This window comes from Esox lucius, chromosome 7, assembly GCF_011004845.1.
Source record: "Esox lucius isolate fEsoLuc1 chromosome 7, fEsoLuc1.pri, whole genome shotgun sequence".
Classification (NCBI taxonomy): domain Eukaryota; kingdom Metazoa; phylum Chordata; class Actinopteri; order Esociformes; family Esocidae; genus Esox; species Esox lucius.
In genome coordinates this window covers 43783264-43833727 of record NC_047575.1, presented here as the reverse complement: position 1 = coordinate 43833727, position 50464 = coordinate 43783264, and the positions used below count along the sequence as shown (strand labels likewise).

At 42.2% G+C, this 50464-nt stretch overlaps 1 protein-coding gene across 2 annotated transcripts; it reads right to left on the bottom strand.

The window, feature by feature from the left end:
- Nucleotides 1–29961: 29961 nt before the first annotated feature.
- Nucleotides 29962–45527, bottom strand: gabra6b (gamma-aminobutyric acid type A receptor subunit alpha6b). Of its 2 annotated transcripts, none has more exons than XM_010871084.4 (10): nt 44924–45526; nt 44667–44794; nt 44325–44392; nt 43372–43592; nt 43013–43095; nt 42778–42921; nt 41252–41404; nt 36083–36336; nt 34372–34625; nt 29962–30076 (listed from the first exon to the last, which is right to left on the bottom strand). In XM_010871084.4, the coding sequence occupies exons 1-10, from the start codon at nt 45010–45012 to the stop codon at nt 30064–30066; spliced, it is 1407 nt and encodes a 468-aa protein (XP_010869386.1). In that variant the 5' UTR covers nt 45013–45526; the 3' UTR covers nt 29962–30063. The 2 variants fall into 2 exon arrangements, with proteins under 2 accessions (XP_010869386.1, XP_010869387.1); XM_010871085.3 differs by having other exon boundaries at nt 29995–30076; nt 34366–34625; nt 44924–45527.
- Between the last annotated feature and the right edge of the window lie 4937 nt (nt 45528–50464).

Below are 50464 nucleotides of genomic sequence, written 5' to 3'. Positions count from 1 at the left end.
AAATTGATCAGTAGGCTAACATTTAGCAAGGTAGCTAACTTCATATTAGCTTCTGTATTCTTACAGACAGGTCAATGTGATCACCCTGGAAAAGAGTCCCAGGTACATATCTTTTCAGGAGGCTCACGATTCCTAGTACTAGTACTCCAACAAGTAATTATAATGTTATGTGACACTGATTTATAGGCTGTGATTTAGTTGTTTGTCTGGCAGGGTTCAGTAAGTACTGAGTCCAAATCGGCTGGTTATAGTGCAGGAACCGAAGCACGTTTGTCGTAGGCCCACAATTTATCTGATTACTACAAAATCAGAAATCCTAGAGACATGCAGTGTGCAGCTACTGTACCAAGTTAACATAGCCGCACGTTCTAAGCTAAGGCCTCTGTTGTCCCAAATGGCACCCAATTTCTAGGGCTGTAGTCAAAAGTAGTACACCATAATCTGGATAGGGTGCTATTTGAGATACATCCCCAGCCTCTCATCACACTGTTGCACTCCTATTGACAGAACGTCTTTTGGGAGTGAAAGGTTAGCCCAATACTTCACTATCCCTCAGTTGTTATTGATCCCAACTTCCTACAGACACGTTGCGCTGTTAACCCACACTATGCCGTGAGAGGACCGCCCGTTGGTCCTTTCTGTGAGTTTCCTGAACACGTCGTACCATTCCAGTACCTTCGCAGGACGCGGTTTTCTCACAGAAAAAAAACAAAAAAACTCCAAAAAGGGCACCTTGATATTAGTGATATAGTCTATGCCAGTGGTTCCCAACCTTTTTCAGTAATTGTACCACAAACAGAAATTTGCTCTGCTTGGTGTCCCCCGAAGTACCCCCTCACGTTAATTTCATTAGAAAGCCTATGGTGTAATGAGTGTTTTCAAGTACTCCCTGTGGAGAGGCCAAGTACCCCCAGGGGTCCTAGTACCCCTGGTTGGGAACCACTGGTCTACGCTGTGGCCGCGTATATTCAGCTGAGGGAAGGCATATTCACTGCACACGCCAGACATAGGTCGGTTAACCTAAACATCTGAATGCACATCTGCCGGCAGCAGTCTGTTTGGACCGGGTGATTCAGGAGGAGGGCTGCCTGAGTGGACAGACATGGATGTGTGGCACTGCGCTAGGGGAGTAGGGAGCACAGGCAGACGGCGCAATTGCATCCAGCCTGCAGTTTACATAACACTGATTATAACCCAGAGATTTACCAAAGCGCAACAGTTTGGCTCCAGCATTAAAACCTCCACTGGCCATCTGTTCCTCTCCTTGTTCGCCTTCTTTCAAACTCTTTGTCTCCGAAACCACTTGAACAACATTGTTCTCCTGTTTCAGGATAAGAAAAACGATCCATTAAATACCACTTTCGACTGTGAACTTACAGTATGATGACCTGGGGAGAGTAAATCCAGTTTACACTTTGTTGTGTGTCTGCAGTAATTCATAAATTTGCAGTCTGCATACAGTTAGTTTCACATTCCTATGACATTTATATTCCAGAGCAGAGATTCACTGCATTGTTGTTAAATATTTGTTGGTGATGCAAGCACATCCATTAATGTCATCTCTACCTTCATAGACACTTGTAAGGATTAGCTTCTCCCTCTTTATCTTTCTTGTTTACTTTTAAAAGTAAGTGTTAACTGTTCCCTGTTATATATGTGGGAGTGTCACAGTCTATCTCTCGCTGTCTGTTTCTCATCTACAGTTTCTTTTTTCCTTCCCGCTCTCTGGTTCCAATATATTCAATAAGATGACTAGAGTATTGACATTAATGGCTCATAAATCCCACTTCCCCTCCTAAGGCTGAAGCAATTCCGAATTTGCCGGGCGACATCATTAACTATGAAAGCTTTATGGAGTGACGGTAACCATCAAACCAATCCCAAAAATAGAGAGAAGGGGGATAGTTGGATGAGAGAGACAAATCTCTGATTGTTAACACTCTGTAATGAGAAGCTGAAAAGGTGAAATTATCACCGTGGAGGGCTGAGGGACATGACATTTCCACTGATCAACACAATGGAGAATGTCTGTCTTTCTGGAAGAAGTGCAGGCATGTGTGTTTGTACTGGACACACAGTAAAGCACAATTACCAGCCCATTCCTGACTCACTTCTGGCTGCATTTTCCACACATACCTGTCAGTCCTAAATGATACCAGTCCCCATGTACACACCTACATCAGTAATAATTCAAGTGGGCATAGAAGGAAAAGTGTTAAAAAATATCTTGTCATGATGGACTGACAGGCACTCAGGCAGACAACTTGGTTGAGTGTTTAAAGATTATAGATGAAGCACATTCAGTTTTGTGTAAAATGAAAGCTACAGATCAGGCATTGTAATTTAAAGTTGTTTTTTTTCTGAGAAATTGTTTATCTTTCACAGGAAAATGCAAATAGGGCAAATGGGCATTGTGAGTCGATATTTTTGTGGGGAATAAGTTAAGGCTGGATCAAAATGGCTTCATTGAAAACATGTAGCAGAAGAAGTATAATCATTTTTTTAAATACACTAAACCATCATAGTGACCCCAACATAGTAATATCAACATTAATCCCTCAGAGGAGTAAGTTAATCCATACAATGTTTTTTCATTGTTCATAATAAACATATATAGTATCCATGGGTCCCCTTGCAACTGTTCAGCACAGTCTGGGTATGGCGGGTTACTAATCAAATGTGGTTGCTTTGGCTTATGGTGGTCTAGTGACTCCTGGTCATGGCTTTGGCACATTTGACCTCAGCTTAGAAGAAGACCAGACATTGCTTTCCTTTTGGCACATAAGCATTCCAGTCTAGACTTTTTTGATTGAGCAAGCGTAGTGGTAAGAACCACAACAGGACTGGTCGTGCTTCGTACATATCTTAACTGATCCGTGTCCGCTGGGAGTTGCAGCAAAGAGGCATGGCGTTAATCATGTCCTGGATATCAAAAAGTATACAAAAATAAACATGCATTCAATTATACTTGCTTTTTTAATGCATTTTTAAAAGGAAAAATTGACAGTCAAAGAATTTGTTATGAATGATGGCGGTAAAGGGCTTTCCTAAATCTGTGAGACATTCACATTATTACAAATACATTATATTGCCAAGTGTCTTGTCATTACGTTATTGAAGATTTATATTTGTTTTTTGTTTATTGCGATGTTGACCATTATAATTCCTAGGGTCTAACACTAAACAATAAATACATTTTGGGCCCTTAAAACTTTTGACAGACTTAATAATATATACAGAGTCAAAGTAAAAATGGGTTCCATGTTGTCATGTTCCTTTACCATGCATTTCCTTGTGTCTGTTCTCGGCTTGGGGACTTGTGACATGTCTTGTTGGGGAAGTATGGGTGTCTGAGCTGCATGCTGTAAGTGTGGAACTAAAATGTTACAATAGAATTTCTTATAAAACCAATCAGTGATGAAGCTAATCTCTTTTCTACTATTAGCCAAATGAGATTGGCATGAATACTATAACAGTTAACCCTCCTATATGTGTGTTCTTATGGGCAAAGCGTCATGCACTTCACTATACTGCTGGATTGTTGTCAGTGCCTAGCCTTTTGGGGGCCCTAAGCAAAATTTGATTTGGGGGCCCCCTCTTCCCCTGGTCAGGGACTCACTAGCTGTCCGGGGCCCCCTGGCGGTCGGAGGCTCTAACCGGCTGCTTATGTCGCTTATGCCTAGGAGCAGCCCTGACTGTAGTCAAGATGGTACAAGACCAGATCTCTGTGTAAAAACTTATACACAAAATGTACTCTTCCCTGTATTTACCACAACTTTGTCAATATTTACCTTGATAACTACCAGTACAATGTTAATCTCAGAGTTTACTTCATCAATGGCCCAAGACAGCTTCCCTGAGGGACAAAACATTGTACATCTCTGATATGAAAATAATGCTATCAAAGAAGACTTTTAATTCCTTTATATATGTGACTTCCCTTTTAGGCTTTGGTTAAAGATATGGGGAATAGGTTTGGCAAGACATGCCGCTACCATTATAGGGAGCTTCCCATCATTGTTGTGTATTCATAAACCACGATCCTGTACATATACCTAATACTTGGACATTTCCTGCCCTCCCCTATATGCATTCATTGCTCATTTAGAATTGCCATTTGCACTGTACTTGCCTTCACTGCACATCCATACATTCCACATGTAACACACACTACACTCAATACTTGCACATTTCCTGCTCTCTTCTCTTTGCACTGTTGGTTAGATGCTAACTGCATTTTGTTGTACTGTACTCATACTGTTCAATGACAATAAAGAAATATCAAATCTATTTTACAGCAATAAGAGAAGCCAAGTAGTACACAGTAGTTGTACAATGTGTTGAATGCACCTGCACCCACAGAGCATCTACCCCACTCAGCAATAAGTAACTGATCCTTTTTAAAACAGATTATATCCATGTATTGAGATTTAGACACATGCCCACATACACAAATACTTACACAAACTCACTCCCCACTCTGGCATGTAAAAAAGTTAATGAGCATTTCACTGTTACTTGACACATATTGATAATGAAGCACTTTTTAATTAAAATTAACAATTAAAATGTATCTCCTTTACTTAGAAGTACTTCAAATAATGCAAAAAAAACCTAATTCATATTCATTTTTCAACAACAAAATACTAATGTTTTAACTTAGGGAGAATTCAAAAATCTATATTTGGTGGAATAACCCTGATTTTTAATCACAGCTTTCATGCATCATGGCATGCTCTCCAGTAGTATGTCACACTGCTGTTTTAAGTAGCTCAACTTTGTTTGATGACTTGTGAACATCCATCTTCCTCTTGATCAAATTCCAGAGGTTTTCAATGGAGTTCCGGTCTGGAGATTGGGCTAGTCATGACAGGGTCTTGATCTGGTGGTCCTCCAACCACACCTTGATTGACCTGGCTGTGTGACATGGAGCATTGTCCTGCTGGAAAAAAAAAAATCTCAGAGTTGGGGAACATTGTTAGAGCAGAAGGAAGAAGGTGTTCTTCCAGGATAACCTTGTACTTTGCTTGATTCATGCATCCTTCACAAAAACAAATCTGCCCGATTCCAGCCTTGCTGAAGCATCCCCAGATCAACACCAATCCTCCACCAAATTTCACAGTGGGTGCGAGACACTGTGGCTTGTAGGTCTCTCCAGGTCTCCGTCTAACCATTAGATGACCAGGTGTTGGGCAAAGCTGAAAATCTGACTTGTCAGAGAAGACCTTACTCCATTCCTCTACGGTTCAATCCTTATGGTCTTTTGCAAACTTCAGCCTGGCTCTTTTTTGCTTCTCATTGATGAAGGGCTTTTTTCTAGATTCCCACGACTTCAGCCCAGCCCCTAGGAACCTGTTTCGAACCGTCCACGCCGTGTACTTCACCCCAGCTGCTTTGTATCATTCTTTTTGTAGGTAACTTTTCTTTTTTTGTAGGTCATCCTACGGTTGTTGAGTGACATTCGAATGAGTTGACGTCATCTCGGTCAGTGAACAGTCGTTTTCACCCACTGCCAGGCTGTAGCTTTGTTGTCCCCAGTGTCTGTTGCTTGACCTTGTTCTTATGAACCACCGTCTTTGAGGATGGAAGCAACCTGACGCTCACTGTATCCCTCTGCCAGTAAAGCCAGGATTGAACCCTTCTTTTCCTCACTCAAGCAAGCAAGTTTATTTACATAGCACAATTCATACATTGAAGCAATTCAATGTGCTTTACAAAGAAAAATATATGAAAATATACAATAACATAAAAACAAATACTCAAATGAAAACATCAAAACAAATGAATACATCATAATAATAAAAAATACAATAAGAAAACATATAAAGATAAAAAATGGGATTAAAAAAAAGGAAGCTATAAGTCTAAATAGTGTGGTTAGGTTTAAGTGCTCAGTTATAGGCATGTGAGAAGAGAAGTGTTTTTAACCCTGGATTTAAAATGGATACGTTTGGGGCACGTCTAAGATCTTCTGGTAGTTTATTCCAGTTTTGTACAGCATAAGTGCGAAACGGAGCTTCTCCATGTTTAGTTTGGACTCTGGGCTCTACTAGCTGACCTGTGTTCAAGGATCTAAGAGCCCTGCTCGGTTTATATTCTGCAAACATATCAGAAATGTATTCGGGTCCTAAACCATTCAGAGATTTATAAACTAAAATCACCACTTTGAAATCTATTCTGTAACTGACTGGAAACCAATGCTAAGATTTAAGAACTGGAGGGATGTGCTCTGTTCTCTTGGTCCAGGTTAACATTCTAGCAGCAGCATTCTGAATGAGCTGTAGCTGTTATACAGTCTTTTTGGGAAGGCCAGTTAAGATTAGCTTCTCTTGGTCTTTTTGAGACACCAAGCCTTTGATTATGGCTATATTTTCTACATGATAGAATGCTGTTTTGGTGACCGTTTTGATATAACTGTGAATGTGAGGTCTGAATCTATCAGAACACCAAGATTACGCACTTGATCCCTGGTTTTAAGGGCCCAAGAATCCAGCTCTTCACTAATACTTGTTCTTTTATTTTTGTTACCATACACAATAATCTTTATCTTGGTTTAATTGTAGTCAATTTTGGTTCACCCAGGTAGTTATGTGCTCTATACAGTGACACAGAGATTCTATTGAGCTGTTGTCATATGGTTCGAGAGCCATATATAGTTGAGTATCATCGGCATAGCTGTGGTAGTTAATGTTGTTGTTCTGTAGAATTTGGCCCAAAGGTAGCATATAGAGATTGAACAGAAGCGGTCCGAGAACTGATCCCTGTGGAACTCTGCATGTCATAGCCACCCTATCAGATTCATGATTACCAATGGTGACAAAGTAACTCCGGCCATCTAGATAAGAAAATGTTAGATTAGTTCTCAAGAACCTGTATGGTACAACAATAATGAGAAATGGTAATCAAAGCTACAAGTTCCAGGTTGGGGATACTCTTCAGGCCATTGACCAGGTCCTGCCGTGTAGTTCTGGCCTGATCCCTCACCTTCCTCAATGATCATTGATGCCCCACGAGGTGAGATCTTGCATGGAGCCCCAGACCGAGGGAGATTGACTGTCATCTTGAACTTCTTCCATTTTCTAATAATTGCGCCAACAGTTGTTGCCTTCTCACCAAGCTGCTTGCCTATTGTCCTATAGCCCATCCCAGCCTTGTGCGGGTCTACTATTTTATCCCTGAAGTCCTTACACAGCTCTCTGGTCTTGGCCATTGTGGAGAGGTTGGAGTCTGTTTGATTGAGTGTTTGGACAGGTGTCTTTTATACAGGTAACAAGTTCAAACAGGTGCAGTTAATACAGGTACTGAGTGGAGAACAGGAGGGTTTCTTAAAGAAAAACTAACAGGTCTGTGAGAGATGGAATTCTTACTGGTTGGTAGGTGATCAAATGCTTATGTCATGCAATAAAATACAAATTAATTATTTAAAAATCATACAATGTGATTTTCTGGATTTTTTAAATCCAGAAAATATAAATATTACAGACCTCTACATGCTTTGTAAGTCGGAAAACCTGCAAGATCGGCAGTGTATCAAATACTTGTTCTCCCCACTGTATATATATATATATATATATATATATATATATATATATATATATACATGCATATCTTTATCCATTATAGTATCCTGCATGCAAGTGCCATTAAAGTAAATCATTAAATTATCAGCTTTAAGAGTATTTTTTTTCATGTTGATATGTCATCGCCTAAAATGAAGATTGTCATTTGAAATAAAGACAGTTCTGCTGAATTCTTCACTGTTATTCAAGGAAGATATGAGAGGAAGGCCCGACACCACCTTTCCACCTGAATATCTTGGCTTGTAAAAAATAATTTCTTATAGATTTTCTTTGTTTTCTTTCCCTGTTCCCCTTTTCTTCTTTAAGTGTTTACAAATTCTCCCTATCCCGAGGCCACAACCTTTCAAATTTTGTGTTTGCTGCCCACAAAACCCATGTGGAATACCTGGCATCATTTGGAATTGTCGATTTGCAGTCAACAAAGCTGAGTTGATCACGGTCTATGCTACTTGCAGGCCCTTAACTTTGCCTGCAAGTTCTGCAGTTCTTTCTTTTTCAATGTGTTTTCCCATAGTCAGACAATATTAGATTAGATTCACCTTTATTGTCATTGAAAATCACGAGTACAGTACAACGAAATGCAGAAGAGGGCAGGAAATGTACTAGTTAAGTATAGGGCATGTTACAAGTGGAATGTACAGATGTTCAATGACAGCAAATACACTGCAAATGGCAATACTAAATGAGCAATGAAGGCAAAATGGGGAGTGCAGAAAATGTACAAGTATTAACTATATGTATATACAAGTGGGAATTTATTAGTTGTGCAATGAGGCAAATTGCAAGTACAAATTCTGACTGTGCAAAAAAAATGCAGTACAATGAAAATTCTGATAATGCAAATTCTGAATATGACACTCAGTTAGCAACAGATGGTATCTCAACTTCAACTGGCAGTTACAGAGGGATTTTAAAATATGAGTGTGTGAGCTGTCCTTCTGGTCTTTGTTAGCCCTCGAACGGCAGCATTCAAAATGTATTGTAATTTGTTCATGTTTTTGGCAGGAACACCAGACACAAGGGCATCACAATAATCTAGCTAATTAATGATGCAAGTGTTCACCAGTATCTTAGTATTTGCCTCACAGAGAAGCGGATGCACGTGGCTATATTTTAGTGACAAAAATCTGATTTTGTAATACTGTATTTCGGATAGGGGACTATTCATTATCCTAAATTAGTCCAAAATCCCACACAGGTTTTAATCTTGAGAAAACTGTAAATGTGCTGACGGTTTCTCTCTTTGGGTCTCGGCAACAATAACCAAAACATAAATTTTGTCTTTGCTGGAGGCATTTTACGTCATCTATGTACGCATGTTATTTGTTGAAGCAATACATCCAAATCCCATTGTTGTGTCCTTTCACATTCATATACTATTTATTGCATGGAGATCATCCCTAATTGATGTTGAAAAGGTGTATGTCCAATATTCATACAAACCGGGCCTAAAGCTGTTCTTCAATTCCAATGTAACACCTACAATACATACAATATCTGCACCTATTCTCAAACCCTTTAGTCAACTTAGGCAAGTCCAAATTCTTTATAGAATAAAAGATTACGATGGTGATGTGATAGTTGGGAGCTTTTATGAACAGGAATTGCTGAAAATAATCGTGGCTAAGGATAAAACTTTTAAAGTGGAAGCAGTTTTGAATGAGAAAGTACAGAAAGGGAAGACAGTGTGTCTTGTGAAATGGCTTGGTGGCCCTGAGAAAGTCAACAGCTGGATACCATCGGAACAAGTGGTTGACCTAGAAACTGGATAAAACTCCAGGATTTTCAGGATCACGTCATTTACATTGACTGCGATCAGCATGGGTGACGGTGGCTTCTACATAACGCTGCCCAGTAACTCATCGAGACATGTTTATCCAAGCAATACGAGTTCGTGCTATACCACAAAATTTGCCAAAGGTATAGATTTGAAAGGTGATTGGGAAGTATTTTTGATAGAATTCCTATACCCGCATACCTGGAAGACTTTTACATGGGGTGAAAACGCATTTAAACTACATGACTCGGATAACAACAAAACTTGGAAATATGAACTCAACACAGTTATTACAGGAGCATTGCTTCAACAAATGCTTACAAACTTTTCCCTCAGCTCCAGTATTCCGTCAAATTCTTTAAAACCTGATCAACACCTGCATTTCTCTGATGGAATATGCACAAACCAGGGTTAGTACTCCGGTAGGCCAGGTCTAACCTCAAGACTGTCCAGCTCACTTATACAAGTCTACCATTGTGCAGATGACAGTTCGTTTAACTGGTATACTAAGTAAGTTCATGGGTCTTTACATTGCCAAATCCCGAATGTGGGTATTTTGTAAGGATCCCCAACAGCCACAGCCAAAAGAAGGGTTTTAATTAGATCCAGGGCCCTCATAGCCTCTGTTCTGGACATGAGGCCTGTGAGGGGACCTCTGCTGGAATGTCTTGTGTGATACTGGATGGGATGTGTGTCGACTGCCTGAACATTCACTCAATGTGTCCATCTTAATGGCATACGGCCGCTCTGTTCTTTTCCATCTGCAGTGTGCCTATGTCCCGCTTTGGAGCACTTGATCATAACTTGGCAATAATCCAAGTGTGATAAAACAAGTGGTCTGTTTCAGGATGGAAAGTACGGGCCATGTACACATTCAACATTTCTTTTTTTATTGGTATAGTCAAAGAATAACCACAGTTCCCAAAGAAATTAGCCTTATCACTTAGCTGATAAGCAGCAAACAAACAAATGTATTGATTAGGATGAGACCATGTTTCTTATCAGACCACATGCATTTTTTCCAGGTTTTGGAAAAACCCGCCCTTACACCAAGTAATGCAGCTTGGTGCGTTGGCCTTGAACACAAGCGGTTACCAAATGGCAGCCCTACTATGCATTTCTGCTTTATGGCAGGGCTGCAAGCTCAGAACGTTTTCTGTTCGGACTGTGTCACAGAGGTGCTAATTCAACTCTGTGATCGTTTTTGAGTCAGTATTTTGGGGCGTTGGGCAATTATCCTGCTCACTGTCGATCCATCCACTGTCAGTCAGCTTCAAATTGGGGGTGCTGTTCCTCTTGCCTGATCCAGTTTGACCATCTGTGGACTATGCTGTCATAATTTCTTTAGGCTATTCTGCTTTACACATTGAATAATTCTGCGGCTATTCTGACTGAGACACCGACTATTTGGCCTCTTTGGAACTCTTTTAGATGTATTATGTTGCATTGAAAACTCAGATATCAAAGTGTTAATTGTCATGCCTCTTTTAGAGCTGTAGAATAGATTGAGCTGGAATCCTGTCAAATTCATATGGCATAATGTGGACAACGATAGCAACAACCACAAAAAAAATCTCCATGTTCTACAGGTCATGTAGGGACACGTTATGATTATTGGACCAACTTCAATATTTGCAAATCCAATGCTAGGCTAGTACGGGAGATGCTGGATACACATTTGATTCAAGTGGAAAGCAGTTATAAAGTGTGGCAAAGTGGATTCACTTACATTTATTAAACTGAACCGTTAATAGTTATTACCTGGGGACTGTGGCTGATAACTTCTTGCTATTACTCCTGTATCACGACCACCCCATTCAAGTCGCCAAGCGCTTCTAAGAACACACTGGGGGCCAGTCTTGGTACTTCTGCTAAATATTAGTTTAAACCACTAGTCAGACATGGCTAGCTGCTAGCTTTTCTTATATGCCAACTTGGCATAATTAACCACATTGGTAAGAGCAGATCTCCTAAAAAGGAAATTACATCCGGTAACTAAATCCTATTAAAATTGTCTATGTAATTGGATGTGATTCCACACTTTCTCCGTAAAACATCCTCATTACAAGGCAAGGGGATTGTTTCTAATAGTCAAATTAAATAGGTCATCGTTACACATACAGTATGTCAGGATAATTTGCCCACAGAAATCAACGCTAAATTCTTTTTTTAATACATGCTGTGCATTAAATCCCTGTGGGTGCTAATTTTCCCTTTGACATGTGGCTATATTCATTGTGGTATTTTGCTGAGACAGGAACTGCAGTTATCACCTAGAAAAGGATGGTTAAGAATGAATTGTGTGCCTGGGGTGGTCCAGTTGTGTAAATCACTGTCATCTGTAGTAATGTACCACCGCAGCATAGATTCAAGTCCAATCCACTGATCTCTATGTTCCTATACAATAAAGCCATGAAATACCGGGTTTCAAAATTCATTTTACAAGGAGATTACTTCTGATGTCTTCACAAACGCGCTGGTACTGCTAACAATGTAGATATCATGTTAGCTCATCAATCTATTTTTGATTAATACGAATTTCCTGAAGCAAATTCCTCCCCAGCCTATGAAAGAGCTACAACATTTTCTGTACAAACCAATAGTATACACTAAAATAGGTCAACTTGGCCAGCAGAGGGCTACATGTAAACCCTGTAAATTCAAGGTTTAAATGTATCACTATGCTGGCCGAATTGACCTCTAAAGAAAATGTGATTGGCTCATTGAGAAAACATTTGCTGTTGGATATTTTACAGAAAATAATCACCGGCGTATTCTACTGTTTGCATTGGGATAATGTGTGGCAGGTTATCTTTTGGGACAAGCTACAATGTTTTCTTTTCTGTGACAATACTGTAAGCAACATCCACCTGAAATGTGATGTCATCCCATCTCCACATACTGTATCACCTCCAATCCCAATGTTAATGAAAATTGTTTGGATAAGCAAGTGCACTCTGTGTGTTTCAGTATGCTAGAACCAGTTATCTCTTTTGATTTCTGTTGACTGGATAGTGATGACATTGATATAAACATTTAAGTATTATTGAAAATAGAGAACACTAGATGTGCCAACACCAAGACAGTAGGGTGATGTGGGTCACAGTGGTAATGCAGGGGATGTGCCAAAACCAGCTAATAGGGGTAGGTGGGTACCAGTGGTAATGCAGGGGATGTGGCAACACCAAGACAGTAGGGTGAGGTGGGTCACAGTGGTAATGCAGGGGATGTGCCAACACCAGCCAATAGGGTTAGGTGGGTAACAGTGATAATGCAGGGGATGTGGCAACACCAGGCAGTAGGGTGAGGTGGGTCACAGTGATAATGCAGGGGATGTGCCCTCATCAAACAGTAGGGTGATGTGAATACCAGTGATAATGCAGGGGATGTGCCCACAACAGAACATAGGGTGATGTGGATAACAGTGATAATGCATGGGATGTGCCAACAACAGACAGTTGGGTGATGTGGGTAACAGTGATAAGGCATGGGATGTGCCCACACCGGAACGTAGGGTGATGTGGATAACAGTGATAATGCAGGGGATGTGCCCAAACCGGAACGTAGGGTGATGTGGATAACAGTGATAATGCAGGGGATGTGCCCAAACCGGAACGTAGGGTGATGTGGATAACAGTGATAATGCAGGGGATGTGCCCACACCGGAACGTAGGGTGATGTGGATAACAGTGATAATGCAGGGGATGTGCCCACACCGGAACGTAGGGTGATGTGGATAACAGTGATAATGCAGGGGATGTGCCCAAACCGGAACGTAGGGTGATGTGGATAACAGTGATAATGCAGGGGATGTGCCCAAACCGGAACGTAGGGTGATGTGGATAACAGTGATAATGCAGGGGATGTGCCCACACCGGAACGTAGGGTGATGTGGATAACAGTGATAATGCAGGGGATGTGCCCAAACCGGAACGTAGGGTGATGTGGATAACAGTGATAATGCAGGGGATGTGCCCACACCGGAACGTAGGGTGATGTGGATAACAGTGATAATGCAGGGGATGTGCCCACACCGGAACGTAGGGTGATGTGGATAACAGTGATAATGCAGGGGATGTGCCCAAACCGGAACGTAGGGTGATGTGGATAACAGTGATAATGCAGGGGATGTGCCCACACCGGAACGTAGGGTGATGTGGATAACAGTGATTATGCAGGTTTTACTAATCTATGGGTCAAGAACATGTGTCAAGTTATGAGTCGATTAAGAGTCAGTTTTTGTAACAGGAGGAATTGCTAATTCTCCATTTGGGTTCCCCTGAGTGGGTGCATCACTAAGTGAGTTAACATTTTGTTCATAATTCTGGTCAGTGTTGGGTTGACATTATCAGTCTTGATAGGCGTTCAGTGTCAAATATACAAACGTAAAGAATAAAGACTTTCTGATGCACTGGATTCTGATGCACTGGGCACTCCCTTTTTGGATGTCGTTTTTAAACTATTTAAACACTTTATATCCTCTTTCTAACACTTTTATCTTCAATCAATCAATCAAATGTATTTATAAAGCCCTTTTTACATCAGCAGTTGTCACAAAGTGCTTTTACAAAACACTGGGCTTAAACCCCAAGGAGCAAACAACGCACAGACGCACACACACCCACACACACACAGACAGTTGTTTCGTTTTGTGCATTCAAGAGGGTACCTCCAATGGCCACAGGGTGTCTGAAAAGCTTGGCTTGCGATTTGTGGTCAGGGAGCTGTCCATGGTGCTGACGTCTGTTACCACTGAGGCCACTCCACTGCTTCTCGTTCCCTCCCCACCATCCTCTCCACCCCCCCCACAGGTGAGAGGGGCCAGGGCAGGTGGAGGCGCTGAAGCCCTCTACGTCGCCTGTCTCCCTGGTAAAACCTCATTGGTAGTCCACCCAAGCTCTGAGTACACAGACGGGATACAATTACCTCTGAGATCCGTGTCAGCAGTAAAGACGGCAGGACAATTTAGAGCCTGTTTCAGTGTTTCACATCAATCCTCTGCCACTCTTGACGACATGGGAACGGGCCGTTCTAATGTTTGGGATAACGGCAGGTGCCTGTGTTTTGGGGACCTTGGGGATTCCAGCAGGTGCTAGTCATTTGCTGAGTTGCAAACTGTTTTAACTTGAGTAAACCGGTTCATTCAAAAGTTTCTTTAATCTTCTTAAGACGGACAAAGCCTCCTCCCCCGCAACTGCAGGGCCCATGGCAGCGGGGTGTCTGTCCGCACTTGTTGTTTTCACAAAGCAACCTCCAATATCAAGTTCTCCGGAACAGCACGAGAGCACAGTTAATTTGGAACACGTTAAATTTGTTTGAGCACAAATACATTCAAGCAGTAAACATGTTATTATGAATGATCTAACGTAGCTCAGATTAGGGGTGTTTTCATGCAGAAAAAAATGCCTTTATATTTTGCATGATGGGTAATTTTTTGGAAATACCGAGCACTGAAAATCCCACTTCTCTGCCAGCCAGCCAGTCACAAACCCCCCCCCCCTCCCCCCAACCACCACCTGTGTGTATGCCCGGTCAGGTCGGCTTGGCGGGCATCAATCATCCCCAGGCGACGTGCCGCCACCTGTCCTGGAGCCACAGGGCTTATCTGCATTCCCACCAGCTCTGACTCTGCCCAGAGAAAGTGCCTCGCGTGGATCCCCGACAAAGACCCCGCTCACTCCCGCCGTCACCCAAGTGCCACAGCTTGTTTAACATGATGCATGATGGGTGGCGAGAGAGAATGGGAGAGGGGGGGGGGCTGTGTTGCCTATAGAGGTAATGCCGGGTGAGGGTGGGAGCAGATCTTAGCAGGAGAGGGAATAGCCTTGCCTCACACTCAGAACTCACTGTCCCCCCCCCATTCTCCTCCTCTTCTTCCATTCTTCTCCTCTTCTTCCATTCTTCTCCTCTTCTCCTCCCGTACTCTAGTTCCTCCTTCTCTTTTTTCCCCATTTTCTACTTCTCTTGTTTTATTTAACCTGACCATTCATTCGTCATCCCTCTGCTCTCTCGCTCATTCTCCTGTTTCTTCCTCCTCCTTTAAATCACTCACCCCATGTCTCCCACTCCAGTCCAGACTGGCTGTCTCCTCCACAGTAACAAGCCCTCCAGTGTGTTCTGCCTTCGCTCAGAGTCGGGGTAGAGAGCTGGGGATTTCATCACTGACAGAACGATCAGGCCGTGTGAACTGGCAGACCAGAGACAGACAAGATGCAACCATGTTTCACAGATCAGTAGACCGATACCTTATGTTAAGTGTGAAGTTTTAATCGGAACATTAGATCTTTCTTATATACCCTTTGTTTAAGTTGTTTTATGCATTTGTTATTGCGTTAGGTCATGGAAAAACATGGAAAAACATACACATTTACAGAATTCTCATATTTATACTTCCTAATTTTTTCCCACAATATGGATGCCGTGTTTTCCTCTCACTATGAACAACAATCTGTACATGTTACAGTACATAAAATCCATATGCAACATAATGACAATCCCTAGCATTGTTGATTCAGCTAAACAGATTATATTGTGCCAGCTCTCCATGTGTTAAGCGTGAGCCTGCAGAAAAACCTAGAGATTTGTTTGTGAACACATTAGCATTTTCAGCAATGTCATTGGGGGTTACAAAAAGAAATATGGGCTCAGATCAAATGTTAGTGGGCAGAGGTCATCTGTGTTACCAGTCATTTAGTGACAATTGCAGACAGTTGTCTTCTACCATCTGCTGTCCAAACAGGGAGATGGACAGGGGTCAGGGTGACCTACAGGGAACCAGGGAGTAAACAAATTCAATCAAGCAAATCGTTTTATGCCTAAACATTACCTGAAAATAATGTCTAACACCTAACCCTAACCAGAAACACTTAACCCTAAAATTAACTCACTATGCCAATTGTACATATTGCACTAAACTTAACCCATAAGACATAAGACCGTAAGACCCATAAGACAAATCACTGTTTCCCTGGTGGGGACCTGCCTTTGTGGGGACAGTTTTTTTCAGATTATACTATCACATAGATGTGGATCTCACATAAACACACACAGAGTGATAAAATATTCATGGTTTTTGGTGGGATCATGGGCTGGTGATATGGGCTGGTGACATGGGTTGTTAATATGGGATGGTGATATTGGCTAGTGATATGGGCCTGTGATATGGGCTGGTGACATGGGCTGGTGATATGGGCTGATGACATGGGCTGGTGATATGGGCTGGTGATATGGGCTGGTGACATGGGCTGGTGATATGGGCTGGTGATATGGGCTGGTGACATGGGCTGGTGATATGGGCTGGTGATATGGGCTGGTGATATGGGCTGGTGACATGGGCTGGTGATATGGGCTGGTGATATGGGCTGGTGACATGGGCTGGTGATATGGGCTGGTGACATGGGCTGTTGATATAGGCTGGTGATATGGGCTGTTGATATGGGCTGTTGATATGGGCTGGTGATATGGGCTGGTGATATGGGCTGTTGATAGGGGCTGTTGATAGGGGCTGGTAACATGGGCTGCTGATATGGGCTGTTGAAATGGGCTGGTGATATGGGCTGGTGATATGGGCTGTTGATAGGGGCTGGTGACGTGGGCTGGTGATATGAGCTGGTGATTTGGGCTGGTGATTTGGGCTGGTGACATGGACTGGTAACATGGGCTGGTAACATGGGTTGGTGATATGGGCTGGTAACATGGTTTGGTGATATGCGCTGGTAACATAAGCTGGTAACAAGGGCTGGTAACATGGGCTGGTAACATATGCCGGTGATATGGGCTAGTAACATAGACTGATAACATGGGCTGGTAACATGGGCCGATGATAGGGGCTGGTAATATGCGCTGGTAGCATGGGCTGTTAGCATGGGCTGGTAACATGGGCCGGTGTTATGGACCGGTAACATGTGCCGGTAACATGGGCTGGTGACATGGGTTGGTGATATGGGTTGGTGATAAGGGCTGGTAACATGGGCGGGTAACATGGGTTGGTGATATGGGTTGGTGATATGGGTGGTGATATGGGTTGGTGATAAGGGCTGGTGATAAGGGCTGGTGACATCGATTGAAAACCATATTCCACTGTCTCAAACATAATATTGAACATGATCAATGTAAATGATTTTCATAGTTTCACACATTACTCCCCAAAAATGCAGTAACTTGTTACCTTATAACTGTTGATTAATATATTTGGTGCATGTTTTAAATGTAGAAACACTATGACTGTGTGTTGGAAGGGAAAGTAATGTAAAAGTAATCAGAATCATGTTACTCATTTCTTATGATACAACAGATTTATTTAATGATTACTTTAACCAGAAAGAAAACGTCACACATTAATTTATTTCTGGGAGACATTTATTGGAGACATGCACAACAATACTTTACATGTTTTGGCATTAGGTTCTGCCATCACATGCTCATATATATGAAACTGGTAATAACAATATAACACAATAATATCATTAATAGCGATCGCCATAGGCAATGAGCAATGTACACATTACCGACCCCCCACTCCCCATGAAAAGAACACAGAACCAAACATTGGTTCTGAAATCTGATTTTGTGATACTTGGCTGACCATTGACTTGTCCACTCCAGTTTCCTGGCTTTGCTGGCTTTGCTTATTTTTTCAAGGGACTAATAATGAATTACATGTTTCAATACTCACAACCCTGTGAATGACACCTGTGATGTCATAATGATAATTAGGGAACCAGTCACATATTGTACTATAGTCATGTTTTAGTTGTTTTTTTCTGTCAACATTTTATACAAACAATCATTCACCAGTGACTTGCTATTTGCAAAAGAAAATTATTTTTGCATAACTTTGCAAATCTGTCCTTCTGGTCTAGTAAAATGGAAAATGATTTGAATGACCTATTAAAACTCATTTTGTAAGGTTACTGTTCATGCTAGTTAGATATCTTTCTTAACCTGACATTATGGGGATTCCAGGACAAAAAAAGCTATAGAACGAATTTAAGTTTAAGTACTGTCCATCCATCAACTTGTTAAAGGCATAGCACATAAGTGAACCATGAAATTCACTCAGTGAATGAATGGAGCTGGCATCGTAGGCATAGAGAAATGCCACAGCTCTTCTCAGGTTTTGATACAATTCTAGCAAATGTGGGGATGTTCAGCAGAATACTTGACACTCACAACCATACAGTCTTTCACTGCCTCCTCTCCATTTTGATTGTGTGTTTGCCTGTACCAATCACATTTCTTTCTGCCCCCAGGAGATGTTTGAGTAAGTAAAACTGCATGTGTCTTTGAGATGTCGAATATTAGCCGGCCAGACAGGGGGGATTTTATTTATTTTATGGAAGAGTTGTAGGGCATGATTGAGTTTCCATTTTCCCAGGCGACCCTCCAAGCACCGCGGTCATTTCATGCACACGGTCCACTGAGCTTCCTGGGATATCCTGACAGTCAGACAGGGAAGACTTTATGTAAGCAATTCATTATCGTCACTGGGCTGCACAGAGCAATCAGGGGCTTTTTGCAGTGAGAAATTGCCCATAAAAACATTCATTTGGCACATTGACGCCAAACACTTTAGCTGAGATGTTATGCAATGCTGACCCTAGCCCCGGTTCGGTGAGAGGAATGGTACCGTTGGTACGGCCCTCTGATTTGGCCGTACAGACGGCTAGGGAAGGCACTTCGAGGAGCAATCTCTCAAACTAATTACATAGCACAGGGTGGGTGTTTTCTTTCTTTTTCTTTTTTTAAAAGCTTACTTGAACAAACAGCTGGCACGAGGTGTTGGAATTCTTATTCAGAGTTAACAGATGGAGCAGCTAGTCCTCTCTGCTACGTTTCCATGGTAATGTGGTGTTGACCTTATTTTTGTCTAATATTTCTCCCCCACTCTTTCCTTCCTGCAGACTCTGGCAGGGCCGGCTGCTGGAGTTTTTCTGCCCCGTTCTGCGTGGAACTCGTGCCCTAAACCCAGGGGATGCTCCAGCGCTTCTCATTAGCATAGGTTGAGGCCACACTGCTCAAGCTCTCATCAATATTCTATTTAAAAATTACAAAAAGCTAAGTAACAAAAATACTGAGAGATGAGCAAGGCAAATCCAATATGCCTTCCTGTATGGATGAGTGTAAAATCTAATTGTAACCAAATAGTGTTTTTAATTTTGTGTATGTTTGTATCTGCAACTACAGTGCAATAAGGCATGAGGGGTGCTGTGGTACCTGTGGTACCAATGCAATTAGCGCTGTAACATGTAATGTCATACATATGGTATATTCCATGTCTATCAGCTAATCATGACTCTAACCACCCAGATTAAACACTGCTCAAAAGAATTTGAGGAACACATATATCACACATCGGGTCTTGATGACAGAAATATATTCAATATCTAAATCTTTACTGTACATTGTGTAATTTGTTGAGAAGAAATTGACATAACAACAGTCAATGGAAACCAAACTCACCAACCAGTTGAGGGCTGGATTCAAACCCACAACGAAACTCAAAGTAAACAATTGAAATCACAAGCTGTTCCAACTTGCATGAATTTCATCAGGGCAACTCATATTGTGACTCAGTAGTGTGTTTGACCCCCACGTGCCTGTATACACTCCCAGCAACGTCTGGGCATGCTCCTGATGGGATGGCGGATGGCGTCCAGGGGGATCTCCCCCAAGACCTGGATCAGGGCATCAGCGAGCTCCTTGACAGTCTGTGGCTCTAGTTGGTGGCTTCGGATGCACCGATACATAACGTCCCAGAGGTTCTCAATTGGATTCAGGTCTGGGGAACGTGAGGGCCAGTCAATGGCATCAATGCCTTCATCATCCAGGAACTGCCACATGAGGCCAGGCATTGTCCTGCACCAGGAGGAACCCAGGGACCACTGCACCAGCATAAGGAATTTAATCCTGGTACATACAGTTGTGCTCAAATGTTTGCATACCCTTGGAGTATTGGTAATATATGTACCATTTGTAAAGAAAACATGAGTGAGCAGGCAAAACACGTCTTTTTTATTTCTTATGGGATTCACATTCAACTGTAGGTCATTACATAATAGCACATTCATAAAACAAAACATGGCAACAAAGAAAAAAAAATAACTGGCCCTTGTTCAAAAGTCTGCATACCAATAGTTCTTAATACTGTGTGTTGCCCCCTTTAGCATCAATGACAGTGTGCAGTCTTTTGTAATAGTTGTCTATGAGGCCCCATATTCTACAGGTGGTATAGCTGCCAATTTGTCTTTGCAAAATGCCTCCAAGTCATGCAAAGTCTTTGGCTGTCTTACATGTGCCGCACGTTTGAGATCTCATCAGAGTGGCTCGATGATATTAAGGTCAGGAGACTGTGATGGCCGCACCAGAACCTTCACCTTTTTCTGCTGTAACCACTGGAGGGTCAACTTGTGCTTAGGGTCATTGTCATGCTGGAAAGTCCAAGAGTTTGCGAAATATTTTCTGATAACATGCTGCATTCATCTTGCCATCAATTCTCACAAGATTTTAGAGTTCACACACCGCCAAAACATTAATGAGCCACCACCATGCTTCACAGTGGGAATGGTATGTGGTTTACTATAGGCCTTCTTGACCCCTCTCCAAACATAGCGCTTATGGTTATGACCACTCCAAATTACAGTATGTCAGAAGCCGTGAGGCGTGTCAAGGTGTTGTTGGGCATATTGTAACCAGACTTTTTTTTGTAGCATTGGCGCAGTAAAGGCTTCTTTCTGGCAACTCGACCATGCAGCTCATTTTTGAGTTCTTCTTTGTATCTTGAACTTCTTCAGGCAGTTTTGGCTGAAATCTTTTTTGGTCTACCATACCTTGGCTTGGTATCAAGAGATCCCCGAATTTTCCACTTCTTAATAAGTGATTGAACAGAGCTGACTAGCATTTGCAAGGCTTTGGATAACATGTTATATAATTCTGCTCCCCATGGCTCACTATCTAGCCTGCTCAGTGCATCCACTTGAGAGCTAACAAACTCATTGACTATTTATACACACTCTAATGCAATTTTAAAAAGACAGGTGTGGGAAATTCACCTTTAATTGCCATTTTCACCTGTGTGTGTCACCTTGTGTGTCTGTAAAAAGTCCAAGGGTATATAATCTTTTGATCAGGGCCATTTGGGTGATTTCTGTTATCATTATGATTTAAAAAGGAGCCAAACAACTATGTGATAATAAATGGCTTCATATGATCACTATCCTTAAATATAAGACAATTTTCTTGCATGATCAGTCAAAATCATATTTTCAAAATCAATGCCAAAATTTCACTATTTCTGCCAGGGTATGCAAACTTATGAGCACAGCTGTAACAGCAGTCAGGGTACCGTTGGCTAGCATGTGGCTAGACCCTCCAAGGATGTGCCCCCCCAGACCATCACTGACCCACCGCCAAACCGGTCATGCTGGATGACGTTGCAGGCAGCATAACGTTCACCACGATGTCTCCAGACTCTTTCACGTCTGTCACATGCTCAGTGTGAACCTGCTCTCACCTGTGAAGAGAACAGGGTGCCAATTGCAGACCTGCCAATTCTGGAGTTCTCTGGTGAATGCCAATCGAGCTGCATGGTGCTGGGCTGTGAGCACAGGTCCCACTAGAGGATGTCGAGCCCTCATGCTACCCTCATGGAGTCTGTTTCAAATTGTTTGATCAGTTACATGCACCCACAGTCATTTTATTTGATGTTATGTACAGTTTGGAGCTACAGTAACTCTACATGACATCCTGTACTGTTTGGACCTACCGTAACTACATGATATCCTGTACTGTTTGGACCTACCATAACTACATGATGTCCTGTACTGTTTGGACCTACAGTGCATTACTAACTTAACTCGATCCTCCTCTGTCAGTTCTTGTTTCATGTTTCAGAATACTTGTAGTATGCAGCCATATAGTCATAAGCTGTGCCTTGTGGGGCAGTAAGCAGCTTACTTGTGATTAATACACAAGTGTTTGGCTCCTCTATTTCCTCCTGGGCAATCTTTTATCTGCTTGCTTTCACTTCACTGTCAGGTTATGGTGTCAGAGTAGAGATGAGACTGAAGCGTAAAGGTTTCGGGCTATACAATATGTGGTGGATCAAAACAAAAGGTGCCACACTAGATCGTTTTCATTGGGCCATGGATGGCTGAATTATCGAATAACCTTACAGCTCATGTATGGCAAGAAGTCTTAACAGGATGGGGTTTTTCTCACCAGTGATTTCCATACCTACAATAATTTCAAAATCCTTCAATCACAGCCTGGAAACACTGCCCCTTTGATTGATTGATTGATTGATTGATTGAAGATAGTTCGGAAAAAATGTATTTGCTTTTAATAATCCCTCACTGTTACTGAACATGGTTGTCTTCAACTCTCGTCACAGGCCTCTGGCCAAGACGCCTGGCTCGTCTGTGAGTCAAACGTGTCATCAGACTCTTTCAGGCATCGTTAATGCGTCCAATCACTTCAAGCCATCCCTTGATTATTTTCACATGCTAGGGGGAGCCTGGGGGATGCATTATGCCCCCCCTGCCCTTTAACTACATTGCAATGCACACTGTTGTCCGGCTGGATTCACCTCTCTCTCTCTCTCTCTCTCTCTCTCTGTCTCTCACACTCTCAGTCTCTGTCTCTCTCTCTGAGTCCCTGAAAACTGTTGCCATGGCATCAAAAAACCTTTTAATTGTACATTGAGGGCCATGGGCTCCTGTTAAGTGATTATGGGTAGCATGCAGAGTGGTTCCAGGCTAAATGCTAACAATCTAAATGTAAAACCACCTAAAAGCTAACTATCTAAATGCTAACTATCTTAATGTTACTGTATGTATGTATGCTGGAAGGCTGTGCGTTGTTGGTCTCCACTTGGTACTACTTGGAGCCAGTCTCCCACCAGCCCCAGGCAGAGTACTCAAGCAACAGTGTTCACATAACAGAATAATGGGCATCCATTTGTCACAAGTAACAGATATACAAAAAAATTATACAAAAAAGTGATCCTAAAATTATACAAAAAAATTATACAATAACTCAGAGAACAAAAGTTAGCTCAGTCGCTTATTGTCTGTGTTTTAAGTGCAAGGCAATAAGTCACTAAAAGACTAACTGAAATCGCACATGCAAACCGAGATAGTGAAGTTGAAGATCAGATGCCCCGTTTGCCAAGAGACCATAGACAGGCACTTCCTTGCACCTCACCCCTGCAGAGCTAACGACCGCCTGGTTGATTTACAAACATTTAACCAAGAATACTTCCTGGAGCAATGACTACCATACAGTTCAAACTCCCAAAGCTTTGTTTGCTTTCAAGTAGGTCCACACCCACACCAACACACATACTCCATGTCTTTGACTGGTAGACATACAGGCAAACTTTTTAGTTTTTTTCTCTCACAGACACTGAAAACTGGAAGGCCTTTTCTAAGATGAGTACATGGTGAGGTTTGGTGAGTCCACGTTGAAGTGTAGAAGCCATTCATTCTGCAGGACCTCTGTCTTCTGGGTATGTTATAGTATGACGTATCCCCAGACCTTATCTAACCTTACTATAATGTTATAGTGGGTCGATACTTAATCAGACAGTGTGGCGAGCGAACCCATGGCCTCTCCACTGCCCAGATGAGTCCCCGGACACTCCCCAGCATGGTGACACAAGGGACTGTGAAGCAGTGAAGCCCATGGAAACAAGGTCCTTTGTCACTGATTCATTTATTCTTACCCTTGCCTTGTGAGAGGTTTAATCAGAACAAGTTGTCCTGCAATGAAGTAAATCAATAATTATTTGTCCTATCAAATTGAACGCACACACGTGTGTTAAAGTTGATTATTTATCATGAGCATGTACAGAAATCTTGTTTTGCTTTGGGGATCATTAATGACAATGTTTATGGAGAGGTTGATAGTGAGATTCAAGGTGACATATATCCACACAAATCCAAACGTCAGAGTGTGTTAATTCAGTTCCAATAAAGACTCAAAGCCAGATGCCTATCCAGACATCAACCAATAGGGCTTATCACTCTGAGCAGAAATGGAATTAGTAATACAAACACAGAACGACACAGTGGTAATTTCTTATATAGAAATAAAGTGAAATATAATTGGATGATAGTCTCGGGGAAAAGGAGTGCTAGGTTCATGTGTTGCCGTGTGTGTGACACTGGATGTCTCTGGATGGAGCAGGTCTGCAGTCATGTTTTCCAGCGCCAGCTTGGCATTTCAGGCACGAGAGAGTGGGAGTTCTGCATCGGTGCTTCTTTTATATATTCATACATCTCCGTCACTCCATTCCTCCGCTGGCTTTGCCTCCGTCTCCCTCTCTTTGTCTCTCTGGCTCCGACAGCGTCAGGGAAGTTGATGAATCAGACTGTATGTGACAAGTCTGGCATTTGAGTGAAAACGATGGGCCTAATATGGTGGCCTCCGACAGGCCTGTTGAAGTCATCAGGAAAGCCCAGTGTGTCTGGGCCTGAGACACAACACCCACTCTCCACTGCTGGTGTCCCTACCGTGTCCTGGGTGTGTGGGGCTTCTTCTCCTCTTTAAGGGGGTCAGGTTCAGGGATTATAATGGCCTGGTCTCCGTCCGCACACACCCATCAGTCTGGCTTTGAAAGGCTCAGTGTTCGTTGCAAGTAAAAGTTCACCCATTTCAGCAGAAGTTCAACGCCAACTGAAGGTGGACAAAACAACACAAGCCTCTCTGCCTGCACGCGTTACGCCTACAGTCAGATGTGCGTGTGCGTAGGGTATATGGTGTGCCTGTACTGAGATGAGGTGAAGTAGGAGGATACAGGCTGTCTACCAATAGGTGTCACTCTATCCTTTTTGACTAGAAAGGAGACTGACCTAGTGCTTCGGGAGCACATGCTGAACATGGCCAATCTCCCCAGCGATGCTCTGCTCAGCTTCTGCTTTGAAGACGCCCTGATTTGAGGAGGGGGGGGGGGGGGGGGGGGCTCCTTTTGTGGACGTGTGTGGCCCAGGCAGCGGAGCATCACAGAGTGTCTTGGGTTAATTTCCAGCTAGGGCCACCCACATGTAAAATAAATGCAACTGTGATGACTGAGTCACTTTCACTTTCATTAAAAGCATCAGCTAAATGGCATATATTAACATATAGCCACAGTATATTCTCACAGAAAAAGGACCCTTCATTAGCAAGGGAATTAGAAGTGCCTAGGCCTGCACTACATAGGTTTACATTGCGCTCAGGGCTCATTCTCTAGTTGTGTTAGGGGGGCCCAGATACTGACTCTGAGGTTAGATGTTGGCTTGGAGCAAATGCATCACGATACAAACCCAGGTCTACTGTAAGAGTTGTAAGGAAATCAAAACTACCTTGACATGTCCTCACATCACACTTCTGCACGGCAACCCTGGTTCAGCAGATAACAAGGTATAATGTTGGTATGATCGTGTCAAGTGTTGTTGTTGTAATTATTTGAGGGAAAATCTATCTGGCTGGTCATAACATTGAATATATTTTTATAGTAACATGTTTAAGAGCTGGGACATATTTCTGTTTTCACATGTTACCCACGAATAACTGCACAAACATTGCTATGTGATTGCTTAAAAGAGAATACATGATGTCGCATTCTACAAGGAAAGAACATACACATACATAATTTGGCTTTAATAAACATGTTAATATTGACACAACCCTGAGGGAGAGTAAAGTATTCATGAGGAGTTTGTTAATAGAACCACAGAACATCTGAACACTAAAATATTGTTGTCTATGGCAATAAAAAACAGCAGGTCAGACGGAATAAAAACAAATGGATTTCAATATGCTGAATAGAGATTCTAATGAGTGTTCACATACTGTAATCATTTCCTGAAATATAATTATATACAAAAGCTGCAATACATTTCAGGTCAGTACAAATTACTATGATAACCATGTGTCAAGCAGGGTCCTCAAGACAGAAAAATATAAGTCTGTAACTACAGTGATCATGAAATATTCACAAATATACACAAACACCATGTTCGCAATAATATTTTCTCAGCCTTTGAATAAAACATCGAGACCAGTGAGTAAAAGCAGGAGAGTTGAGGTTGGGGAGAAAATCAAAAAGGTCATTATACAGAGTCTCTTCCACCTCTCTTTGCCTTTTAATTCAACTGAATAACTACTTCAACAGGCCTGCACATCAGTCATTCTCCTCTTTCTTTAGGTCCAGCCAGTCTTATTCAGACAACTGTCATGAAGCCTCCTCTCTGGGTCTGCCGGATGAGCTTTCTATCATAAGCCGAGAGACTAAATCAAATTTAAGGCAGCCTATATAGTTTGCTTTAGCAAAAGTTATTTCTACAATATCGGGGGAAAACAAGTCGGAGGAATATTAATAGATTTTGAAAGCGATGCTTGGTGGTGTTGATAGGTGTGTTGATAAGCAGCAATGCGTTGCAGGGTGAGGCAGCCAATGGAACGAAAGTGTCATGAATAACCAGTAAAGACATGTGTATCAATGTAGAGTATATTCAGATAGCACAAAAAAACTGTGCAGATTTAATCGTTTGCCTTTTAATCATATGCAAAATCATATGTAAATCCAGACAATAGCTAATAAACAAATGCATTTGGCATGATGCATAATTGCTTGTGAGGGGTTTGATTTGTAAATGAAATGTAAAGCTGCCATTCAGTAAATAATTGCCAACCACAAACCACTTCAGCATCCTTTCAGGTCCAATAATGACAGATTACATAAGCGTAAAAACAGACATTAAAACAAATGACAATGATATTAAAGGAGAATTTCATTATTTCACCAGTTGATGTTAGACTGATCCAGATACTAAACAGATTTCTGTAGGCTTAGAGACACATGGTTTAGTTTACTTTAACCAGCCATTCAAACGTTAGCTGACTTTAACCACTGCCAGATAGAAATAAATCGAGGCGATGAGGATGTCGGCTTTTAAAAACTAAATTTGTTGAAATGTTACTTTAAAGTGATTTGATCATGAAGAAAAAGAATCATACATAAATAAAAAGCCTACTGTAGCAGCTAGTGGTGGCAAATGTCGTATGTGTGTGTCTGTGTGTGGTGTATTAGCATATGACATAGATTTACAGGACGTTTTCATAAATGCACAGATGTCACTCATATGACGTCTTCGTCTACCTCCCACCTCGGCAACATTTTAGATCCATACGTGGTTAGTGCTGTGAAAGCCACGGCTTAAAACCATGAAGACATGTTTTCTCACTGGAATATTTCCTTAGCGAACTGTTGGGAGCACTAGATGGGTCTGTGTCAGCTCTGTCTCGTTCGGTACGTTTTACACGGGTAAAACCATATTTCTGCCCCAAACACAGGAATCTAATGACATCACTGTCATCAACTACAGTATTGCCCCAGCAGATTACGCTCAGGGTGTGAAAGCGTGTAACATTGTGTTGAAAAAGAGTGAAATTCTCCTTTCCAGGGTGCCAGCATTAAAGGGCGGACTGTGCTGTTGCCAGGGAACCATGGCACACGTTTCCTCGCTAAACCCAGCTGAGTAAAGTTAGCGAGGAGAAAAGACTGGGAACTCTGGGTTTTGGTTTGAGGTTGTGGACCGCAAAACAAAGCACACGGCCGTTGACCGGATTATGACCATTGTTGATAGGCCAATGATCCACACATTTATATGGATTTCAATGCTTCCAAAGAGGCTCTCGGTGGTGCACAAGGATTTCTCTATGTGCTGTGCGTGTGTGTTCCTGACATGGTACTGAAAACCACACCCTGGTGTCATGGCTACTCAGTCTCGTCCCGTAAGTGCTGGCAAACGATGCTGATGTTTGTGAGCCACGGCCACATGCACAGGCCGACTACACGCGCCTTGAGATTGCAGGCCAACACAAGCCACATGGCTGTCGAGGTACTCCTTGGTGTCATGTCAACTGACGTAACAACCTAGTGGTTTTTTAATCCTACTTTAAATCACATGGATCCTCCTTCCAGCCTCAATGCCTTTAGCTAACATCTAAAAGGCCTCAGTAAAAAGATGGATAACATGTCTCACGACGCAATGGGACTGGGGGGAAAAAACGTGCACACACAAACCCATAGGTGAACCCGCGCACTAACGCACACACACAAAAAGGCACACAATGCTTATAATTGTATTGTTGCATATTAAATGTATGGACCTTCTCTGGTCTGTCAGTGTCTGTGTTGTGTAATTTGGGTTTTGTAAACCCAGGAAGAGTTGCTGCTGTTCTGGCAGGGGCTAAAGGGGATCCAAATAAATCAATACACTAATTAATTAAAAGCATTAATCCAATACAGCATTTTAAGTGTGTGTATGCTGTGCAAGTTTGGGGTCAATTCCATTTTTATTCTAGTCAATAAAAAATAAAATAACAAGTAAACAAATAAAAATGTAATCCTAATTGAAAGGCATTGGCCAGAATTAGTATTCCTGAATTGTGTGGATATGAGACCCATATAAACACTCCTTGCTCCACCCCACCCTTGGCCCTCCATTTGTGCATTCAAACGCACCCTTTAAAACCATCCGGTGGTCCCTTCCAGCAGAACAAGGAAATCTCATAAGGCACCACGTCATTTCTGAGCCCGCGCAGTCCCACGCAACTGGACAGTCATATCCTGGATGTTTGTCTGATTTAGGTTAACGGCATGTACAAAACCAGATGCGCAGAAGGTTCAGTGTTGACGTGGCTGATTTCATCTACAATAATAGGAATTTGTTGCCCGTTTCATTCATTAAAAGCGTACCATGAATTGCACCATTGACGTAACGGGTGTCTCTCGAAGTTGATGTGACTGAACCTCCCAGAGTGGACGTCACCCTCTTAGTTTCTCCAGCAAACTTGTGGCCGAGGACGGTACTCCGACACAGATGCCCAGAGAGGTGCCTCAATGGCTGACGTTCAATCAAACCCCGCCCAGATTCAAGCAACCCCGCCCAGATTCAAGCAACACCCAGAGGGGAGCACATCTTATTTTTCATTGGTTTTCGTTTGGTTCCTACCAAACTTGCCATAATCGCAAGGCTAACTGGAGCCTGAACAAACCATTAAAGGTACTTAAACATTTAGGCAGCCATTGTGGATGCTGTCATCGGGGCAGCCAGCCAGCCAGCCACAGTGGAAGCAGTCTGTCAGCCAGTGAGTCATATTTGACGCAGCCAGTCAGATCAGAGGCTGTCAAAAGAAATCCAGTCAACCAGTTTAGCCAGCCAGTCAGTCAGAGTGAAGGTGATATAAGGTTCTCCCCTTATGTGCGTTGCGGTACAGTCCACGGTAAATAGAGAAAGCTTGTGTGTTATAGCTGGACAAAGTCCAGCCTGGGGCAGATACTCTGGGAAGGCCCAACGATTCAAGCTGAGACAGGGAGAGAGCATTACAGTTGAAAGAGAAGTGCCATGCATAGTGTATCTCTCTAGTGGGAAGACAGAGGGGTGTATGAGGGGAAAAAATATGACTGAGTAACTGTTTGAAATAGACGGAGAGCCTAAGCCCAGAAGCTATGAGTCAACTTCAGTTCTCAGGTAAAAATGTGGCAAAGCCCTTCAAAATTTCACACAATAAAAAAAAAAATAGAAGGAGGCAGCATAAAAAGAACAATCTTGGCAAGACAATCTGCCATTTATCCAAACGGTGAGTGTCCTTTGGTGTGTGTGTGTGTGTGTGAGAGATAGAGGGAGATCAGTGAGGGGGCTCGCTCCAGGAGGGGGCTCATACGCTGTCCCTGTAACAAAAGAAAGACAGAAGAAGAGAAAGTGAGATGAAACAAAAGAAGCAGAAGAGGTTGTAACTCCAGTCAAGCTGAGTTAACACAGGCACTGCTGCATGCTCAGAGGGGACGCTGAGAGGGCCAGGGGATGCACGGTGGCAACATTCAAAACAAATAAAGCGCTGCTGTCATCTTATGAACACAGGAGGGAGATATAATTCATATTAACACACACAAAAACTGGACAGCAGCCACTTAGCAGTGTGAACTCATTTGATTCCCCTCGCAGGGTTGGTATGTGCTGTTGCCCTGCTCATTTCAATCAATCCCTTGCTCATGGGCTGAGGACAAAGACCTCGCTAAACTAGCCCGCCTCTGTCATTCCTTCTCTGGATAACTCTGCCAGGTATCTCACACCGACGCCTCCTCCGTCTAAGTGTCAAACCGGGGGACTAATCCGAGCAAGAGCACAGCCGTCCTCAGTAGCGTAGTGTACTCATATCCCTCCACACTGTAGAAAATTCCAAGCCCGGAACAATCTAAGGAAGAAGAATCTCGCCAAAGATTTTATCTGATCATTCACACTCATCCCTGGTCAGCTCGTGTATGTAGCACACATGTCAATGACCTAACCCATCATCCTTATTAGGGTTGCAAAGGTCTGATATCGACATTGGAAATGTGTCCTACGCCTGTAAAAAAAAATACGGAATTAGGTATCTGTGACAGGGAATAAACTGATGCTAGGAAGCAGATATGGATAAAGAATGTGCCTTAAACATGAGTTGACGTAAAATAGCTTCATCCCGCAAATAAAAGTAGAGCTAGGTATTATCTAACATTAAGTTGTGGAAGGTATTTTTACTACTACTTTGGTTGAATTGCTGCAAAGAAAACCCACTATTGAAGGACACTAATAATAATAAGAGAATTGCATGGGCCAAGAAAAAATGTAAATGAACATGAGAAGTCTGTCCTTTGGTCTGATGACATTTTCGGTGTCTCTGAAATAGAGTGGGTGAATGGATGATCTTTGCATGTGTGGATCCCACCGTGAAGCATGGAGGAGGAGGTGTGATGGTGTGGGGGCGCTTTGCTGGTGACACTGACTGTGAAATATTTCGAATTCATGGCAACAATATGCCATCCCTTCTGGTTTGCGCTTAGTGAGACTATAATTTGGTTTTCAACAGGACACTGATGCAAAACACCAGGCAGTGTAAGGATTATTTGACCAAGAAGGAGAGTGATGGGGCTGCATCCGATCAGCTGGCCTCCACAATCACACAACCTCAACCCAATTGGCAATGAGTTGGACAATAGAGTAAATGAAAAGCAACAAACCAGTGCTCAGTATATGTGGGAACTCATTCAACACTGCTGAAAAAGCATTCCAGGTGAATACCTCAATGTAGCTGGTAGACAGAATGCCAATTGTGTGCAAAGCTGAAATCAAGGCAAAGGGTCGCTACTTTCAAAAATACAAAACATAGACGTGTGACACATTTTTGGTTACTACATGATTCCATATGTGTTATTTCTATGTCTTCACTATTATTCTGGTACTGTACTGTATGTGCATGCACTGCAGTGTTCTATGACACTGGACCTTGGCCTTTTATACTTTCATGGATTCCCAGCAAAGCCCGAGCGTGACACATAGCAGAGCCATGTTGGTGGGGGAAATGTGGTGAGGGGTGTGGTTAGGGCAGTGTATTCCCCAAACTCAGCCAAACCTTAACCCTTCAGATATACCGCTGTAGCATGGGTTTGAATCTGGTCCACTGCTCTCCAAGCAACTCCAACCCCTCACACTGCCTTTATGTACTAAAGCTTAAAAACTTCTGAAAATAAACGTTTTACATATATTGACAGCACGTACTCCCTTAAATACATTCCAGAATGTTAGTCAAGTTAATTCAAAATAGCTTCGGAGGTTTTATATTTGCATGCACGTTTGTGGAAAATAGGGAGATGTTTTTTTTTCTGTAAAGTGGGTGTTTTGGAGATAAGAGGTTTTCAACAGACAAACCCATCTATAAACACTTATGATGAAAAGCGTCCCTAAACCACATGACCTATTAAACGTATGTGCAACAACTTGACCTTTGACCTTTCAATCACCAATTACATTTTTTACAATCCTTGGACATGATCCTGCAATGTTAACACACTCACAGACACACACACAGAAAGACATACACATAATTATATTCCCCTGAGGTTATAACAAGCAATTTGATAAATCTGAAGTACAGTATAGTGGCCCCTTACACCCTGTCTAAAATGCAGCAATTGAATTATCCCTGCATGGACATTATAGCAATGGCCTGTGCTGTGGAAAAAAAGGAATTGAGCTAGAATTGTAATTCAGGGGTTTGATCAGTGAAAGACACAGAGAGAGATGTTTTTCAAGTATGGCACTCCAGTGGGCAATAAAGACGAGTGCTTGTCGCCTACAGGTAGCTTCTGCTTGCGTAGACACTGGCCAGAGTGCACTTGGGTTCACAGAAGCCCTTTCCAACAAATGTGCCTCCTTAATGTCTGGTTTGAATGGCACTATTCATTAGAAGACCAACACAATGCAGGAAGTGCTTGCGAAGGATTACCGGCAGGCACAAACAAGGACACCCAGAAGGGTCTGCCATGGGGTCCTGTGGCTCCATTATATAGCCTCTCTCCCTGCTTCCTGTCAGATGGGCTAATGTAATAAAAGAGCTACAAAGAAGGGATATACCGATAACCTGATATCTGCGTTCAATTTCCCGACAGGGCGGTCGGTAGAAAAAAGCAATTTATTTCCCATAAATTAAAAAGGCGACTCAGCTGTGAGATGGAAATGCGGGTTAGGATGCATGTAAAACACCCAGAGTCAGAGGTCAGTTTGGTGGGCGGTAAAAACGTGGAAAACGACACACAGCGATCGTATAAACCAAACCAGTTAAAAGCTTTCAGCGGTCGGGCACTTGGGGAAAGAACCATCCTATCCAGCACATCCCGAGAGGCTGATTTCAATGGCTCCTCTGCTGGTTGTTGTTCGATTTTTGATCACAGCGCATTCGAGCCCATTGGGCTTTCACTCCTGCCTGCTTCCCACCGCATATGCAGCTGCCCAGTCACTAACGCTCCGTATCAGTCAATAAGGACAGTTAAGGAAATGTCCAAAGCCATAGTTGGCTCTCGACAGCTTCCATCACAGTCACTGTTCTCTCACAAGGCCCGAGGCAACTTGTATTCAGCGAGAGAAAAAGAACACCCATGACAAATTACAGGCAGGCTGATGGGCGACACGTGGGACCGCCGGGTTGTTGGCTGGAGTCAGGCCACTGGTCTGAGCCACGCAGGGGGTGACTCTCTGACTGACTGTTTTGTGTGACGGTAGTGCTCTGCAAGCACCACTCGGGAATCCCATGTTTGATGCATTGTCAATAAATTGTACATGCATAACACATCTGTGCTAAGCAGGCATACTTCATAAGTACATTACTGAGGTGATCGCCGCAACTAGGGACATTTCACAGACAAACGGGTCCACTTGGTTCAATGTGAATTTACAGAGTTCCTACACCATCCATGAATGCATGTTGATTTGTATCCATTTGCGTGGACACGAGGTGACCGAGGCACCTGTTAAAGCGCCTGACCGACGCTGTGAAGTGGAGTGGTGGGTGGTGTCTTAACGGAAAGTGTTCGACAAATTATTCTCAGAAGCCAATGTGGTACCTGGGATCGTCGCAATGTTAATCTCACCCCATATAGAATGGTAAGAGGGTTGTGGGCCGAGAGCTTTGGTGCCATAAACGGCCTGCGTGTCAGGGCACATCCGCAGCACATTCAAGCCAGTGTGCACATCAAGCAGAGCACTTTACACTGGTTAACTATAGTGCCCAATAGGCGGGTTTCACACTAGAGAAAAATGCACATTGTTGTGTGAGGTATAATGGAATGGACATTTTTGCATGAGCTCTTAGATTATGTTTTTGTTAAGGCCAACTAAGTCTAACATTTCAAATGTTAAAGCGCTTGCTCATAACGTGCTGCCATGAAAGACACGCCAAGCAGAGTGGACATTACCACTGCTGCATTGTGCGCGTCAATCTGTGCCCTCTTCAATTACATAGGATTACAGCCCCTTCCTTTTCCTGGCTTCATATAACACTAAATCCAATAACATAGCCCTGCGTGTCCGCCGTTAACAGAGCAGGCAACGTGCGTAGCTGAACGTCATCCTGAACACACTGTGCACATGTTTCTGCACCCGCTCGTTTTCCTTCCTCTCACAACGGCCACCTGAAAATGCACACCTTCACCTTGTCATCTCCATGGTGTCCTTGGTGAGATACACGATCCAGTAGACCAGGTTGAAGGCCCCGAACGACAGGGGAAAGAGGATGCGCGAGTACTTGTCTATGATGCTGGTTCCTGTCAGCAAGTTGTTGGATGGCATGGCCGAGCCTTGCTGGAGGAAGGCCTGGGCGTTCACCGGAGGGTTGGGGAACACCGCCGCCGGCATCTCGAAGTGAGGCGTGGAGTTCATCCTCTTCTTCAGCATGCTGCTGCAGGCCTGTGTGTATGTGGCGCAATGACAAGGGTTTTAGGGCGAGGCGATCTACTGTGAACCAACGACCGGAAACCCCGGCGAGGCATCGGTACTTAAGAATTCCAAAATAGGAAAATCGATAGGGATTTATGTTTGTTTAACGTGGTTGAAATTGAATCAATTTCCTGCAACAATTAAACCATATACAGTAGTGTTTGATTATTTTATCAATACAGCATTACATAGAACATGCATTCAAAGATTACTGCTGTGAGATTATGGAGGAGAGAGGGGCTGGGTTGGGGAGGGGGTGGGTTGTGGAGGGGCTGGGTTGGGGAGGGGCTGGGTTGTGGAGGGGCTGGGTTGTTGAGGGGGTGGGTTGTGGAGGGGTTGGGTTGTGGAGGGGCTGGGTTGTGGAGGGGCTGGGTTGTGGAGGGGGTGGGTTGTGGAGGGGCTGGGTTGTGGAGGGGTGGGCGGTGGGCTGGGGTTTGGAGCCCTGGTTTGATTGGTGCCCGTAACAGAGAAGGATGGAGCTGCAAATATCAGCTGCTGAATGCTGTGCGTATCTGACGGAGGTGAGAAATCACACAGAGAGCATGTGACTCGTGCTGCTTTAATTCCGCAGCCATTTCTAAAATGACAACAGGCTCAAAATCTCTGCTGGTTCGTCCGTTCTCAGGATCAATTTGGGAACAGTGTGTATTGCAATGTTTTGCACACAGACTTAACGTCACAAGACTCAACAGCTTGATGGGATTACTCATAAAATGTCAATACTGTGTGACATTGCTGGAATACACAGCTTAATTTATTCATTTTGCTTGTGCGGTGTTTATCAAAACTCTGCCGTCTTAATCAAATTTGATTAACGCAAAGGTGAATGATGGCAAATGTTAGCATCATTGTGTTACTTTACCGTTTGGAATGTTAGCATGCTGACATCTGTTAATAATGTAAATAGTGATTAGCTTTCAGCAGCTGAATGGTTCGTCCAACAACCAGTCAACCAGCGTCTTATCCAGGTCATTGAGATTTGGCTGGCATTTAGAAAAACAAGAGAAATTAATTGAAAAGGGTGACAGATGGAGAGTCATAGCTCGTATCCGGTTGACTATTTCATCATTATTTTGGTTTCAGGAAAAAACAATGTGTACGCCTTCATGTCTCTGGTGCAGCCGCCTAATAATAGTCTCCCACAGGAGCACAAAGAATCGGGCTTGCCTCTCCAGCTTGAAGGCTTCTCATGAGCCTGCAATGATCTGCCTGGATATTCCCTTAATCTATTCCTCTTACATAATCTGCTGCAACCGCGCGCACGAAGCCAATGGCTGTCTCCTCTCGTCAAACGCTCTCGTTATCACAGACTCGGAGATGGGGAGCGACGGTGGGGGCTTGTGAGAGGGCTACAGAGATGGGAGGAAAGGAGAGGGAGGAGTCTAAGACGAGGACGGAGTAATGAAGGAGGACGGGGAGTTGATTACCGAAGAGGACTCCCCATCGCTCCTCCCGGCCTCCGCGGCCTCCTGGGCCGCCTTGCTGGCGGCTGCCTTGCGAAGCTCCCTGTTGGCCTGCAGCGTGGAGAAGTAGTTGACCGCGGCGAACTCGATGAGGGCCGAGAAGACGAAAGCGAAGCACACGGCGATGAACCAGTCCATGGCCGTGGCGTAGGAGACCTTGGGCAGAGAGTGGCGGGCGCTGATACTGAGCGTGGTCATGGTCAGGACAGTGGTGATGCCTGGGACAAACGAAAAGAGTCGGAAGTAAATTAATACAGATTTGCCAAGCCCCCCCGCGTCCGCCTACCTGGGGGTTGCAGAGTACCAGGCCCACCGACCCGTTGGGTGGTGAATGCCAGGGCATGGACAGGACAGGTGGGGGTTGAAGGACCTGGCAATCAGGGTCCATTGAAGGCAGCCAATGGTTTGCATAATAGGGGTGGTGCGGGCAGTTTAGTGTGAATGTGCATGAGCTTCAATGTAACAGAACAGCTGAAGGGAAATGGCTGAGGGTGTAATTAGGCATGCTGTATGGCCTGAATCTGGTCCATCAAATCAAAGACCATCATAAACATTTCCAGAAAATGTAAATAATCACTGACGTAACTCTTCGGACATTGATCTGTCCTTACACAACATTTAAAAAAACAATGACTCTCCACACGGTCTCTAGTTAATGTGGTTTTATCAATAGCAAACTAAAACCATAAAGATTTTGTAGATTAATACTGGTTTTGTGTGCAAAATACCCTCAGATTCGATTCATAATTTAGATGTGGATGTGAATGTTACACTACTGGGCCAAAGGGTGAATTTGTGGTAATGATTTCTTATCTGCATATATTCATTCAACAGGGTTACATGTTTAGGCATGAACTACTCAACCACTAAACTTGCTATTCCGTTAATGAAATCTTTTTGTCCAAGTTCAATTCAAATCTCTCATTGACCTTCAAAGATCCCTTTAAACCACATGTAAAAAAGGGCTAACCAAAATTACTTTCATTGATACAAGCTGAAACGAACATAACAAAAATACAATTTCAAACCAAAAAACACTGATTGCAAAAAATATATATATTTAACTCTATGCATAAGGACAAGTGAATGGTTAAGCATGTCCAGACTTTGGACTGGTACTGTATATATACATGAAAGATTATTTCTGTGTAAATTGTTGTTGGTTTGTTGGGAGAATGGTTTGTTTAACTTGACGATCATTTTCTGTTCAGACAATCTACATTGAAAAAGCGGAATCTCAGTATTATACTCCTACCGTGGAATATCCCTGCTGTTTTATACCAACCCTTGTACAAATGCAAAGAGGATGTAACTATAGAAAATCCACTGCTGCCAGCTCACTTTCAAATTAATTCCATCTATAGTTCACCTATATGTCAACTGTTTTCACACTATCAATATCCAGAAAAATGATGCAACACAACCATCTCTGAAGTAGCACAGTAGATACCTCACCCAGGATGATCTATTGAGCCTGAGGGGCAGAACCAAAATACATTTCTCAAGTACACTCCCCCACAGCTAGGCTTTAGCATCCATTGGGTGTTAACTCAGTGGTGGTAGGGAGGGCACTACGACATTATGACACTAATGGCACGCCTAAACCAACTGAAAGTCAACACAGGTAGGCACACTATTTGGGAACAAACTACAACAGACTCTTATGTAGGCAAGATACTATGCTCCTACATGTATACATGCATTTATGAACATAGACTCCACGCTGTGGAGGCGGGTGCTTCCTAGCATGTACTGTATTAGGATTCTGACAGGGAACCCCTTTTGTGAGAAGAACATGCACGTGCTCATTTTGACCTCCGTAACTAAGCAACGTGATTTTTAGTTCTTAACATGCATATCCCACTGTTGGTAACAGCAGAACCAATTGAGATCATCGAAGAGAACTCGGTCAGAACGTCGGTCCGGTTTCATGTTGCGCCATACTCGCCTGCTGCGTGGTCACTGGGCACGCCTCCCGTGGGGAGGGAAAATAAAATAACGGATGCTTCAGATTTATACATTCTGTGGGCCATCTGGCTCCTAATTTCATCTGTGCTAATACTAAGCTTGGCAGAAGCTGAAGCCATGTTTTGTTTGCAGACTCGGGATCAATAGATTATTTGTAAGTTATCCAAGTAAATTAGGTCAACTTTTCATTTGGGTCAACTTTCACTCTTCCGCTTGCTTCTTGTACACAAATCCACGTGACATAACAGGAGGTGTCTGTGACTAGTTGTTGTGGAAATTCTTGCACTGATGTATACTTGGTCCTACCTTCCTACAGTCTCTTAAATTGGTGGACATTGAGCTTGACAAAATCAGTGAGGGCCCCTGAGTGTAACAAGTGGACGTGCCCCACAACACGGATACGTAACGCTTAACCTCACAGCACCGGGTAGCTGTGGGCAGCAGGGTTCGCTCCCCACGTGTCGCCGGAATTCAGTCCGAGGACGTCGCACTGCTAACCCACAGGGACCGAGCTTGTTCCCTCAGTCGGAGAACGGATGGAGGAGTAGATCAAGTTTGGCAGATAAGCAAGAGAGCTTTCTGTTCATAAACTAGCTGATGGCGATGATGATGATACCAGACCAGGACATTTACATAGGATAGACACTTGGTAATTGGTAAATGGCATGCAAGTTGGAATGAGTTGCGAAAAGCGTAGTTTCCCCACAGGGAGATGATGGATGACTGGGCCGCAAGCCGGCTTGGAATGAGCTGTTGAGAGCAATGATGATGAGGAAGAGGGAACAGAGTATTGATGAAAGGTTACATTGAACAGGTTTACTGGGAATCTCAGCTACAGATGACCCAATAATGAAGAGAGTACATAGAAAGGCTCTCTCCTGTTCACACATTATTTAAATCAATGCGATGTGCCATACCGCAGACTGGCTTGAATTCAGAAATACTTCTAGTGGTGATGGATAAGGTTTAATGGATTGCCAAGTGACTTCACAGGCAAGAATGTATAGACACGCAGGAATTTACAATTTCACAACTACTTTATATCTCATGACAACATAGGGAAGAGACAGGAAGTATGAATAGACTAGCAAATGTTTTCATAATCTACAAAAACCTGTACATCAAAATGTATCGATAGCATATTTCAATCTGAACCATCTTTTCCTGAATGGAGTTGCTTGTTTGAAGGTGGCTGACAAGTTTCACGGGAGCACAAATACATTGCTATTGATCAAAAAGTGTTAGAAATAATACCATGGTCAGACAACGACTATAGGAAATGCAGTTGAACCTGAGTCCATTAAAGTTAGGGTGACAAGTGATCCTTACAAGTAGTTATACATTAAAAAAAATGGACACTCACGATAGCAGTCAATTAACAGAGTACAGAAATAGTTCAGCTGAGATCATTCTCATCTAGCTAAAAGAAAAGGGCCATTGGGCCACTGCCCTGCTATGCTTTTATAAATTAGGTATTTACACAGATAATTTGCACAAGGGGAAAATGTAGAGTATTTAAGTGGTTGTAATAATGTTTCACTGCATTTAAGCGCTGCTTCAGTTCTAAAGGCAGGACCAACTTTCCATAAAACACAGAGCAATTGCCTACACTGCCTGTCAAACTGAAGTCGTTGTTAAATGATCACACCGAGGAAGAGGGCCACGGGAGAAATTGTGGCAGGAGGAGTCCCAAGAAAGAGAGAGGCAGGAGGAGTCCCAAGAAAGTGAGAGGCAGGAGGAGGCAGAGGAGACAAAAATGAAGGAGACAGACAGGAGAGAAAATATGAAGAGCTGGAGGCATTCGTGTGATTTTAAAGGAAAAATGTAAGGTACAAATTAGGCCCACTCAATTAAGTCCGCAAGACCTCAGCTCAGGGGACGTTCAGCTCTTAGAGAACCAGCCTGCAATGCAGCACACAACAACAATGCCTAATGTGCTTTAGCCCTGATGGAGGGCTCCTGCATAGCTCTCCATCTCACTCCATCTCCTTCTGCACCCATCAGTGCATTAGAACAACATATTTAGCTACTGGCTTGTAGCTTTGCCCCATGTTACTTTTCTCTATCATTGTGTCACTGGAAAAGGCCCAACAAAACACCGGATATGGAAAAGCCAACGGCGGCCTCTTAATCGTAGCATTTTGGAATAGAAAGGCAGAAAGTAGAAACGGTGAGGATAAAGCCTTTCGTTCATGGTTTGGGATATGTCCAATACGTTTTTCGGGAACAATCTCCAAAAGGATCCTATGCTCACACTAAAAATACTCCAACATCTCAACAACGCTTTTCTTCTGCAACTCTGTGAAATGAAAGCAGCAGGATGTAGGAATTTAATGACTTTCTGCATACGTGCATTTCATTTGGGGCCCATCTTGAACATGTACTAATGATTGGTATCATTCTCCTCAGTGTGGGGCTGTCAAAATGCTGACAAGCTTCCAAGAGAGCCATTATCTACAAAGGACAGCAGACACTACTCCTACTAAAGAAAATATAATTAAGGAAATTAAAATGGACAATCCAAAGAATGGCAAATGACACTTAGGAGCTCCCAGCTCGTGCCTCAAGAGGCTGAAACGTGTGTACCGCGATGGGAGTGGAGACAACTGGTACCACAAAGAACTCAGAACAAGTTTAAGTCAACATCATCAACCGTCTTACTGACCAGTACGACTGATTTCACGTTCAATAGTTATTTACTATTTTGACTGATTTCTGGAGTTATTTACTACTACGACTGACTTCAGTTTGTTACTGATTTTTGTTTCAGGCATTTGTTACTTTTATGTCTAAGTTCAGTTTCAGGAGTTATTTTCCATTAAGACCGCTCAACCTAAGAGGGATAATGAGGTAGACAGGCTACAGAGTAACTGTGAAGCCTTTGTTCTCTGATACCACTCCACTGAGTGAAGCACTCCAGATAATTCAAACCATTATGGTTTACGTTCTACCAAAAAAAGCACATAAAAACAATGGACTCCACAAAACAGGACACATAATAGATCAGGTTAAGAGTGGAAAGTTGGCATTATCATGCTATTCTGTTTTGTAATTTTAAACAGGATCTAGAAAAATTGGCCAAATGAGCTTCAAAATCATGCGACATGTAAAGGTGAATCTGTAACTTGTAAGCATGGGGGACAAAACAGTCTGAAGAAGGCCTACCGAATACAGTTCGAGCAGGAACCGATTCCTTATTGATCCAAAACGAGACCTGAGCCAGGATCACAGTCATAATGCAGGGGATGTATGTCTGGATCAGGAAGAATCCCATTTTCCTTTGCAGGTGGAAGTGTACAGTCATGATTACATATTCACCTGTCAGAAAACAAATGGAGATCGGTCTGTGGCACACAACACACGTTACCAAATCAGAATTTCACTGGAGAACGAGTTAATATTTGGAGAGACATAATACAGCACATGCCTACTGTAAAATGTGAAATTCTGCTGATTAATGTGTACCAAAAACCCATAATAACATTCAATTGACACAAATTATAATAACTGAAATCTCTACGTTTGCATAGCATGAAAAATAAAAATTTTCAGCATAATCAGTAGCAGTCATGAAATATATCTTTTGTAGTGTAATCATGTAACCAAGTCATCAATATTGTATGCCAATTGGTCACATAAAAATATGACCCAGTATTGTTATTGTATAGCATTTGAGAAATGGTAATTTTCAGCTCGTTGGTTAGCAATGTAGCTAAAAAAAAGATCCTTTATTATTGACAACCATTAGTCATCGGACGCCTTACCATTTTGTTCAATTAGATTACATTTATGTTTTATTATTGTTAAAAATTACACATCATATTCGTCTCTGAAGTGATCACTAGAAAGCTAGCTATGTAGCTAGCATTCCGATAAAGAAAAAAAAGACTGACCAATTTGATTTTAAGTGATATCTGGTCTGTAGCATAAGTTGAATTTCCTGATTTGCAACTTGTCAAAAACAATTTAGAGACAAGACCTTTTTTGAGAAGTTAAAACCTAAAGAAATTAATAATAATTGGTGGTGGGCAAGCTGAAATGGTATATTTAATAGCAACACCATAATGTACCATTGTTTTCCAGCTGATTAAAATGTTTACAATGTTGTTCTCCAACCCGCTAGAAATGGCTAATAATAGGGGTTCATTAGCTAGTAGTTCTTAAGGTCTATCTTATACAACTTAAATAAAGTTTAAAGGGATAGTTCACCCAAATAACAATATGACATGCTGTTGTCCTTACCCTTTAAGGAATCTATGGACAAGGTTTGATAGCAATCGGTGCTTTTATTTTACTTCCTGTGCACTGTACCAAATGCAAACATTTTAGTATTAGTGGCAAAAATTACATCCCAGTTCAAGTAACACTATTAGCATGTCGCGCATCATGTTCATTTTATCCAAAAGTACTTACCATGGACTGTGAAGCTCAACAAAGGAACTTAAAAAAAGTTCACATGTGCATGAGGAATTACAACATTAGGGCCGTGGCATGGTTGCATTTGTGGTAAAAGTCCCCCTGAATTCATGGCACCTATGTGAGCATTTTTCAGGCATCATATCCATATTCAGTGGTGTTGTTCTGATGCAATACTAGAGAAACTAAACTGAAGCATGGACTTCGGTCAAACCCTGTATATGATTCATTTTGAGTCATTTTACACTTTAAGTGAACTATCAAGCCATTCTTACCTGTGTTGGATTTTAACCTCTCACTGGACACCGTCTGTCCTATTAGATCATACTGTAGCAAACTCGAGGACTCTTGCGGAACCTCCACAGAAAACAGTGGTCCTTTTTTCCAAGTGTACACAATTTCACTCATGGGGTAGGCATCTGGACAGCAGGAATAAAGACACTGTAGTTATTCAGCAATCAGCTGTCCCGGTGAAACCATCTGTCTGACGGAGGCTTATGAAAGACTTACAGCTACCAAACTTGAGTGGACAGGCGTGGCCGTCCATGGGGAAGTTCATGAGACGCATGGGGCACTCTGCATTTATAGTCAATCTGCAATGGAATGACGTAGTTTTGGACAAAACTTCTGTTCAGTAATAATGATCACCTGTTCTCTGGCATCTCATCACATCAGTGCAGTATAGTCAGCGTCTTTTGAAAACAAAGCAATGCTAACAGATACTCCAGGGTAGGGTTATGTGGAATACACAAATAGCTCAAGCATAGCACAAAGGTTTTCATATGATACCTTAAGAGTGATGGCCAGCAGAACACAGAGTACTACACAGGTCTATTTTAGACTTGGACAGCTTTGTGACTCAGTAGTACCTCATGGTGTAGAGGATAGTTCCGTTCTGCATGATGCGAAACAGCTTGTTGGGAGTGGTCATGTTGTGTGAGATGGACCTCTTGCCATTTCGAAAAAATGTGTCTGGCGTCCAGATTTTGCTGACCATGAGGTTGTTGAGCCGTAGAATCTCGATGGGACCCTCGAATTTCAACCTCTCGTCAATCCAGGTTTGACGGAAAAACACATCCATGGTGTACTCCTACAACACGGAAGTTAGGAAATGTATTCACTTATAAATGAATACGCTAATGAAGGAATGGTACACTGTTACACAGTCTCCATAGTATAACACTAATGTCATTTAATCAAATAGCAGTAATAAGTACACTTTATTTATTCTATCAATATACGTTAACTTTTCCCCTGTGTCTTTTTGGTAATCGGTTAAGTTACTATCAATGTTGATACTCCCAAAAATCTGTACATAGAAAAACTGGCTACATTACATTACAGGTTCCAAGAATAATCCAATCAGTAACCATGTATATGGCTTTCTGAACCCAGGAATGTTTTTAGATGAAATGGAGAGCTTTACAGCTCTGGTATTTTACATGGTAGCTATAGGATCGCTTCTGGTATATCAAATGGTTCCAGATGTGGGTTTTAGATGCTGTGAAAAATATCATACTATATAATGGAAATAAAACCTTCAGCCGGTTCGAGACCCTCACGGTCAGGGATTGTCAACCAGATTAAAATCCTTAAGCTGCACTAATGACATCCTGCCCAAATGCCAGAATAATGAAGGCTGGTTGGAACATGGCTTGAGGCTGTGGAGGAACAGGCTAGGACATGGGAGCACCAAGCAAAAACGCTATCCCATTTGCACTAACACAAGTATGCCTTACAGAAAGGTTTTTTTTCACTTTTAACCCTCTGGAGTTAATGGTTAAAGAAGTGGACTGGATGAAGTAATAATGCAGCCACATACCATCTCAACATCTGACACTGGACCAAAGCTGGTGACAAAGATGTCTGTTTTGACCTCAGTAACAGGACCTACAAAGTTAAATGCAGTTTTTGGCATTAGTCAGTGATAAACACAATGATTTACTCACAGAAAAAGGAATCATGTACTAAACTCACGGGATAAAAAACGATGTTATTGTAAATAATAGCACGTTCCAACGAATGTGACCAAAATTAGGGTCTATCTGGAAACAAGCGCGTCATTACAGTGTGTAGTCAAACTTTATAATCTGCGTGCGAAAACTTGTATTTCACACATTATCAAACAACCTGCTAGAAGTGTTGAACATGCAAATAACTGTACCTCCAAATCCAGGGCGCAGTCTGTTGTCATATCCATCTAGTAATCTATCCAATATACGCGTGATGTTATCCAAATAGATATTCCCGGTTTCCGTTGATTTGGGTTGATTTCCCCAGACACTGCTCACACTGTAAAGTACAATTTCATCATTCAGCGGAGTATTTTAGTCAACTTTACTGCATCGAAGTTGCGTAATTTAGCTCGATGAACATTCTAACACGCGTAAAGTCGATGAAGAAGAGTTTACTTGTACTCACCAGGACAGAAAAAAACAAATGAAAACGAACGCCATGCCTCGTAGACAGTCCACAACCAGAAAGCCGTGGTCAACTGTAATAATTTGCATATTCCATTATTTTAAACCACATAAAACAACCATCGCAAGGCTTAGCGTAAAACGAGAGGGCTTATTGCGCCAGTCCTGCTTGACTTCCCTAGTGCGGTTGCGCCTCGTCTGACTTGCTCAGTTGAGAAACTAAAGAGTTTCGAGAGACTGAAGAGCAGGGACGGAGGGCATTGACAATAATCGAATAAGGCATTATGGGAGATTAGAATGAAGGAATCTACTGATAGTTTTGGCAGGGAATTAACAAGAGCCGTTTGGAGATTTGGAAAATACTAAAATATCCTGCTACAAGAGATTACAAGAGAGATGGTTTCAATTTCTTTGGTTGGAGAGCATTCTACAGATGTTAATGCATAGTGAAGTTGAAGAGACTAATCCATATTGCCTGTTGACCCTGGTCATGCTGAACACGAGCTGTGACAGTTGTGTTTACGCTTGCTCTCCTACACATATCTTGCACATTAGCATGTGAGTTATCACATTGAAAATACAAATAAGATAAACCTGGGATGGCGCGCGTGAATTATACTGTTCTTGGTGGTGGCAAGACAGTAGTGGGAGGAAGCTTTCTGGCTTTCTCCATGTTCTCACTGAACTGGAGTGACTCTAATAGATTTTAGGTATTTTGTGCCACTATATGTAACCAGTCATATGGACGCATGTTCAAATGGACAGTTAATTACAGTGAATGTTTCTTTCATACAAGAAAAACAATATCAGATACAGCACCAAGGCGTTAGAGTAAGGCGCTATGTGCGCTCAAGTATGATGTGTTGTTTAGTTCAAGTAGGCTCTGTTCTTTGAATGAATCTCCTCTGATTTTGTGTTCATTCATTTGAGTCATGCTTTATGCTCATCATCCATTTTGGACGAACATGGCACACCATCTTTGTATAATTACACGTTTAGTTATCCACTAAGGGTACAACATTTAGTGTGTATAATGTATCTGAAGGAAATATTTATTTTCATTTTGAAGTCTGTGTTATACAGGAGTTATGCAATGAAATCCCTCAATTTTGGTCTCATTCTACTCAATTTCTGAGTTATATAATGTTCTGAATGCACTTTAGGCATGTACACCCACCTCCTTCAAGATGTGGTGCAGTGTATAATGCTGTGTCTATGCATACTTCACAGTTAGTATACATCAGAATAATCAAATGTGTTAAATGGGAGCAGTCTAGACAATAGTCATGGCAAGGTATGTGTGTTTGTAGGGCAACAATATGGTTGTTTAAAATGTAGATCTGGAGACCCGTGTTAGCTCTCCAAACTAATGCAGAGGCTTTAGCTCTGTGGGTTAACGCAGTGTCGTGGTGTGAGGCACACACAAACGCAAAGGAAATGCTCCTGGTCAGGTCACATGCTCAGCAGAAAGCCTGGATAACTGCAGCGCTGCTAGTGGTAAAAGCAGTAATGAGGTTAGCAGTGGCAGGTGCAGCAAAGCTTCTTCCAACCCCTCATTTTACAGTGGGGTAGTGTGGCAACCAGTGGGGTAATGTGACAACCAGTGGGGTAATGTGGAAACCAGTGCTGGCCAACTGCAACTTGGACGTCACATGAAAATGCTTGTTTTTATGTGCTTGAAGAATTGCTCACATTTTTCAAAATCTGCTTCAATGTTAATGTAGTCTTAAAAACACATTTTCAGATGAATTCTGGCTTTCCGCTCAACGCCATGTTATAACAACTTGTTTAGTTAGCTTGGCTAAAGCTAGGTCAGCTGTTGATTCAACATCATAGTAAACACTGCTGTGTAATATGACTCACTCGGAAGCTATGCTCTGAGCCAAACGGTCTCTTGGGAATAGAGTTTGTGTCAGATTTTACTGCTGTGAATCTGCTCGGCATGCCATGTAACGCCACCATTGATATGACACAGGGTCATTACCCTAATCCACCTCAAATGGCATTGAGGTTTAAGCACTAAGCAATGGGCCCAGCATCTTTTCTGAAAATCCATGCCATCCGTTAATGACCAGGGGTCCATTCAGTAAAGTCAATACTGCAGCGTCTTCAACCACAGATCATTAAGGCGAGGGAGAACCATGACTATCGTATCTCTTTTGAAGCAGCTGAGGCGTGCTGCCTGACTGGAACACACACACACACACACAAGAAATATCCATGATGACTGTCCCGGAGTGCAGTGATGCAGAGATTGATTTGAGGACTATTAAGCTGTGCTGGTCTTTGGAGTTTCATTTCAGTCAAATACGACACCAAATAAAGGCCAACAAATAGTGCAGCTGAAATGGCCCACAGGCGTAGCCTTTCTGGTAATTGTCCAAAGACAAACATATCCTACTTTGGCAATAATTATGGTTCATTAAGTAAAATGTGCATTGTTTGAAATGAATGTATCGCCGGTCTGATTCACATTGCACCTCACCAATTAACAGCGTTTCTATCTGCCCTAGAGCTGTCTAGAGCAATGAGCGATTCCCAACAACATTGGAGTTGTTGCAGATCATTCTTTTGCACTTCTCAGGTTTGAGGGTGAGTCCACTTGATTCTAATATGTGATACTCAGACAAAGTACACTCGTGTACGTTCCTAGGTAGGACAAAGGCACACATTTTGAGGGGCCCCTTATATTTTCTTCCAACATCTGGTTCTCATCTTAATGCTCCAAGTCCTAGGAACATAGAAGACATAGACTAAAGAACAACCATGTATGGGCCTGGGGCCAAAGGGAGAACAAGGTTTTGCTGGCAAGAGTTCTGACGGCGAGGGGAACAATTTGTAGCTGGAGTCCCCACATGTTTATTCACGTTTCCCCAACTCCTAGACAGAGCAAAGTATCCAACCTGTATAACATATGGGTGCCCAAACCTACAGTACATATTTAACACAAATTCAATAAAACCTAATGAATGCAAAATAGAATATATTCATGCATCATTAATATGGAATGTATATATACATAATTAATTAATCTTCCGCGGAGTGGAGAGGGTTTTTCATTCCTTAAAAGACCTTGCAGAGTAAATTGACCAGTGTTACCTAAGTCACTCTGGAGATGTTCAAATGACCTTGATTAAGCCTCTGAAAATGTTTGAGTGTTCGCACATCATGTACTTCAATTTAATAAATCAGCTTTCTTAGTGCCTCATGATTGCAAAACATTATAATTTTAAAACCTTTGCAAGAAATACATTTAAATGCATTTATATTTATATACAATACATTTACTTAAATGCCAAGGAAACTAGAATATTGTAATGTTTGTTTTGGTCTGGATAAGAACTTTTGCTTTGGCTATACTCACAACTGTGTAAACGACTTGACAAATTCTAATATTAAAGCCATTTATTCTTTGCAATAAGTGTTTGGTTGCTTAAAAAACACTATATACCATTAAAGCAATCACAAATAAACAAACAACAAGAAAACAATCAACAAAAACAATCTGTTTAAAAATGAAAATGCATTTTGTGTGACCTCCATAGAACGCAAAACTGCAGCCATTCACTTTGGTAGACTGTTGTGTAATTGTTTTCATGATCTATTGGTAAATTCTTCCAAGATTTGCCATAACACTTTTTCAGACACTTCTGTTTCTGCTTTTTCATCTTGAGATGAAGGCTCTGAGGAAGCCCAAGAACATATGCTCTCCATGTATGTATTGAGTGTCTTTTCAGAGTGTTTGTGGCCGTTGTCGTGCAGAAAGATAATATTTTTGCCAATCAGTCATTTTCCCAAAGGCACAGCGTAATGACTGAATTCCATATTTCTTTTTTTTACCAGATCTCCTACATCGTTGTTGACTTTCTTCAAGAATGGTTTCTTAGTTGCAACAAGTCCTTAGCAGTTTATTTACAGTAAGATTTCTTCTCATGATGAAAATGTGCACTTTGGTGCCAGATGACTCTGTCAAATTCTAAGTAATCACTTCCTTGAGGGACGTATGTAATGAGACGATGTAAATTGAGTGAAGTCACCTTTAAGTCTCAAAAATAAAAAAATCAGCCAAATACTAATAAAAATATAATTTGTGTGTTTAAAACAATATCGTAATGAAAATGTATTGTAGTAGGGCATCGAGTAAGAAGGCATGAAAATCCTGTCTTAGGTCAAAGGTCATGTCAGAGATGGTCAATATGAATGTTACACAGCCTTCTAGTATGACAACAGAAAATCCCCTTCCATCTAAAAACTCATTTGGTTGGAAAACTCTTTAAAGAACTTTTTCTCAACTCATTCATGTCTACTGCCCTTTTGCTTGGTAGGGCAGGGTGAATTTCAACTATTTTAACCTGCTGATTTGGAGAATGTTGCGACTGATGGTCAGCATTATCACTCACTGCTCACTGCATCACCTCTTAAAGTATTTACTTCAACATTGGGTAAACACCAGATCGCACTTCAAATCAATTAGGTAATAATTTATGCTTTATGTTCAGTTCAGTGACCTCTTAGTTTAAATGTGTAGTTTGTCTTGAATAGGTTACCTAACAAAATCTGCTGAAATTGTGCAGAGCTGTCATATATAATAGGCCGCCTACGTTATATGTGGCAATTGCGATTTATTATACAGTATCTATGGCAACGGCTGGCTGATACAGAAAAAGAAACTCAGTGAGTCAAGTCAAAGTCAGAGAGCCTACAGAGGTGGTGTGGGTGGGCACTACTTTTACTGTGAGGTAAGCCTACCGAGGCTTGAGGGGGAAGAGAAGCGAATGAAGGCAAAAAAAGAGGCGTGAGTAGCAGATGTTGACGTGAGCGTCTCACGTACTGTAGGAGATCTGTTGGTGGAAGCACTCTGTTGGAATCTCCATCTCTGACGCCAAGGCACCAAAAGGCACTGTTTGGCAAGGTCCCTCATATATTCCTCACAAATGTGGATAAAGTTGACACGAACCCCAAGACATCGCACAGATTTGGCAATGGTGCCCATGGTCAGGGAGTGTGAAGGACACTGTGACCTCAAAAAAACAGCAGGTGGCACCTCCTCTGGTTGGTGGCAGCTAATGAGGCATGGAGGATGGCTGATGGCCTCCGTTTACTGGTTATCTACACTTTCAAGGTTGAGCTCACTCCTGGCATTGTCACAGTGGGGGAAAACAAGTCTGTTGAAGAACATAACGTATAAGAGAATGAATAGGAAGCAATGTGAGATTCTACTAAGTCTAAATGTTGATGTCTTTATTCCTTTATGGAACACTCAAAAACAGTGTACTTCAGTTCTGCGAATGATTTTAAGAAATTTTAAAAAGTAAGTTATCATATATTGAACTATATTCAGTACAATGCTTGCCACAAGAAACAGTCAAGAAATACAAAAATACAGCTTGCTTTGGAAATCAGATTTTAATGAGTCAGCTATGATCAGTCCTCAGAGTAGCAGATGTCCTTTTGAGTTTCTATGCTCTGCTTTGCCAACCTTTTTTATTTCATCACTGTGAAGACTGCCAAATGTCTGGTCAATAGAGGCATTATTCAAATT

Coding starts and splice junctions, on each gene's coding strand:
- gabra6b (XM_010871084.4), bottom strand. CDS start 45,012: ATGCAAATTATTACAGTTGACCACGGCTTTCTGGTTGTGGACTGTCTA. Junction 42,922..43,012: donor TCCACTCAAGTTTGGTAGCT/GTAAGTCTTTCA, acceptor CCTGCTGTCCAG/ATGCCTACCCCATGAGTGAA. Junction 36,337..41,251: donor TCCTGCTCGAACTGTATTCG/GTAGGCCTTCTT, acceptor CGTTTGTCCCAG/GCATCACCACTGTCCTGACC.